The sequence below is a fragment of the Phoenix dactylifera genome, unplaced genomic scaffold (assembly GCF_009389715.1).
Source record: "Phoenix dactylifera cultivar Barhee BC4 unplaced genomic scaffold, palm_55x_up_171113_PBpolish2nd_filt_p 001077F, whole genome shotgun sequence".
NCBI lineage: Eukaryota > Viridiplantae > Streptophyta > Magnoliopsida > Arecales > Arecaceae > Phoenix > Phoenix dactylifera.
In genome coordinates this window covers 9,353-81,441 of record NW_024068425.1, presented here as the reverse complement: position 1 = coordinate 81,441, position 72,089 = coordinate 9,353, and the positions used below count along the sequence as shown (strand labels likewise).

The 72,089-nt window shown below is 40.5% G+C and overlaps 3 protein-coding genes across 3 annotated transcripts; all 3 read right to left on the bottom strand.

Annotated features, from left to right (window-relative positions):
• Positions 1-12,117: 12,117 nt before the first annotated feature.
• LOC103696552 lies at positions 12,118-12,558 on the bottom strand. The gene has a single exon (XM_008778224.2). It carries the CDS (start codon positions 12,556-12,558, stop codon positions 12,118-12,120), a length of 441 nt encoding a protein of 146 aa, XP_008776446.1.
• A 17,284-nt stretch (positions 12,559-29,842) lies between these two features.
• On the bottom strand, positions 29,843-47,192 carry LOC103697870 (probable disease resistance protein At1g58602; the record flags this gene model as incomplete). Its single annotated transcript, XM_039121443.1, is given in 3 exon segments — positions 29,843-29,872; positions 45,193-46,568; positions 46,571-47,192. Coding segments are annotated over 3 exon segments (2,028 nt in total), but the record flags the coding sequence as incomplete, so codon positions are not given.
• A 12,058-nt stretch (positions 47,193-59,250) lies between these two features.
• LOC103698956 (putative disease resistance RPP13-like protein 3) lies at positions 59,251-62,022 on the bottom strand. The gene has a single exon (XM_008781006.4). The coding sequence runs from the start codon at positions 62,020-62,022 to the stop codon at positions 59,251-59,253; it is 2,772 nt and encodes a 923-aa protein (XP_008779228.4).
• Between the last annotated feature and the right edge of the window lie 10,067 nt (positions 62,023-72,089).

The window sequence follows — 72,089 nt, the reverse complement described above, 5'->3', positions numbered from 1 at the left end:
AAAAACCGACCGAGTTCGTTGTGAGCTCGTAAAACAACAAGTTTGGTTGTGAGCTTGGAAAACAACCGGCTGTAATCCAAGGGGGTTATAGTGAATTCCCAAGTGCGACTTGGGGAGTGGACGTAGGAGCAAGGGTTAGCTCCGAACCACTATAAAACTCTGTGTTTGTGTTGGATTGTCTCTCCTCTTCTTCCTCTCATATCACTCACAACACTTAGCATTAATTATATAACTTGCAATAGTTTTTTAATTAATCATCCATAAAGTTTTAATTATCTAAGTTATTTTAAAAATCCAATTCACCCCCCCTCTTGGGTTGTCTATCTGGGCAACAAGTGGTATCAGAGCCTAAAACTCTTCCACCCAAGAGTTAAAAGATCAAAATGACAACCCCATTTGGATCTTCCCACATTGAGGGTCAGTCCACCCAAAGACCCCCTTTCTTTAATGGATCCGACTACTCATACTGGAAGGCTAGGATGAGAATATTCATCCAAGCCCAAGACTATGAGATGTGGACCATTGTAGTAAATGGCCCATACATCCCATCCATATATGTAGAGGGTGTCAAGGTACCCAAACTAGAAAAGGATTGGGATGAACATGACATGAGGAAGGCACAACTTAATTCTAAAGCTATGAATGTACTTTATTGTGCCTTAGATAGAAATGAATTTAATAGGGTCTCTACTTGCAACTCTGCAAAAGAGATCTGGGATAGACTTGAAGTGACCCATGAGGGCACAAATCAAGTTAAAGAATCCAAAATTAATATATTGGTTCATAAATATGAACTATTTAAAATGGATTCTAATGAAACAATTACATGCATGTTCACTAGGTTTACTGATATTGTCAATGGCCTAAAAAGCCTTGGCAAGAACTATACTAACAGTGAGCTTGTCAGAAAAATCCTTCGGTGTCTACCAAGGTCTTGGGAAGCTAAAGTGACGGCAATCCAAGAAGCCAAGGACTTGAACAAATTACCACTCGAGGAGCTCCTTGGATCCTTGATGACGCACGAGCTAACCATGAAGCAACACAACGAGGAAGAGTCCTCTCATAAGAAAAAGGTATTAGCACTAAAATCTACTTCATCTAACAAGGACTTATCTTGCAGCAGCAGCAGTGAAAAAGAAGAAGATGAGGAAGATGATGGTGAGGCACTTCTTGTGCGCAAGTTCAAGAAATTTATCAACCACAAGAAGGCGTATCATCAAAGGAGAGGCCCCTCAAATTCCTACCGCAAGGACAAAGGTAAGGAAAGGAAAAATGAGGGGATTGGGTGTTACGAGTGCAAGAAGCCGGGTCACATAAGAGCAGAGTGCCCCTTACTGAAGAAGGGGAGTAAGTACAAGAAGAAGAAGGCTCTTGTCACTACACTATCCGACTCCGACTCATCATCCTCCTCATCAGATGATGAACAAGAAGAGAAGGCCAATTTCTGCTTCATGGCCAACGAAAACGAGGTAACTTCCGATACGCATCTTGATTTTTCTTTTGATGAACTTTATGATGCATTTAATGAATTAATGGTAGAATATAAGGCTATAAATCTTAAGAATAAAGAACTGAAAATAGCTAATCAATCATACCTACATAAATACGATAAATTAGTTAAGGATAAGGACTTAATCACCAAAGAAAATATAGAACTTAAAACAAGCAACCAACTTTTAACTCAAAAGACAAACACCTTAACTAAAGATAATGAAAAACTAACTAAGGAATTTTCAGAACTTAAAAAATATAAACAAACCTTAGATAAGGATCTTACAAAAGAACTTAATGATCTAAAAGCAGAAAATCAAACACTAACTAAAGAACTTAACAAATACAAACCCTTAGTTGAAAAATTTACATATAGTTCTGAAAATTAAACATGATACTAAATAGTCAACGAGCAGTATTTAATAAAGCGGGTTTAGGGTATAAACCAAGAAATAAACAAAACTTCTTAGTAACTTCTTTGTTAAAGCTGGAGAAACTAAAACTAAGAAAATAACCTGCTTTTGTTGTGGAACTATAGGACATAAGGCAAATGCATGTGACTATAGGAAAAGTAAAACAAAAAGGAAAATTAAAAGGGTATGGGTTCCAAAAGGAACCAACTTGACTAACCATGAAGGACCCAAAAAAACTTGGGTACCTAAGATGACATGATTTGCTTGTGTAGGAGTGTCTTGCAGCCAAGGTCAACAAAAACTGCTGGTATTTGGATAGTGGCTGCTCAAGGCACATGACGGGTGATAAAGATCAATTTTTCACCCTTGAAGCTAAGAAGGGAGGTGCTGTGACTTTTGGAGACAACAACCAAGGTCACATCATTGGTATTGGTAAAGTTCAAATCACCCCTTCTACTTTTATAGATAATGTTAGATATGTTGATGGTCTTAAGCATAACTTGTTAAGCATTAGTCAATTATGTGATATAGGATATGATGTTATGTTTAAACCATCACTATGTATTATAACAAATCCTAATGATAATAGTTTAGTTTTTAAAGGGATTAGACGTGGTAATGTATATGTTGTAGACCTAGAAGATCTTGCAAAACATAACCAATATTTAGTTGTTAATGAAACTAAAGAAAATGATGCTAGTTGGTTATGGCACAATCTAGGAACTCTTTTAAATCCATAAAATGTGTCTCTACCTCTAGGCCTCTAGAATTATTACACATGGACCTATTTGGTCCAACTAGAACAACAAGCCTAGGTGGAAATAAATATGGTCTAGTTATAGTAGATGATTACTCTAGGTACACATGGGTCATGTTCCTAGCACATAAGGATCAAGCATTTTCTATGTTTAAGAAGTTCCATAAGGAAGTAACAAATGCTAGAGAGTCTTCAGTCATGGCCATTAGAAGTGACCATGGTACCGAATTCGCAAATCAATTATTTGATGAATTTTGTAGTAAAAAGGGGATAACCCATAATTTTCTCAGCACCTAGGACACCACAACAAAATGGAGTTATGGAAAGGAAGAATAGAACACTAGAGGAAATGGCTAGAACTATGTTATGTGAAAGTAACCTCCCCTAAGTACTTTTGGGGAGAAGCCATTAATACCTCTTGTCACATATTAAATAGAGTTCTATTGAGACCCATTATAAAGAAAACACCTTATGAACTGTGGAAAAACAGAAAACCAAAGGTTAATTATTTTCATGTTTTTGGATGTAGGTGTTTTGTGCATAATAATGGGAAAGATAATCTAGGGAAATTTGACCCTAAATCTGATGAAGGAATATTCTTAGGTTATTCTACAACTAGTAAAGCCTATAGAGTCTTTAATAAAAGAACCTTAGTCATAGAAGAATCTATACATGTAGTATTTGATGACTCTAGTGACATCTCCTCTAGTAAGAAAGTTAATTTTGATGATGATGTTGAAATACTTGAAGAAAAGATAGATGAGATGGGATTACAAGATGATAATCAAAAATTGATTGAAGAAGCATCATCAAGTCAAGAGCCTATTGTGGATCATGGGCTAACAAAAGCTTGGAGGTATGCTCACGGGCATCCTAAGGAACTCATTCTAGATGATCCATCTCAACCGGTTAGGACTAGGGCATCCCTTAGGAATTTGAATAACCATTTAGCTTTTGTTTCACACTTTGAGCCCAAACATATAGAAGAAGCCGAAAATGATGTAAATTGGATAAATGCAATGCAAGAAGAACTAAACCAATTTACTAGAAACAAAGTGTGGAATCTAGTAGAGAGACCTTCTGAATATCCAATTATAGGTACAAAATGGATATATAAAAATAAACTAGATGAAAATGGAATTGTTATAAGGAATAAGGCTAGACTAGTAGCAAAGGGTTATAATCAAGAAGAAGGCATAGATTTTGATGAAACCTTTGCTCCCGTAGCTAGACTTGAGGCTATTAGATTATTATTAGCATATGCATGCTCTAAGGACTTCAAACTATATCAAATGGATGTAAAAAGTGCTTTTTTAAATGGGTATATTAATGAGGAGGTATATGTAGAACAACCTCCTGGTTTTGAAAATCATCAATACCCCAATCATGTATATAAACTAAATAAAGCACTTTATGGTTTAAAACAAGCACCTAGAGCATGGTATGAGAGGCTTAGCAAATTCCTATTAGAACATGAATTCTCTAGGGAAATGTAGATACAACACTATTTCTGAAAAAGCAAAATAAGGATATGTTATTAGTACAGATTTATGTTGATGATATCATTTTCGGTGCTACTAACAATCGCCTCTGCGAGGAATTTGCTGATTTGATGCAGAGTGAGTTTGAGATGAGCATGATGGGAGAGCTGAACTACTTCCTCGGGCTACAAATCAAACAGTCTGAAGGAGGCATCTTCATCAATCAAGCCAAATATATCAAGGAGATGCTCAAGAAGTTTGACATGGAGGGAAACAAGTCAATCAGCACCCCCATGAGCTCATCATGCAAGTTAGACCAAGATGAATCAGGTAAATCTGTAGATCAAAAACTTTATAGAGGTATGATAGGATCTTTACTGTATCTTACTGCAAGTAGACCTGATATTATGTTTAGTGTGTGCATGTGTGCTAGATATCAGGCTAATCCTAAAGAATCACATCTAGTTGCAGTTAAGAGAATTTTTAAATACTTAATAGGAACTAAGAACATAGGGCTATGGTACTCTAAAGAATCTAGCCTAAACTTAATAGGGTACACAGATTCAGACTTCGCTGGATGTAAGCTTGATAGAAAAAGTACCAGCGGGTCGTGTCAATTTCTAGGAGAAAACCTTATCTCATGGTTTAGCAAGAAACAAAAACTCGGTTGCATTATCCACTGCAGAAGCTGAATATGTTGCAGCCGGGAGTTGTTGTGCTCAAATCTTGTGGATTAAACAACAATTAGAAGATTATGGCATTAAACAAGATAAGATCCCCATTAATTGTGATAACACAAGTGCCATTAATCTAACTAAAAATCCAATTCAACACTCAAGAACTAAACACATTGAGATAAGACATCACTTCATAAGAGATCATGTATTGAATGGTGATGTGACACTCCAATTTGTTTGTACTGATAATCAATTAGCAGATATTTTTACAAAACTCCTAAGTGAAGAGAGGTTTAGTGTACTTAGGAGGGGATTAGGAGTGATTGATCCATCCTAGTGGTAATTTCCACTAGATTCATTGATTTTGATGATTACAATGTGGTTAAAATAGAGTTCCTTTTTCAATGATTATCAAATCAGATCTTAATTAGGTGATTTTCCCTCATTTGGCACGATTATAGCATGGTTTTTAGGTGCGTGCCAAGGTTAGAGACGACTCGAGTAAGTTTCATAGCCGGCTCCTAAGGAGGAGTCGACTCGCGCAATGGCGGGAGTCGACTCGCAAAGATGGCAGCAGAGGGGGAGTCGACTCGCATACAGTCGGGAGTCAACTCGAGGTCCACAGACGCATAAGGAGAGTCGACTCGCGCATATTCTGGAGTCGACTCGAGGTCGAGTCGACTCGCGACTCAGGGGAGTCGACTCGCAGTCGGGATCCGACTTTTTAACCTAGATTTGTCGTTTCGAAAACACTTTTCTTTCAAGCCGCCACTGTTCAAAAAGCTCTAGAGCCGACTCCTAGGTCGTCCCCGATCGTCTCCAACCCTTTTTCGGTCGATTTTTCACCAGTTCTTAGGGTTTTCGTCCGTTCCTAGGTCGTCTCCGGTCCGTCCCAAGCTTCCTCCGTCGACCTTTCACCGTCTTTAGGTTTTCATCCCGTCTAGGTCAAAATGCCGCGTAAGACCGTGGTTAGGAAGAGGTCCCGTCCCGAGGCCGGTCCCGAGCGGCGCTCCAAGGCGCGGCACGATCCCGCGAGGCAACCACCTCCGGCTCGTTCCCCGCCTAGGGCGGTTCCCGCGAGGCCATTGGCCGGGAAGGTCGTCTCCACCGGGAGGTATGTCGATTTCGACTTCCTCTCACGGGAAGGGTTCACCATAGGTGATAGGCTTAGAGCCCAGGGCCTAGAATACTTCCTCACCTTGGACCTCCCCACATATCCAGGCCTTGTTAGAGAGTTCTATGGTACCGTCCATCGGGGAGATGGAGGTATCGAGGGCACAGCAGCCGGTGTCCCTTTGCGTGTCACGGAGGATCTTATTGCCCACATCCTCCACCTTCCATTAGTAGGGGTGGCTCCCACACACCCTGAGGATAGGGTTGAGGCCCTTACGGCCGTTCTAGGGCATCCACCCCAGTCACCTATAGACGAGGTATCCGCGAGCTCACTACTGATTGAGGTGCGGATCCTCTTGAGTATTTTGTCTAGGTCCATCTTCCCTAAGACAGGGAGATTTGATTTTGTGAATGAGAGAGACCTAGCTCTTATGTTTTACATTCTTCAGGACACCCCAATCAACTTCCCTAAGCTCATCTATAGGTATATGTGTGAGCCCCTAGATAGACCTAGGCTCACCCTCCCATACGGCATGATATTCACTCTTCTCTTTAGGGAGTACGAGATTCCCATTCCAGAGGGGGAACCCTCTCGTGCGTTGCGATGGACTGATCGCACGCATGCGGGGACCCTACACAGGATGGGGTTTCGGAAGAGAGAAGGGGTATGGGTTAGGAAGTCTACCCTCACCACTCAGACCACCAGACCTTCTCCCAGTCCTGAGCCCGATTCCGACTATCCAGACCATCCAGACCTTCCATCCACTCCTCCCGCTCCTACCACCTCCGCCGGACCATCCTCCTCGGCTCCACCATCTATGGAGGTCCGGATTGATCCTGAGCAGCTCCGGGAGCTGCGACAGGAGATAGTCAGAGATGTGAGGGATGAGCTGCTTCGGGAGCTCCGAGGCTCGGTGCCTGCTTCCACTCCTGCACCCGTATCTTCTCAGTTGGTCCCTTCCTTGACAGCCGTGACTGACATGACGGCTCATGTACGGGAAGAGATCTACAATGTCCGGAGTTTGGTCCAGGCCCAGTTCCACAGCATGAGTGAGGTCACGAGCACCACTCGACAGATGCGAGAGGACATAGGTCGTGACATGCACACCACCACCGAGGGGGCCGAGCGCTTGTCGAATGTACTCATCGACAAGCTGGATGCACTTCAGACGTCGGTGACTGGGCTTCAGATGTCGGTGACTGAGCTCTCCACTACACATAGCAGAGCCACTACGTCTATTATGACGCAGCTTGGCCATGTTACAGATGCAGTCACCCTTCTCATGGAGCAGAGCCGATTGAGAGGAGGAGCACCATCCTTGAGAGGAGGAGCCACATCCTCGAGAGGAGGAGCCACATCCTCCAGAGGAGGAGATGCATCCTCGAGAGGGGGAGCCTCATCCTCGAGGAGGCCATAGATGTTTTTTGTGTTTTGTCTTGTTTTACTTTACTTATTGTATGCTCAAATGTACTTACATTCATATCAATACAATGAGTAGACATCTTATCTTCAATTATGTGCCATTTGATGATTGGTTGTGCCATTGATTGTGTGTGATTACCTACTTTTTGATATGATGACAAAAAGGGGGAGAAATATGTATAAAATATGTAAAAGGGGAGAAATATGGATAAAATATGTAAAAGAAATCAATAAAAAAAAGATAAACTCTTAAAAATACACACAAATTTGTTCTAAGTGGATTCGGTACCTCGAGGCTCATTATCTCTCTTTTGGGGCTCCTAATGGAGTAATCTCCAGAATCTATTCAAGGGATATTCGGAGATTAGCTGAATCCTACTCAAGAACAAATTGACAGATTTTTCCTCTAAAAACCAAAATTTTAGCTCAAATACTTCAAAGCATTAAAAGAAAATTCAGAGAATCAAAATATAGTTGAATGCATATGTTGAGGGGGAGAATCTGAATTTTAATCAAGCTAAATCATTAATGACATATAAGCCAAACAATTGATTGCATAATATGAAGGCTTATATAATTCCAAATGAAAGGGGGAGCTTTAACTCCGAAATTTATTGTTTCACTCCTTTCAAACTTGGATAAATTAAATTATCAGACATTTGAATTCATTTATGGATTTTACTTCATTGTTTATTGAGCAATTCATTTTACATATACTCAATGTTTTGTCATCATCAAAAAGGGGGAGATTGTGGAGTGATTGATCATAACCCTATTTGATTTTGATGAGCTCAAAGCATTTGAGTATATCTTTTAATTACTAATGAATTCAATTGAGTGTTTCAGTGAAAATTCTGTCTAAGTGTCTCTAGACTTGGTTCATAGTATTTTGGATAAGCTAAGAAGTCAGCCTGAACCAAAGTCTGAGACGCGAGTCGACTCCCGAGTATCACGAGTCGACTCCAAGCGTATCAAGTTCACTGGGACGAGCTCGAGTCGACTCCAGGGTAGTAAGAGTCGACTCCAAGAGGAACACACAGAAAAAGTCAGAGAGCAGTTTTCGGGTCTGAGATTCGAGTCGACTCCAGTGGAACGCGAGTCGACTCCGATGGTTGACAGGTCGACTCCAAAGAAAGCAAGAGTCGACTCTCAGCGGTACACAAAGAAAAAAAGTCAGAGAGCACTTTATGGACTCTGAGATTCGAGTCGACTCCCGCAATACGCGAGTCGACTCCAAGACACCGCGACCCCAAGACAGACAGAAAACCAAGTTACTGCCTCTGAGATTCGAGTCGACTCCCAGACAGCTCGAGTCGACTCCAAGACAGCTTCACGTCAAAAGGCAGAAGACCAACTTTCGGAAACTGAGAGCCGAGTCGACTCCAAGGAAGTTCGAGTCGACTCCAAGACTGGACGAGCCAAAAGACAGAGGATCGGGAGTTCGGGCTCTGAGATTCGAGTCGACTCCCAGGACAGTCGAGTCGACTCGAGTGGACAAAATTCAAAATTGGATCCACGGACTTCAGTTGATGAGCCGACTCCGAAATTGCCAAGTCAGCTCCAGAAGTTGGCGAGTCGACTCCAGGTCAAGACGAGTCGACTCCCAGTCGTGAAGGCAACTTTAATTCAAATTTGGAACAGTTGCCGAGTCGACTCCGGAAAAGCTTGAGTCGACTCCCGCTACAGCCGAGTCGACTCCTGATCGCGCGAGTCGACTCCAACCCACCAACGGTCATATTGTCAGGCTACGCAGAGTGTGCAGAACGGGCAGAAAAAGCAGTCTAACGGCTAGTTTCCGTGGGGGTTGGCTTAAATAGCCACAGAGAACTGTAGCAAGGCAGAGAACAACTATTCCACTCCAACGAATCAAGCATTCAAGCTCTGCAACGTGCTCATCAACGAAAAAGAGGAAGATCTGCATTTACTGCAACCAACTACATCTTCCCAGCAATTAAAGCTTCCTCCTCCTGCTTTCAAGTCGACTACTCTTTCAAGAGGAGACCAGAAGTTTAAGAAGCCATCCCTCTTCTTCAACCTAAAAGCGTTTGAGGCTTCTTAACTTCATTTATTGTTCATATTGTTTTCATCCGCTTTTTGAGAAGCTCATTTTCTGTTTTCTTTCTACAACTTGTATTTACTTGGTTCAATCGGGGATTGAATCAAGGGGATTGAGGTTGGTTGGTGAGCCGAGTTAAAACCAACGTGTGTAAGGGTTTGATTGTGATCCCGGGAAAACAATCGGGGCGGTTCTAGTCGGTGAGCCTGGGAAAACCGACCGAGTTCGTTGTGAGCTCGTAAAACAACAAGTTTGGTTGTGAGCTTGGAAAACAACCGGCTGTAATCCAAGGGGGTTATAGTAAATTCCCAAGTGCGACTTGGGGAGTGGACGTAGGAGCAAGGGTTAGCTCCGAACCACTATAAAACTCTGTGTTTGTGTTGGATTGTCTCTCCTCTTCTTCCTCTCATATCACTCACAACACTTAGCATTAATTATATAACTTGCAATAGTTTTTTAATTAATCATCCATAAAGTTTTAATTATCTAAGTTATTTTAAAAACCCAATTCACCCCCCCTCTTGGGTTGTCTATCTGGGCAACAGATAATATCTCCAGATCATTAAGGCAAAAACCACATCTGCAAGCTCAAGATCGTGAGTTGGATAATTCTCTTCATAGGGCTTGAGCTGTCGGGAGGCATAAGCAATAACTTTCCCATTTTGCATTAGCTCACAACCCAAACCCTTCTTGGAAGCATCACTGTAGATGGTAAAATCAGTACCGGTAACTGGTAGGGTCAGAATAGGTGCTGATACTAATCGGTGTTTCAATTCCTCGAAGCTTTTCTCACACTGATCCGACCATTCAAACTTCACTCCTTTGCGAGTGAGTCGAGTCAAGGGTCCAGCAATACTAGAGAAGCCCTCCACAAACCTTCTGTAATAACCGGCTAGTCCAAGGAAGCTGCGAATCTCAGACACATTACTCGGTCTGCTCCAATCGACCACAGCTTCAATCTTCTTTGGGTCAACCATAATTCCTTCCTTAGAGATAACATGCCCCAAAAACATCACCCTGTCCAGCCAAAATTCACATTTCTTCAATTTACCATACAACTGATTCTGCCTCAGACTCTCCAAAACAGTCTTCAAATGATACTCATGCTCTGCGTGACTCCTGAAATATATCAGAATATCATCAATAAATACTATCACAAATTTATCTAGAAAAGGCTTAAACACTCTGTTCATCAGGTCCATAATGCTGCTGGAGAATTAGTCAAACCAAAAGGCATCACAAGAAACTCATAGTGTCCATATCTGGTATGGAAAGCAGTCTTGGCAATGTCAGACTCCTTTATCCTTAGCTGGTGATATCCAGATCGAAGATCAATCTTGGAAAATACTTGAGCACCCTGAAGCTGATCAAACAAATCATCAATCCGGGGCAGAGGATACCTATTATTAATAGTCACCTTATTGATTTTCCGATAATCAATACACAGTCTCATGCTACCATCTTTCTTCCTTACAAATAATACTGGGGCACCCAAGGAGAGACACTAGGTCGAATGAAACCCAGATCCAATAGCTCCTGTAATTGGTCCTTCAGCTCCTTTAGTTCAGCAAGGGCCATTCTATAAGGAGCTTTAGACAAAGGTGCAGTACCAGGGATTAAATCAGGAACAAACTCAACATCTCTATCAGGAGGTAAGCCAGGCAGATCATCAGAAAAAATATCAGGGTACTCACTGACCACTGCTATATCCTCAATTCTCTATTCAGACTGCACAGAATCTGCAATTGCGGCTATAAAGATAGGAAACTCCTTTCTAAGAGATCTTATGCCCTGCATAACAGACACTATCTGAGAAGAGACACCCCAGTCATCACCCATGAAACTGAACTCATCAGTACCCGGAATCCGGAATGTCACCCTCTTCAGAAAACAGTCCATGGTAGCGTGGTATGCAGCCAACCAATCCATACCCAAGATTACATCGAAGTCATGCAGATTCATAACAATCAAATTAGCTCTCAAATCTCTACCCTCAACTAGTACTGGACAGAAAATGCAGATCTGACTAACTATCATCGTACCCCCAGCTGGAGTACTAATGCATAATTTCCTCTCTAAGGAAGAGTAGTGTAAATCGCACTTATGCACATATGAAGATGAGATAAAAGAATGCGTAGCACCGGAATCAAATAACACATAAGCATAAGTGGAAGATACCAACAGTGTACCTATCACTACAGTGTTGGATGCCTGAGCATCCTGCTGAGTCAGTGCATAGACTCGTCCCTGGGTACGAGGCCCTCCTCCACTTTGCTGTCTGGGGACAGCTGACTGAGTAACCTGTACTGGAGTGAAGGAAGTCTGTCGCTGTGGAGCTACAGAACTCGGTGGCCTCTGCATAGATCCAATACGAGGACACCTGAAAATCCTGTGGCCCGGCTGACCACACCCGAAACAAACTCCAGAAATAGTCTGAGTCTGAGGGCACTCAGCTATCTGGTGGCCCTGCTGACCACACCTGAAACACGCTCCATCACCAGACCGTGTCTGAAGACACTCAACGGCTCTATGTCCAATCTGACCACACTTGAAGCACACTCCTGATATCCCCCTACGATCCGGTGCAGTCCTCCCATGTGGAACTCGCTGCCCAACTCCTAGACGGAACTGCATAGGTCGGCGCAGATGTCGCTCACCGTCAGAATCAAAGTCCTTGGTCCTCTTCGACCTCCCTTTCTGAGCATCCTATGTCTCCTTCCAGATGATCTCCATATTTTTAGCTCTGTCAACTAGATCATCATAATCAGTCGAGTGAACAGTAGCTAAACCCTGACGCAGGCGAGGCCTCAGTCCTTCCTCAAATCTTCTCATCCTAGATTTAGGGTCTTGGACAAGAGATGGTGCAAAACGGGACAGCCGATCGAACTCAGCCTCATAGTCCTCCACAGTCGTACTCCCCTGAGAGAGGCTCAGAAACTCCCTCTCCAGCTCCTTGATACGACTGGAAGGGAAATACTTGGAGTAGAAGGCCATGCGAAATCCCGGCCAGGTCACAAATCCTGCATCCTGCATCATGGTCCTCTCCACAGACTCCCACCAATGATGAGCCCGGTCCTGAAGCATATAGGTGGCAAATCTGATCTTCTCCTCCTCAGTACAACCCATGGCCCTGAAGGCCTTCTCCATCTCATCTATCCAACATTCGGCCTCTTGGGGATCGGTAGTTCCCTTGAAGGCCGGAGGAGCCAACTTCCTGAACTCAGCTATACTCCTCCCCTGATCTGAAGAACTAGCAGAGGGTAACAGTTGCTATGGTTCCCTCTGCTGCCGAACTAACCCAACAACCTCTCTAATCAGCTCCAACACCTGAGTCAATCCTCCCATCATGCTCTTCTGGCCATGATCTGGTCCATCCAGTACCATCTGATCAGTCTCGTCCTCCTAAACTCTCTCAGTCGGATGAGAAGGGGCTGGATCACCTTCGATAGTCTCGATCAGGCGGCGAGGTGCCACACGTGCACGGTGGGGCAGCATGCTGATACATACACAAATAACACAATATTAGGGTTAGATCCATCCACACTAAGATTTCTACCCCACTCTCATTTCTTCACATGTGTCCCTATATTCCTAGGTTTTTCATCAATTATTATTCTTTATTATGATTCTGTTTTAATGTCCCCAGTGATCTTTAACCTATGCTCTAATACCAATAAATCTGTTATGTCCAGAACCCGGGGCCCGGGACGCGAGCAGACGCCGCGCACCTGCAGGGCGGACCCCACAGGCATGCAAGACAGATAAATCAAATCAGCCATCAATAACTAAATGAAGATAAATTTCAGTTTTCATATCATATATCAACATACACATATGTCAAAAAAAAGTCAATATCTACTAGCTAAATACATCATGATCACTCGGTCCCGTAACCCCTATAATCATATGTCATCACCTGCAAAAAATGTAAATAGTAGGAGTGAGCTAACAACTCAGTAGGCAACATCATGCAATAAAGTCATCATATAACATGTCATGATGCATATGAAAAGCAGCTAAAACTCATGAATTCACAAAAAAAAATTCCACACGATAACCCGTAAATCCGATCTGAGACTCAAAATATCTCAACCGCATGACTACGGCCACATCACCCAGTGGCATGGTTGCACCAAAGTGCCAATACAACTCTCCGTAGAGCCGCTCCACTGAGCCAATGCACAACTGTGCCGCACCCCTTGGTGCCAATCTTCCGCTCCACCAAGCCACTCTGAAGAGCAAAACGCACCCCTGTGCCACCACTATTCTATCACCGGTGGTCGCAGTGTCGGAACTAGTTCCTCAGTACAAGTCGACAGGGCCAACGTATCATTCCATTGGCGGGGCCTAGACTATAGTCACGCGGTCTTAAAAAAAATCAATAAATCAACTTTCCACATAGTAAATTTCCAAATCAAAGTCATGATCATGCTCCCAATAGTAAAGCACATAACAGTTTATGAAATTAAATATTTAATTCTAATTCTAACACATAATGCCAATAATAAATCATAACATCAATATATGCAAGATACATGTTAAAATTCTACTTTAAAGCAATAGGTCACCTACTTGGGCTAGCTTAAAAATTTCCTGTCATAGATATCACGAACCCCTGATTAAACATTAACATTGATTATTTAACTAATTAAGAAACATAAATTATTCAATGGACGTAAAGTATGCTTTTCTCAATGGGCATCTTGAAGAGGAGGTTTATGTCAATCAACCCTCTGATTTTGTTGTGCAAGGAGAGGAAGAGAAAGTCTACAAGCTGAAAAGAGCTCTCTATAGGCTTAAACAAGCGCCAGGAGCATGGAATTCCAGAATTGACGGGTACTTTATTCAAAATGGATTTACTAACTGTCTATATGAACTTGCTATATATATGAAGACTAATCTGCAGGGTGATGTTATGTTCATTTGTCTCTATGTGGAGGACCTGATTTTCACCGAAAATAATTTATCCATGATTGAAGAATTCAAAGGCTCGATGGCGAAGGAATTTGAGATGACCGATTTGGGTCTTATGGCTTATTTCTTGGGCATTGAAGTGAAGCAAGGAAACAATGGAATTTTCATTTCTCAAAAAAAGTATGCGAAAAAAATCTTGGCAAAGTTTGCCATGGATGATTGTCAACTAGTTGATACCCCGGTGGATTGTGGGGTGAAGTTAACCAAGAAAGGTGAAGGTAAACTTGTGAATCCAACTTATTATAAAAGTCTAGTTGGATGTTTGCGATATTTGACTTGTACTAGATTCGATATTTGTTGCCCAGATAGACAACCCAAGAGGGGGGGGGGGGGGTGAATTGGGTTTTTAAAATAATTTGAATATTTAAAACTTTGTGGATGATTAATTAAAAACTATAGCAAGTTATTTAATTAAAGCCTAGTGCTGTGAGTAATGTGCGGGGAAGAAGATGAGAGACAATGCACTACAAACACAAAGTTTTATAGTGGTTCGGAGCTAACCCTTGCTCCTACGTCCACTCCCCAAGTCTCACTTGGGAATTTCACTATAACCCCCTTGGATTACAGCCGGTTGTTTTGCAAGCTCACAACCAAACTTATTGTTTTACGAGCTCACAACGAACTCGGTCGGTTTTCCCAGGCTCACCGACTAGAACCAACCCCGATTGTTTTTCCGGGCTGACAATCAAACCCTTACACACGTTGGTTTTAACTTGGCTCACCAACCAACCTTAAACCCCTTGATTCAATCCCCCGATTGAATCAAGTAAATACAAGAGATAGAAGAAAACAGAAAATAGCTTCTCAAAAAGCAGATTTAAAACAATATAATCGTAAAGGAGTTAGAAGCCCTCAAACGCTTTTAAGCTGGTGAAGAGGTATGGCTTCTGGAACTCCGGTCTCCTCTTGAAAGAGTGGTCGACTTGAATGCAGGAGGAGGAAGCTTTGATTGTTGGGAAGAAGTTGTTGGAGCAGTAAATGCAGATCTTCCCCTTTTTCGTTTAAGAGCACGTTGGAGAGCTTGAAAACTTGAATGCTTGGAGTGGAATGTCTGTTCTCTGCCTTGCTACAGTCTTCTGTGGCTATTTAAGCCAACCCCCACGGAAACTAGCCGTTACTCTGCTTTTTCTGGCCGTTCTGCACACTCTGCGCAGCCTGACAATATGACCGTTGGTGGGTTGGAGTCGACTCGCGCGATCAGGAGTCGACTCGGCTGTAGCAGGAGTCGACTCACGCTTTTCCGGAGTCGACTCGGCAACTGTTCCAAATTTGAATTAAAGTTGCCGTCACGATTGGGAGTCGACTCGTCTTGACCTGGAGTCGACTCGCCAACTTCTGGAGCTGACCTGGCAATTTTGGAGTCGGCTCATCCACTGAAGTCCGTGGATCCAATTTTGAATTTTGTCCACTCGAGTCGACTCGACTGTCCTGGGAGTCGACTCAAATCTCAGAGCCCGAACTCCCGATTCTCTGTCTTTTGGCTCATCCAGTCTTGGAGTCGACTCGAACTTCCTTGGAGTCGACTCGGCTCTCAGTTTCCGAAAGTTGGTCTTCTGCCTTTTGACGTGAAGCTTGTCTCGGAGTCGGCTCGAGCTGTCTGTGAGTCGACTCGAATCTCAGAGGCAGTAACATGGTCTTCTGTCTGTTGATGGTCGCTCAGTCTCGGAGTCGACTCGCGTACTGCGGGAGTCGACTCGAATCTCAGAGTCCGAAAATCGTTCTCTGACTTTTTCCTTGTGTTCCTCTGAGAGTCGACTCTCACCTTCTTTGGAGTCGACCTGCCAACCATCGGAGTCGACTCGCGCTCCACTGGAGTCGACTCGAATCTCAGACTCGAAAACTGCTCTCTGACTTTTCTGCCTGTGACTGCTTGGAGTCGACCCTTACTTTCCTGGAGTCGACTCGGTGAACATTGGAGTCGACTCGCGCACTCCAGGAGTCGACTCGTTGACAGGTTCTGAGATGAGGCTTTCTGTTCTTCTTTCTGTTCTCAGTCGGAGTCGACTCGTACTAATCTGGGGTCGACTCGAGCTCGTGCCAGTGAACTTGATACGCTTGGAGTCGACTCGTGATACTCGGGAGTCGACTCGAGTCTCAGACTTTGGTTCAGCAGACTTCTTAACTTAATCAAAATACTATGAACCAAGTCTAGAGACACTTGGACAGGATTTTCACTGAAACACTCAATTGAATTCATTAGTAATCACAAGATATACTCAAATGCTTTGAGCTCATCAAAATCAAATGGGGTTTTAATCAATCACTCCACAATCTTTCCCTTTTTGATGATGACAAAACTTTGAGTATATGTAAAATGAATTGCTCATAAAATAATGAAGTAAAATCCATAAATGAATTCAAATGTCTGATAATTTAATTTATCCAAGTTTGAAAGGAGTGAAACATTAAATTTTGGAGTTAAAGCTCCCCCTTTCATTTGGAATTATATAAGCCTTCATATTATTCAATCAATTGTTTGGCTTATATGTCATTAATGATTTAGTTTGATTAAAATTCAGATTCTCCCCCTCAACATATGCATTCAACTATGTTTTGATTTTCTGAATTTCCTTTTCATGTTTTGAAGTTTTTGAACTGAATTTTTTGTTTTTAGAGGAAAAATCTGTCAATTTGTTCTTGAGTAGGATTCAGCTAATCTCCGAATATCCCTTGAATAGATTCTGGAGATTACTCCATTAGGAGCCCCAAAAGAGAGATAATGAGCCTCGAGGTACCGAATCCACTTAGAACAAATTTGTGTGTGTTTTTAAGAGTTTATCGTTTTATTTATTTCCATTGATTTCTTTTACATATTTTTTTTTAATATTTCTCCCCTTTTACATATTTTGCCATATTTTATACATATTTCTCCCCCTTTTTGTCATCATACCAAAAAGGAGGTAATCACACACAATCAATGGCACAATCAACAAATGGCACATCAAATGGCACATAATTGAAGATAAAATGTCTACTCATTGTATTGATATGAATGTGAACAGTAAGGTAAAACAATACATCACACAAAAACATCTATGGCCTCCTCGAGGATGAGGCTCCCCCTCTCGAGGATGCATCTCCTCCTCTGGAGGGTGTGGCTCCTCCTCTCGAGGATGCATCTCCTACTCTGGAGGATGTGGCTCCTCCTCTCGAGGATGTGGCACCTCCTCTCGAGGATGGTGCTCCTCCTCTCAATCGGCTCTGCTCCATGAGGAGGGTGACTGCATCTGTCACATGTCCGAGCTGCGTGATAATAGACGTGGTGGCTCTGCTATGTATAGTGGAGAGCTCTGTCACCGACGCCTGAAGCGCAGTCACCGATGTCTGTAGTGCGTCCAGCTTGTCGATGAGTACATTCGACAAGCGCTCAGCCCCCTCGGTGGTGGTGTGCATGTCACGACCTATCTCCTCTCGCATCTGTCGAGTGGAGCTCGTGACCTCATTCATGCTTTGGAACTGGGCCTGGACCAAACTCCGGATATTGTAGATCTCTTCCCGTACATGAGCCGTCATGTCAGTCACGGCTGTCAAGGATGGGACCAAGGCAGAGGAAGTGGGCGCAGAAGAGGGAGCAGGCACCGAGCCTCGGATCTCCCGAAGCAGCTCGTCCTTCAGATCTCGGACGATCTCCTGCCGCAGCTCCCGGAGCTGCTCTGGATCAATACGGACCTCCATAGATGGTGGAACTGAGGAGGAAGGTCCGGCAGAGGTGGTAGGAGCAGGAGGAGTGGACGGAAGATCTGGATGGTCTGGAAGGTCTGGGTAGTCTGAATCTGGCTCAGGACTGGGTGATGGTCTGGTGGTCTGAGCAGTGAGAGTAGACTTCCTAACCCAAATCCCTTCTCTCTTCCGAAATCCCATCCTGTGCATGGTTCCCGTACACAAGCGATCAGTCCATCGCAATGTTAGATGTATGCCCTAGAAGCCAAATTGGCTGACACATTGTTGATTCTAGGGACATAATTTTGTACTTGACTATTTATTATTGAATAAATAAAAGGCATCTTTTCATTCATATTGTTTATGTGTCTATGAATCGTCCAAGAAATTAATGAGATGATGATACATATTCTCAAGAGTTGAGAATTTAAGCCATGTATCATTGGTGATTAATTTCTAAATGCTCCTGATCAATGGATCATCACGAGGACGGTGATCGATCCGATCAGTGCACAGATTACTTTCCTTCTGGATGGACGAGACTTGAGTCCACAGTGTAGGGACACTGAAGTGATAGTGCAGGTGCTTGTTAGAGAACAAGGGTACTGAGCGTGACCAAGACAAGAAGTCACTTGGATGTCTATCCACTCGTCAGTGACTTGCTTGATGTTGCAGTAGTGTGACTGGTCCTTTGACCTGCGGTGCTTCGGCTACTCACAGTGAGGTTATTGTAGTTTGACTGCACACATACATGGTCTCTAGCCATATGGGTCCATGCAGTGTAGATTGGCTGCAGTAGGTTCACTGTAGGAGTAGGGTATGCACCTATAAGGAATCTATCGACCTTGATAGAAGAGGAGTGATCCTATGTGATTTGTTAGACTGAGTTCTAAGACCTTGGCCAGGGCAGTAATATAAAGTGGAAAAGGAGTTTTCCACTATCGAACTCGAGTCGAATAAATCTTGACATATGACAGACGATGGGGTTTGACGAGTTGTCCATGACCTCCGTCCTGTAGGGATCCACGATAGTAGGACTGTATCACATGTTAACTGCACCTAGAGGTTCATCTTTCTATTCTACTGGGTAGCCACTACATGCTGCTAGGTGTCACTGGTGGATGGTGGGACTCATAGGGATTATCTTGATGATCGATAAACCCTAATGAGTTGAGTTGGAATCGTTCCAACCCATTGAAAGGAGTTTTCAATGATATTGAGATAGAGATCACAATATATCTCACTACCAGTCAGAGTAGAACCTATGGGGTCACACACACTAGAAGTATTGACCGATCCGATGGTTGAAATCGTGATTAGGAATCACAAGTAATCAATTTGATTGATAAGAAGTTGAAGAAGGAAAGGGAATTAATTAATTGGACTTGAAACAAGAATCCTACTTTGGGTAGGATTCCTAGAGTCCTAATTGGATTAGGACTGGGAATCCTAGTTGGAGTAGGACTGGGATTCCTACTTGGAATAGGATTCCTACAATCCTAATGAGATTAGGAACTTTGAATTAAAATTGGATTCCTACTTGGAGTAGGATTCCTAGAAATCCTAATTGGATTAGGACTTCGAATTCAAATAATGTCCTAATTGGATTAGGACTAAAATTAAATACATCCTAATTAGATTAGGATTCCTTAAGTCTAAATTAATTATTAATCTAATGAATCAACATGACTCCTAATTGGATTAGGATTGAAGAGTTCAATTGAGTCATGGTTCATTCAAGTCCTAATTGGATTAGGACTAGCATAGATTAAACCCAATTTGGCCAATCCTAATTAGATTAGGATTAAACCATGAAAGAGGGACCTAATCCTCTTTGGAAGAGGATTAGGCTAACCAACTAAGAGGGGCATCAGCCCTCTCCACTTGATTAGGTGCGACATGAAGAGAGAGGGGGCCGGCGCCCCCTCTTGGAAAGTTGTCAAGGCTCCTAACTTGTAGGAGCCCTTCATCCTTATTAAAGGAGGACTAGGGCCGGCGCCCTAGATGACCCTTTCTCCTCTTCATCACGTGGCCACCCCCTCTCCATCTCTCCTTGGTTCAGCCGCCATCAGCAAGGGGAAAAGAAGAGGAGGCGTCTCCCTCCTCTTGGTCTTCTTCCTTGGCTTCAGCGCGTGTGAAGAGAAGAAAGCTGCGAAGGGATTTGATCTTCTTCCTCTTCTTCATCCTTCTTCTTCCTCCTCTCAAGCACAATCAAGGGTTGATTGAAAGAGAGGAGATCAGCCATCAAAAGCTATCTCTGCAAGGGAGCTAGCACCCCGGTGAGATAGAGAGCTTGGATCGGATCCTGCTTCGTGTGGATACCCGTAGAGGCCGGACGTTTGAACGGCTTCAAGCGAACCCTCTTCCAAAACCACGAATTCAGATTTGCGGTGATCATCTACCCGCGCAAGGTGAAGATTTGATCTTCCTAATAGTTTTAAAAGTTTTAATTCTTACCTAATTACGAAAGGTCTAGAAACAACGTTCATGCGATGAACGTCGATCCCGCACATGCCCCTTTCCGCTGCCATCTGATTTTTGTTTTGAAATATCAGCGGCATGGGCGGGTTCCCAACACGCAAGGCACGAGAGGGTTCCCTCTCAGGAATGGGAATCTCGTACTGCCTAAAAAGAAGAGTGAATAACATCCCGTATGGGAGTGAGAGCCTAGGTCTATCTAGGGGCTCACACATATACCTATAAATGAGCTTTGGAAAGTTGATCAGGGTGTCCTGAAGGATATAAGACATAATAGCTAAGTCCCTCTTATTCACAAAATCAAATCTCCCTGTCTTAGGGAAGATGGACCTGGACAGAATGCTCAAAAGGATTCTCACTTCAATAGGAAGTGAGCTAGCAGATACCTCATCTAGGGAGGACTGAGGTGGATGCCCTAGGATGACTGTAAGGGCCTCAACCCTATCCTCAGGATGTGCAGGAGCCACCCCTACTAATGGAAGGTGGAGGATATGGGCAATGAGGTCCTCTGTGACACGCAACGGGACACCTACTACCGTGCCCTCAATACCTCCATCTCCCCGATGGACGGTACTGTAAAACTCTTGAACTAGGCCAGGATAGGTGGAAAGGTCCAAGGTGAGGAAGTACTCTAGGCCCTGGGCTCTAAGCCTATCGCCTATGGTGAACCCTTCCCGGGAGAGATAGTCGAAATCGACAAACCTCCCAGAGGTGACGGCCTTCCCGGCCAACGGCCTAACGAGAACCACCCTAGGCGGGGAACGATCCGGAGGTGGTTGCCTCGCGGGATCGTGCCGCGCCTTGGAGCGCCGCTCGGGACCGGCCTCGGGACGGGACCTCTTCCTAACGACGGTCTTACGAGGCATCTTGACCTAAACGGGAAGAAAAATACCTAGAGGACGGTGAAGGACCGACAGAGGAAGCTCGGGACGGACCGGAAATGACCTAGGAACGGACGGAAACTCAATGTCCGGCGAAGAATCGATGAGAAAAGGGCTTGGAGACGATCGGGGATGACCTAGGAGTCGGCTCTAGGGCTTTGTGAACAGTGGCGGCTTGAGGAAAAGTGTTTGCGAAACGACAAACCTAGGGTTAAAAAGTCGGATCCCGACTGCGAGTCGACTCCCCTGAGTCGCGAGTCGACTCGACCTCGAGTCGACTCCAGAATATGCGCGAGTCGACTCTCTGTTAGCGCATGTAGACTTCGAGTTGACTCCCGACAGTGTGCGAGTCGACTCCCCCTCAGCTGCCAACTTTGCGAGTCGACTCGCGCAAATGCGCGAGTCGACTCCCCCTTAGGAGCCGGCTCTGAAACTTACTCGAGTCGTCTCTAACCTTGGCACGCACCTAAAAACCATGCCATAATCGTGCCAAATGAGGAAAATCACCTAATTAAGGACTGATTTGATGATCACTGCATAGAAACTCTATTTTAACCTCATTCTAATCATCAAAATCAATTAATCTAGTGGAAACTCCCACTAGGATGGATCAATCACTCCTAATCCCCTTCTAAGCACACTAAACCTCTCTTCACTTAGGGGTTTTGTAAAAATGTCTGCTAATTGATTATCAGTACACACAAATTGGAGTGACACATCACCATTCAATACATGATCTCTTATGAAGTGATGTCTTATCTCAATGTGTTTAGTTCTTGAGTGTTGAATTGGATTTTTAGTGAGATTTATGGTACTTGTGTTATCACAATTAATGGAGATTTTATCTTGTTTAATGCCATAATCTTCTAATTGTTGTTTAATCCATAAGATTTGCGCACAACAACTCCCGGCTGCAACATATTCAGCTTCTGCAGTGGATAATGCAACCGAGTTTTGTTTCTTGCTAAACCATGAGATTAGGTTTTCTCCTAGAAATTGACAAGACCCGCTGGTACTTTTTCTATCAAGCTTACATCCAGCGAAGTCTGAATCTGTGTACCCTATTAAGTTTAGGCTAGATTCTTTAGAGTACCACAGTCCTATGTTCTTAGTTCCTATTAAGTATTTAAAGATTCTTTTAACTGCAGCTAGGTGTGATTCTTTAGGATTAGCCTGATATCTAGCACACATGCACACACTAAACATAATATCAGGTCTACTTGCAGTAAGATACAGTAAAGAACCTATCATACCTCTATAAAGTTTTTGATCTACAGATTTACCTGATTCATCTTGGTCTAACTTGCACGATGAGCTCATGGGGGTGCTGATTGATTTGTTTCCCTCCATATCAAACTTCTTGAGCATCTCCTTGATATATTTGGCTTAATTGATGAAGATGCCTCCTTCAGATTGTTTGATTTGAAGCCCGAGGAAATAGTTCAGCTCTCCCATCATGCTCATCTCAAACTCACTCTGCATCAAATCGGCAAACTCTTCGCAGAGGCGATTGTTAGTAGCACCGAAAATGATATCATCAACATAAATCTGTACTAATAACATATCCTTATTTTTCTTTTTCAGAAATAAAGTTGTATCTACATTTTCCCTAGAGAATTCATGTTCTAATAGGAATTTACTAAGTCTCTCATACCATGCTCTAGGTGCTTGTTTTAGTCCATAAAGTGCTTTGTTCAGTTTATACACATGATTAGGGTATTGATGATTTTCAAAACCAGGAGGTTGTTCTACATACACCTCCTCATTAATAAACCCATTTAGAAAAGCACTTTTTACATCCATTTGATATAGCTTGAAGTCCTTAGAGCATGCATAAGCTAATAGAAGTCTAATCGCCTCAAGTCTAGCTACGGAAGCAAAGGTTTCATCAAAATCTATGCCTTCTTCTTGATTATAACCCTTTGCTACTAGTCTTGCCTTATTCCTTATAACAATTCCATTTTCATCTAGCTTATTTTTATATATCCATTTAGTACCTATAATTGGATATTCAGAAGGTCTCTCTACTAGATCCCACACTTTGTTTCTAGTAAATTGGTTTAGTTCTTCTTGCATTGCATTTATCCAATTTACATCATTCTCGGCTTCTTCTATATGTTTGGGCTCAAAGTGTGAAACAAAAGCTAGATGGTTATTCAAATTTCTAAGAGATGCTCTAGTCCTAACCGGTTGTGATGGATCATCTAGAATTAGTTCCTTAGGATGCCCGTGAGCATACCTCCAAGCTTTAGTTAGCCCATGATCCACTATAGGCTCTTGGTTTGATGATTCTCCTTCAATCAACTTTTGATTACCATCTTGTAATCCCATCTCATCTATCTTTTCTTCAAGTATTTCAATATCATCATCAAGATTAGCTTTCTTACTAGAGGAGATGTCACTAGAGTCATCAAATACAACATGTATAGATTCTTCTATAACTAGGGTTCTTTTATTAAAGACTCTATAGGCTTTACTAGTTGTAGAATAACCTAAGAATATTCCTTCATCAGATTTAGGGTCAAATTTTCCTAGATTATCTTTTCCATTATTATGTACAAAACACCTACATCCAAAAACATGAAAATAGTTAACCTTTGGTTTTCTGTTTTTCCACAGTTCATAAGGTGTTTTCTTTATGATGGGTCTTAATAGAACTCTATTTAATATATGGCAAGAAGTATTAATGGCTTCTCCCCAAAAGTACTTAGGGAGGTTACTTTCACATAACATAGTTCTAGCCATTTCTTCTAGTGTTCTATTTTTCCTTTCCACAACTCCATTTTGTTGTGGTGTCCTAGGTGCAGAAAAATTATGAGTTATCCCCTTTTTACTACAAAATTCGTCAAATAATTGATTTTCAAATTCGGTACCATGGTCACTTCTAATGGCTATGACTGAAGACTCTCTAGCATTTGTTACTTCCTTATGGAACTTTTTAAACATAGAAAATGCTTGGTCCTTATGCGCTAGGAACATGACCCATGTGTACCTAGAGTAATCATCTACAATAACTAGGCCATATTTATTTCCACCTAGGCTTGTTGTTCTAGTTGGACCAAATAGGTCCATGTGTAATAATTCTAGTGGCCTAGAGGTAGAGACACATTTTATGGATTTAAAAGAGTTCCTAGATTGTTTGCCAAATTGACATGCTTCACATATTTTGTTCTTTTCAAATTTTAATTTTGGCAAACCTATTACGGAATCTCTTTTAACAAGTTTAGTTATTGTGTCCATGCTTGCATGACCTAACTTGCGGTGTCATAACCAACTAGCATCATTATCTTTAGTTTCATTAACAACTAAATATTGGTTATGTTTTGTAAGATCTTCTAGGTCTACCACATATACATTTCCACGTCTAATCCCTTTAAAAACTAAACTATTATCATTAGGATTTGTTATAATACATAGTGATGGTTTAAACATAACATCATATCCTTTATCACATAATTGACTAATGCTTAACAAGTTAGGCTTAAGACCATCGACATATCTAACATTATCTATAAAAGTAGAAGGGGTGATTTGAACTTTACCAATACCAATGATGTGACCTTGGTTGTTGTCCCCAAACGTCACAACACCTCCCTTCTTAGCTTCAAGGGTGAAAAATTGGTCTTTATCACCCGTCATGTGCCTTGAGCAGCCACTATCCAAATACCAGCAGTTCTTGTTGACCTTGGCTGCAAGACACTCCTACACAAGCAGATTATGTCATCTTAGGTACCCAAGTTTTCTTGGGTCCTTCATGGTTAGTCAAGTTGGTTCCTTTTGGAACCCATACCCTTTTAATTTTTTTTTTAGTTTTCCTTTTCCTATAGTCACATGCATTTGCTTTATGTCCTACTATTCCACAACAAAAGCAAGTTATTTTCTTAACTTTAGTTTCTCCAGCTTTAACAAAGAAATTACTAAGAAGTTTTTGTTTATTTCTTGGTTTATATCCTAAACCCGCTTTATTAAATACGGCTCGTTGATTATTAAGTATCATGTTTAACTTTTCAGAACTATATGTGAATTTTTCAACTATGGATTTGTATTTGTTTAGTTCTTTAGTTAATGTTTGATTTTCGGCTTTTAGATCATTTAGTTCTTTTGTTAGATCCTTGTTTATGGTTTTTGAGATCTGAAAGTTCCTTAGTTAGTTTTTCATTATCTTTCGTTAAGGTGTTAGTCTTCTTAATTAAGAGTTGGTTGCTTGTCTTAAGTTCTAGATTTTCTTTGGTAAGATTATCTTTATCCTTAAATAATGAATCATGCTTATGAATATAAGTTTGGTTAGTTACTTTTAGTTCTCTGTTTTTAACATTTATATTCTTATACTCAATCATTAATTCATTGAACGCATCATAAAGTTCATCAAATGTAAAATCAAAATGCGTATCGGAAATTACCTCGTTTTCGTTGGCCATGAAGCAGAAATTGGCCTTCTCTTCTTGTTCTTCATCCGATGATGAAGATGATGCGTCGGAGTCCGATAGGGTGGTGACAAGGGCTTTCTTCTTCTTCTTGTACTTGCTACCCTTCTTTAGTAAGGGACACTCAGCTCGGATGTGTCCCGGCTTCTTGCACTCATAGCACCCGATCCCCTCACTTTCTCTTTCCTTACCTTTGTCCTTGTGGTAGGAATTTGAGGTGCCTCTCCTTTGATGATAGGACTTCTTGTGGTTGATGAATTTCTTGAACTTTCGCACAAGAAGTGCCTCACCACCATCTTCCTCATCTTCTTCTTCTTCACTGCTGCTACTACAAGATAAATCTTTGTTAGATGAAGTAGATTTTAAAGCTATTACCTTTTTCTTATGGGAGGACTCTTCCTCGTTGTGTTGTTTCATGGTGAGCTCGTGCGTCATAAGGGATCCAAGGAGCTCCTCAAGTGGTAACTTGTTCAAGTCCTTGGCTTCTTGAATTGCCGTCACTTTAGCTTCCCACGACCTTGGTAGACACCGAAGGATTTTCCTGACAAGTTCACTGTTAGTATAGTTCTTGCCAAGGCTTTTTAGGCCATTGACAATATCAGTAAACCTAGTGAACATGCATGTGATTGTTTCATTTGAATCCATTTTAAATAGTTCATATTTATGAACCAAGATGTTTATTTTGGATTCCTTGACTTGATTCGTGCCCTCATGGGTCACTTCAAGTCTGTCCCAAATTTCCTTTGCTGAATTACAAGTTGAAATCCTATTGAATTCATTACGGTCTAAGGCACAATAGAAGACATTCATTGCTTTAGAGTTTAATTGTGCCTTCCTCATGTCATGTTCATCCCAGTCCATTTCTAGTTTAGGTACCTTAACACCATCTACGTAAATGGATGGGATGTATGGCCCATTTACTACAATGGACCACATCTCATAGTCTTGGGCTTGGATGAATATTCTCATCCTAGCCTTCCAGTATGAGTAGTCAGATCCATTGAAGAAAGGGGGTCTTTGGGTGGACTGACCCTCAATGTGAGAAGATCCAAATGGGGTTGTCATTTTGATCTTTTAACTCTTGAGTGGAAGAGTTTTTGGCTCTGATACCACTTGTTGCCCAGATAGACAACCTAAGAGGGGGGGGGGGTGAATTGGGTTTTTAAAATAATTTGAATATTTAAAACTTTGTGGATGATTAATTAAAAACTATAGCAAGTTATTTAATTAAAGCCTAGTGCTGTGAGTAATGTGCGGGGAAGAAGATGAGAGACAATGCACTACAAACACAAAGTTTTATAGTGGTTCGGAGCTAACCCTTGCTCCTACGTCCACTCCCCAAGTCTCACTTGGGAATTTCACTATAACCCCCTTGGATTACAGCCGGTTGTTTTGCAAGCTCACAACCAAACTTGTTGTTTTACGAGCTCACAACGAACTCGGTCGATTTTCCCAGGCTCACCGACTAGAACCAACCCCGATTGTTTTTCCGGGCTGACAATCAAACCCTTACACACGTTGGTTTTAACTTGGCTCACCAACCAACCTTAAACCCCTTGATTCAATCCCCCGATTGAATCAAGTAAATACAAGAGATAGAAGAAAACAGAAAATAGCTTCTCAAAAAGCAGATTTAAAACAATATAATCGTAAAGGAGTTAGAAGCCCTCAAACGCTTTTAAGCTGGTGAAGAGGTATGGCTTCTGGAACTCCGGTCTCCTCTTGAAAGAGTGGTCGACTTGAATGCAGGAGGAGGAAGCTTTGATTGTTGGGAAGAAGTTGTTGGAGCAGTAAATGCAGATCTCCCCTTTTTCGTTTAAGAGCACTTGGAGAGCTTGAAAACTTGAATGCTTGGAGTGGAATGTCTGTTCTCTGCCTTGCTACAGTCTTCTGTGGCTATTTAAGCCAACCCCCACGGAAACTAGCCGTTACTCTGCTTTTTCTGGCCGTTCTGCACACTCTGCGCAGCCTGACAATATGACCGTTGGTGGGTTGGAGTCGACTCGCGCGATCAGGAGTCGACTCGGCTGTAGCAGGAGTCGACTCACGCTTTTCCGGAGTCGACTCGGCAACTGTTCCAAATTTGAATTAAAGTTGCCGTCACGATTGGGAGTCGACTCGTCTTGACCTGGAGTCGACTCGCCAACTTCTGGAGCTGACCTGGCAATTTTGGAGTCGGCTCATCCACTGAAGTCCGTGGATCCAATTTTGAATTTTGTCCACTCGAGTCGACTCGACTGTCCTGGGAGTCGACTCAAATCTCCGAGCCCGAACTCCCGATTCTCTGTCTTTTGGCTCATCCAATCTTGGAGTCGACTCGAACTTCCTTGGAGTCGACTCGGCTCTCAGTTTCCGAAAGTTGGTCTTCTGCCTTTTGACGTGAAGCTTGTCTCGGAGTCGGCTCGAGCTGTCTGTGAGTCGACTCGAATCTCAGAGGCAGTAACATGGTCTTCTGTCTGTTGATGGTCGCTCAGTCTCGGAGTCGACTTGCGTACTGCGGGAGTCGACTCGAATCTCAGAGTCCGAAAATCGTTCTCTGACTTTTTCCTTGTGTTCCTCTGAGAGTCGACTCTCACCTTCTTTGGAGTCGACCTGCCAACCATCGGAGTCGACTCGCGCTCCACTGGAGTCGACTCGAATCTCAGACTCGAAAACTGCTCTCTGACTTTTCTGCCTGTGACTGCTTGGAGTCGACCCTTACTTTCCTGGAGTCGACTCGGTGAACATTGGAGTCGACTCGCGCACTCCAGGAGTCGACTCGTTGACAGGTTCTGAGATGAGGCTTTCTGTTCTTCTTTCTGTTCTCAGTCGGAGTCGACTCGTACTAATCTGGGGTCGACTCGAGCTCGTGCCAGTGAACTTGATACGCTTGGAGTCGACTCGTGATACTCGGGAGTCGACTCGAGTTTCAGACTTTGGTTCAGCAGACTTCTTAACTTAACCAAAATACTATGAACCAAGTCTAGAGACACTTGGACAGGATTTTCACTGAAACACTCAATTGAATTCATTAGTAATCACAAGATATACTCAAATGCTTTGAGCTCATCAAAATCAAATGGGGTTTTAATCAATCACTCCACAATATTTTATATGGTGTTGGTTTGGTAAGTCGATTTATGGAGACTCAAAAGAATTCTCATCTAAAAGCAGCAAAGAGAATATTAAGAAACATCAAAGGTATGCTTGATTATGGAGTATTTTATTCTTCACATGCAAATTTGGAGTTGACTGGATTTAGCGATAGCAATTGGGCTGGAAGCTATGATGATCGAAAGAGCACTACGGGGTTTGTGTTTTATCTTGGTGAAGCCACGTTTACGTGGTCTTCAAAGAAGCAAAATATTGTTGCTTTGTCAACGTATGAAGCTAAATATATAGCAGTATCTTCATGTGTTTGTCATGCTATTTGGTTAAGAAAATTACTTGAAAAGTTGCAGCTGAAGCAAAAAAGTTCAACAAAGGTTTATGTCGATAGCAAATCAGCTATTGCATTGGCGAAAAATCCGGTTCATCATGAGAGATCAAAGCATATTGATACTCGATTCCATTTCATGAGGGAACATGTGAAGCCAAAAGATGTAAATCTCATTTATGTAAAGTCAAGCGAGCAAGTTGCTGATATATTGACAAAGCCACTTAGTGCTCAAGTTTTTCAAAAGCTAAGAAGGTTGCTTGGAATGATAGCACTTGGAGGAACAAGTTCAAGGGGGGAGCATGTTGAGAATTAAACTTGTTCTTATCCCTTTATTTATTGTTTTGATAATATATATATCTAGAAAGTTGAAAAGTTGTATTGGAATATGTAAAGACTCCTAGAAGTATGAAGAGTCTATCTAGAAAGTTGAAAGGTCATTATGTGGTTTATGTATTTAGATTTATTTATGTACCTAGAAGTCCTATAAATATTTTGTAAGTCTTGTAATTTTATGCAAGCAAGGCAAGAGTTAAATTGAAAGAAAAATTTGAAGTATTTTTGCCTTTTCATCCTTTCCTATCTAGATTTCTCTCTTCCTATTTTCCAACAAACAGCACACTCAACAACTACACAAGATTGACAACAAACAAAAGTTCAGAGCACATATCAAAACCAAAGCATATTAAAATTTCAACCGAAGCTCCAAATCTGCAAACCACTGAACTTATCTTCATTGTCTCTCTTCCATCAAAAAACAAACAAAAAAATCTCCACTGTCTCTGAACACCATAAATTTCGCAATTCAGTCAAGGCGAATAAACATGACAAGTTTGCTGTTCTTCAACTGATAATTATTATGCTATTACCTACACAAATTCAGCATAATGCAAAAATATGAAGCTTCGAAGGATGAGTACGACGCTAAGTATCGGACTGCCCAGACATTAAGCCCCGTGTACTTCATATGACGCAAAAATGAGCGAAAAAACGATGCAAAAACGAGCTCGGATCTACAAGATCTATATAACGGATATTTCAAGTCAAAACATAAATCAAAGATCAAAAAAACCCTCTTTTACTGCAATTTTTTGATTCGTCCAAGTAAGGATGCAAAAATCTAAAGTAAACAGTCCACGATGCCAAAGTAAATGGCAGCTCAAACTCAAATGCAAGTTCACAACCACGAAAAACGAAACTTTAGAGGAAGATAGCGGAGAGATAGTGGTCGCTTCTCCATTCGAACTTTAAGCCTCCAGAGCAAGAACGGAACTTTGGAATCATATTAGAAAACTCCCTTCAATGGCACAAGACCACACAAATAGAGCGAATCACAAAGCAGAGCAAGACCCATTTGTTTGGTACAAGAGAAAGACCCATTAAAACCATCCAAAAATAGCCATAGTCCAACACCCAATCTCATTCCCTGTTACTTTCCCACAAATCCAACATATCGCCCTAGAGAGATCAATCCACAGATCTAGACCGGAAAAATCGAAACCAAAAGAAAATTAGAGAGAAAGCCGATCTGATCAAATAACCCCATGAAGCCCAACATCAAAAAAAAGGCATCCCTTGAACCGTATTGTTGTATTGGTTAGTACTTCTTGTATTTCGTCACAAAATTCATTAACAATACTCCTTAATTCCTGCAAAATTATGTTGGTAGAACTATAGGTGACCAAGGCTAGCAATCATGAGACAAAATTTGAAAAGTTACTCTAGTTTCCTGGTCATTTCAATGTCGACAATTGTCGCAAGAATAATTTAGAAGCGTTAACCCAGCCAAGTAGTGCCATGTCTATGGGTCATCATTCCTGCCATTCCTGTTGGAAGGCTTTTCCTGCGTTAGTTGCTGATCATTTTCCATCTATATGCTTTCTTCGCATTTGCTACAAACAAAATACAGAATGATGCTTTTCCATTACCAAAAAAATAAAAAATGATGCTTGGGATGCCACGAGGCTTAATCCTCCCCGCTCTCTCTCTCTCTCTCTCTCTCTCTCTCTCTCTCTCTCTCTCCCTCCCTCCCTCCCTCCCCCGCGCGCGCGCAGTCAAGGGGACATGATAAAAGTAGTCACATGCTTGTTAGATACGAGGAAATATTTTTGGGTGAAGGGTGGCACATTTTTGTAGGCAGCGACGGAGCCCAAAAATAGCAAGCTACGGTTTAAGAGGCATGGGATACATTTAAGCTAAATTTACACAGAAGTCGATAGAGAAGCAGTGAAATCAAATTCCCACTATGCCCACCTTACCAAAGATAATGAAAGATCATTACGCCCGTTGTGTGTGAGGTGCTGATGTACCAAAAAAAAAAAAAATCACATAAATCTATCTGAGTGTCTCGTACCCCTCTCGCAATCTTCAACTCTTCCCCCTCGCCGTCCCTCGGTTGCCGGTGTGCTCCACGGACCGATTTGTGGATCGGCAGCCGACCGGGCCCTTTGCCACCAAATCTCCTATTTTCCTTGCTGACCCTTTTTGATCCACCGAGATGTTGGTCCCTTTCTTGGGTCGATCCACCGAGATGTTGGTACCTTCCTTGGGCCGTCGATCTTTGATGGCCGCCGCCGCAGCAGCCACCCAGTTTTTCCACTGCTTGTCGAGATTCTGACTCCACCTTGTTCCCTTCTCACTATCGATATCGTCACCTCATCAGGATCCTTCATTGCTTCATAAGATCTAAGATAGTTTCCTAATCCCATATCTATCTCCCCCGCTCATGCGCCCCATTGCATCCGGCTCCCAGCCTATCTTGGCCAGCGATTTTGGGCTGCAATAGGTCGTAATTGGCAGAAATTGTGACACCATTTATTACTCCATCACAAGCAGCAACATGATCGGGATTGGCCTAAAGTCGGAAAGGTAACCGATACGGATCTAGATTACTTGTTTGAAAATGACAAATAAGTATTTTGAAAATGGTGTTGAATAAAATGGTTAATTTGATATTACATCAAATGCTATTCATGAATGAATTGGTTATGTTGGCATATGGTGTGCCTATGTACATATTGATGTTGCATGAAATGCTATTTATGAATGGGTCTGTTATTTTGGCATATGGTGTGCGTATGTATTTAGTCTGGTCTATTTGAGTCGTGGTAGATTGTTGATATATACCTTCATAGTAATTGCATGAAATATCAAAAAATAGTTTCTTTGATATATGATATACTAAGCATTTTCCAATTTATTTGAATTTTTCTAGATTGTCGGTATGTGATTTCTTGATAATTGCATATAGCTGAGTAGTGATTAATTATTTCTGAGTGTGTTTGTCTAAGGATTCTTACTAGGCTGTTAACTCATATCATTGTTTTCTTTTTCTTTTCAAAGTAGTAGGATGTATAGCATTCAGCTGAGGTTAGGGTTTGATAGAGAGAACTAAAAGGAAAACCAATATCTTTGATATCATTGAAAAAAATAGTATTTGGATTACTCTTTTCACTTAATAAATATCGGAACTAATTGTTTTGAAATTGAGGATGATAGTGTTATTTTGATGATTAACAAGCAATAATCGAGAGTGTGTTATAAGTTAAATTGATACTTCATTTATAAGTCTGTTACTCTCAGTATATTTGCATAATAAGTTAAAGATGCATTTCATTGTTTACTTGGATGAATCTAACCTTGAGTTTCAGCAAAGTGTGGATTGAGTCGATCCAAAGGATGATTGGGTCGACCCCGGCACATCAAGAAAGCATTTGGCACACTTCTGCAAAAATGGCACAGATGAACAGTAAGTTGGATCGACCCAAGGAAAGCATGAGTCGACCCAAACTCCAAGCTTCTCAACAACTCAGAAAATGGCTCTCTGGAAATACTGAGAGGGTCGACCCAAGATAAAGTTGAGTCGACCCAAGCTTGAGTCGACCCAAACCCTGAGAGGGTCGACCCAAAGTCAAGACAGAATAGATGACAGAAAAGGTTCTCTGGAAACCCTGAAAGGGTCGACCCAAGAAGAAGTTGAGTCGACCCAACTGAACCTTGAGTCGACCCAAAGAAATGTTGGGTCGACCCAAGTGAAGGAAGGCTGAATTGCAAGTTTCTATGGTTCTGAGAGGGTCGACCCAAGAAAAGTTTGAGTCGACCCAAGTGAAAGTTGGGTCGACCCAAGGACAGGTTGAGCCGACCCAAACACGGGCAGAAGCATAACGGCTAGTTCTGCAGAAGTACTTTTTGTCCTTCCAACAGTGAGTAACGGCTAGTTTTTGAATTCTAACCATTGGGGCTTGTCCAATGGATGAAGAAAACTATTTAAAGTGGCACTATTCATCAGAGAGAACATCCTTTCCAAAGAATATCAAAGAGTACACAAGAAAGAGAAAGTGCCCTAATCTTCTTCATTCAAGTGCTTCATTCAAGAATCAAAAGAAAGTGGTTGAGCAGATTGAAAGAGTCTTTAAGAGCTCCATCCACCCTTGAAGAGTGAAGCATCATTGACAAAGAAGAGAGAAGTCATATCAAGCGATAACTATTCTCTAAACTCTTCTTTGTAGATTATATTGTTATATTTGCTCATCTAGGAGTTTAAATCTTCTTCCTTTGTTTATTAAACTACTTGTAAAGGTTAGTTGGTTAGCCCGTAAAACCAACGGAATAGGTTGATTGGTGAACCCGTAAAACCAATTGCAAAGGTTCGTTGGTGAGCCCGAAAAACCAACATAGGTTCGTTGGTGAGCCCGTAAAACCAACATAGGTTTTTGGTGAACCCAGAAAACCAAAGTGTAAAGGTTTTTGGATTGTGAGCCCGGAAAACAATCCAACTGTAATCCGCGGGATTATAGTGAATTTCCAAGGGGTCGCTTGGGGAGTGGACGTAGGTGCTAAGGAGAGCACCGAACTACTATACTTCTTGTTGTTTGTATTGTGAGTTATTTATTTCACTAACTCATCAATTAACATAAGTAAGATAGTTAAAATTAAAAGAAACCAATTCACCCCCCCCCTCTTGGCTTGTCACCTTGGGCAACAAGTGGTATCAGAGCAAGGTGCTCCAATAGTACTCATTGATCTCACAATCAAGAGTTAAAGATCATGACAACCCAAGTGGGATGTTCTATGAGTGAGGGGCAATCCACAAATAGACCACCTCTATTTAATGGCACAAACTACACATACTGGAAAGCTAGGATGAGGATATTCATTCAAACTTTAGACTATGAATTATGGTACATCATTACTAGAGGACCTCACACACCCACACTTAATATAGAGGGCACTATCATACCCAAACCAGAAATGGATTGGAATGAAAGTGATAGAAGATTGGCACAGTTAAATGCAAAAGCTATTAATGTACTTTATTGCTCATTAGATGTAAGTGAATTTAATAGAATATCTACTTGCATCTGTGCTAAAGAAATTTGGGACAAACTTGAGGTCACTCATGAAGGGACCAATCAAGTTAAGGAGTCAAAAATAAACATATTAGTACACAAGTATGAATTGTTTAAAATTGAATCTACTGAGTCCATAACTGATATGTTTACTCGTTTTACTGAAATTATAAATGGACTTAAGAGTTTAGGAAAGTCTTACACTAACTCTGAATTGGTGCGAAAAATTCTCAGGTCTCTACCAAGAATTTGGGAGGCCAAGGTAACCGCAATTCAGGAAGCTAAGGACCTCAACACACTCCAATTAGAGGAACTTCTAGGATCACTCATGACCCATGAGTTGACCATGAGGCAAAATTCGAAAGATGAGGTCAAGAGAAGAAAGCCCATTGCCCTAAAGTCTACCACCCCTAAACAACAAACTGAGTCGGAAGATTCAGATGATGATGATGAATTTGATGAAGAAGGGATGGCTATGCTTGGAAGAAAATTCAGAAAATTTATGAGAGGTAAGAATAGATTTCATAAAAAGAAACCCTTCTTCAAAGGTAGCTCAAGCAAAGAAAAGGGTAAGGATAAAGAAAAGAAGAAGAAAACTCCTATTTGCTATGAGTGTAACAAACCCGGGCATTATAAGATAGACTGCCCAGATTTGAAATGGATGGCAAAAAAACTGAAAAAGAAGAACTTAATGGCTGAATGGAGTGAAAGTGAGGAGTCGAGTTCAGAAGAGGAAGATCATCAAGAGACGGCCCAAATGTGTCATATGGCCAATGACGATGAGGTAGATTCTGAACTTGAATGTGATTTTACTGTTGATGAATTACATGATGCATTCTTAGAACTCATGGAAGAACATAGAAAACTAATCAATAAAAATAAAGTTCTAAAAGAAGAAAATCAGTCTCTTGTCAAAGATAAGTTAAAACTATCTCATAACTATGAAACATTAAGTATGAAACTTACAAATGAAACCAAGAATCTAATTGCTGAAAATGTCAAGTTAAAAGAAGATGCTGAAAAATATAAATCCACAGTAGATAAGTTTACACTTAGTTCTACCAAATTAAATATGATTCTTGACAGTCAAAAAGTTGTATATGATAAGGCTGGATTAGGATATAAAACAAATAGGAAACAAAAATACTTAAAGAACATTTTTGTAAAAGCTAAAAATGAAAATATTACTTGTCATTGCTGCAATAAATTAGGACATAAAGCATATGAATGTAACTATAGAAAGTCCAGTCAAAACAAATTAAGTAATAATCATAAGATTAAATTCAAGAAAGTTTGGGTTCCAAAAGGAACATCAAGTACTAACCCTAAAGGACCCAACATAGTTTGGGTACCTAAAGCTCTTTCTTGATCTTGATTGCAGGGGTGTCTTGCAGCTGATAAAGTGGAAAAATGATGGTATCTAGATAGCGGCTGTTCAAGACACATGACCGGTGACGTAGACCAATTTGTCACCTTGGAATCAAAGAAGGGTGGAGTAGTAGCCTATGGAGACAATGGTAAAGGGTATATCATTAGAAAGGGTAAAATTTTCATTACTCCATCTATTTTCATAGAAAATGTCTTATTAGTTAAGGGTTTGAAACATAATCTACTTAGCATAAGTCAATTTTGTGATAAAGGATTTAAAGTCACATTTGAAGCTTCAGTATGCATAATCACAAATCCTAAAGACAATAGCATTGTACTTGTAGGACAAAGGCAAAGAAATATTTACATGGTAGATCTTCATGACTTAGGCAAGAAAAATGAATTATGCTTAATTACTAATGAAGAAAAAAAAATAAAACAAGTTGGCTTTGGCATCGTAGACTAGGACATGCTAGTATGGAATTAATATCAAAACTAGTCAAGAAGGAATTAAGCGCTACCATTACACTATAGGAGTCGACGCGAGCCTGTGCCAGTGCCTCTGATACGCTTGGAGTCGACTCGTAATATCCCGGAGTCGACTTGAGTCTCAGACTTTGGTTCATATAGGCTTCTTAACTTATCCAAATTGTCTTGAACCAAATCTAGAGACACTTAACCATAAATTTACAGAGATATCACTGAAACACTAGATTGAATTCATTAGTAAACACAAGATATACTCAAATACTTTGAGCTCATCAAAATCAAATAGGGTTATAATCAATCACTCCACAATCTCCCCCTTTTTGATGATGATAAAATATTGAGTATATGTAAAGTGAATTGCTCAACAAACAAGAAAAATTATAGTAAAATTTGAACATGAATTCAAGTGTCTAGTTATTTTAATTTATCCAAACTTGAAAGGTGTGAAATAATAAATTTTGAAGTTAAGGCTCCCCCTTTCATTTGAAATTATATAAGCCTTCATATCATGCAATCAATTGTTTGGCTTATATATTTTTAATGATTTTGCTTTCTTAAAAAATTCAGATTCTCCCCCTCAACACATGCATTCAACTCTGTTTTGAATCTCAGAATTTTCTTTTAGTGTATTGAAGCTTTTGGACTTAAGTTTTTGGTTTCTAGAGAAAAAATCTGCCAATTTGTTCTTAAGTATGATTCAACTAATCTCCGAATATCTCTTGAATAGATTCTGGAGATTACTCCATTAGGAGCCCCAACAGAGAGATAATAAGCCTCGAGGTATCGAATCCACTAGGAACAAATTCTTGTGTGTTATAAAAATTTTCTTTTTATTGATTTTCATTGATTCCTTTTACATATCTATTAAATATATTTCTCCCCCTTTTTGTCATTGCATCAAAAAGGAAGTAAGCAGAACACACAAGCAAGTAGAGATCAATGTGCACAATATTGAAGAAAATTGTCTACTCATTGTATTGATGTATATGTAAGTACATTTGTGAATACAATAAGTAAAGCAGTAAATACATGTCAAAATACAATAAATGAGCTAGGGCTTCTTGGAGGAGGATGCGGCTCCCTTGGGCAGTCTGGACTGTTCCATGAGTATGGTGACCGCATCGGTGACGTGCCCTAACTGTGTGATAATCGCCGAGGTAGCTCTGCTGTGAATCGAGGAGAGCTCCGTCACACTCTCCTGGAGTGTGTCCAGCTTGGCGATCAACACGTTTGCCAAGCGCTCGGCCTCCTGACTAGTAGTGCCCATATCGTGTCGGATGTCATCTCGCATCTTCCGTGTGTTGCTTGTGACATCGCTCATGTTGGAGAACTGGGCTTGTATCAGGCTTCTGATATTGAAGATCTCCTCCCTCAGATGAGCCGTCATCTCGGTCACGGTTGATAGGGAGGGAACCAATGCAGAAGAAGGTGCAGGGGCTGGACCTCGGAGCTCCCTCAGCAGGTCGTCCCGAAGATCCCGAACAATCTCCTGCCGCAACTCCCGGAGCTGCTCAGGAGAAATCCGAAGCTCCATCGGCTGAGTGGGTGGAGCTAAGGAGGAGGGTCCGGCTGAGGTGGTGGGAGCTGAGGTGGAGGGAAAGATAGGAAAGTCTGAATCTAGATCAGGACTGGGGGAGCGTCTAGTGGTAAGTGTGGAGGAGGATGGTTTCCTAACCCAGTTTTCCTCTACCTTATGAAATCCCATCCTGTGTAGGGTTCCCTCATCCATGCGATCTGTCCATCGCAGTGCACGAGAGGGTTCCCCCTCAGGAATGGGGATCTCAGACTCCCTAAAGATAAGAGTGTACAGCATCCCATAAGGAAGGGTGAGCCTAGGTCTGTCTAGTGGCTCACATAGGTATTTGTAGATGAGTTTGGGGAAGTTTATTGGAGTATCCTGAAGGAGGTAGAACATAAGGGCTAGGTCCCTCTCAGACACAAAGTCAAAACGGCCGGTTCTAGGGAATAGTATCCTAGAAATAATGCTCAGGAGGAGCCGCATCTCAACTGAAAGTGAGCTAGCGGACACCTCATCTAGGGGGGACTGGGGTGGACTCCCTAAAATGGCCGTAAGGGCCTCAGTCCTATCCTCGGGATGAGTGGGAGATACCCCTACTTGGGGAAGATGGAGGATTTGAGCAACGAAATCCTCCAAAATAAATAATGGGACACCTGCTATGGTTCCCTCTATCCCCCCATTGCCCCTAGACACTGTACCATAGAACTTTCTAACTAGTCCTGGGTATGTGGGGAGATCTAAGGAACAAAAGAACTCTAAACCTTGGGCCCTTAACCTCTCTCCTATGGTGAAGCCATTCCGGGAGAGATAGTCAAAGTTGACGTATCTCCCGGTGGAGATCGCCTTCCCGGTGCACGGTCGCGAAGGAACCGCCCTCGGCGGGGAACGAACCGGAGGTTGTGGCCTCACGGGATCGTTCCGAGCTTTGGACCGTCGCTCGGCACCGGTCGCGGGTTGGGGCCTCTTCCGGCTCGAGACAACCGATTTACGAGGCATTCTTGACCTAGGGAAGAGGAATGAAACCTAAGGGACGGAAGAGGGTCGACGGAAAAGCCCTAAGGACGGTCGGAGACGACGTAGGAGACGGCTCTAGGGTTTATGAATAGTGGCGGCGGTGAATAGAAGTTTTGATTAAACGCTTGGATTAGGGTTAAAAATCCGGATCCCGACTGCGAGTCGACTCCTGTAAGTCTCGAGTCGACTCCTCCTATGCTGTCATCGACCTCGAGTCGACTCCCGTCTATGTGCGAGTTGACTCCCCCTTATGAGCCGACTCTGAAACTTACTCGAGTCGACTCGAACTCTGGCACGCACCTAAAAATCATGCTATTTTCGTACCAACCAAGGGACAATTACTAAGTTATGATCTGATTTGATGATTATAGATGAGAAACTCCATATTTAACACAATCTAATCATCAAAATCAATGAAATAGAAGAGAACATCACTAGGATGGATCAATCACTCCTAATCCTCTCCTAAGCACACTAAATCTCTCTTCACTCAAGGATTTTGTGAAGATATCAGCTAATTGATCATCAGTGCAAACAAATTGAAGTGTCACATCACCATTCAGTACATGATCTCTTATGAAGTGATGTCTTATCTCAATATGTTTAGTTCTTGAATGCTGAATTGGATTTTTAGTTAGATTAATGGCACTTGTATTATCACAATTAATGAGAATTTTATCTTGTTTAATGCCATAGTCTTCAAGTTGTTGTTTAATCCACATGATTTGAGCACAACAACTCCCGGCTGCAACATATTCAGCTTCAGCAGTAGATAATGCAACCGAGTTTTGTTTCTTGCTGAACCATGAGATTAAATTTTCTCCTAAAAATTGACATGATCCGCTGGTGCTTTTTCTATCAAGTTTACAACCAGCAAAGTCTGAATCTGTGTATCCTATTAAGTTCAGGCTAGATTCTTTAGAATACCATAAACCTATATTCTTTGTTCCTATTATGTATTTAAAGATTCTCTTGACTGCAATTAGATGAGATTCCTTAGGATTAGACTGATATCTAGCACACATGCATACACTAAACATGATATCAGGTCTACTTGCAGTGAGATACAATAAAGATCCTATCATACCTCTATATAACTTTTGATCTATAGATTTACCTGATTCATCTTGGTCTAATTTGCATGATGAGCTCATGGGTATGCTGATTGACTTGTTTCCCTCCATATCAAACTTCTTAAGCATCTCCTTGATGTATTTGGCTTGATTGATGAAGATCCCTTCTTCAGATTGTTTGATTTGAAGCCCGAGGAAATAATTCAGCTCTCCCATCATGCTCATCTCAAACTCACTCTGCATCAAGTCAGCAAATTCTTCGCAGAGGCGATTGTTAGTAGCACCGAAAATAATATCATCAACATAAATCTGCACTACTAACATATCTTTGTTTTTCTTCTTAAGAAACAGTGTTGTATCTATATTTTCCCTAGAGAACGCATGTTCTAGTAAAAATTTGCTAAGTCTTTCATACCATGCTCTAGGTGCTTGTTTCAAACCATAAAGTGCTTTGTTCAGTTTATACACATGATTAGGATATTGATGATTTTCAAAATCAGGAGGTTGTTCTACATACACCTCCTCATTAATATACCCATTTAAAAATGCACTTTTTACATCCATTTGAAATAATTTGAAGTCCTTAGAGCATGCAAATGCTAATAATAATCTAATTGCCTCGAGTCTAGCTACAGGAGCAAAGGTTTCATCAAAATCTATACCTTCTTCTTGATTATACCCTTTTGCTACTAGTCTAGCCTTATTTCTTATTACAATTCCATTTTCATCAAGTTTATTTTTATATATCCATTTGGTACCTATAATTGAATATTCAGAAGGTCGTTCAACTAGATTCCATACCTTGTTTCTAATAAATTAGTTTAATTCTTCTTGCATTGCATTTATCCAATTTACATCTTTTTCAGCTTCTTCTATGTGTTTGGGCTCAAAATGTGAGACAAAAGCTAGATGATTATTTAAGTTCCTAAGAGATGCTCTAGTCCTAACAGGTTGAGATGGATCATCTAAAATCAATTCTTTAGGATGCCCGTGAGCATACCTCCAAGCCTTAGTCAGCCCATGATCCATCATAGCCTCTTGGCTTGATGATGCATTTCCAACTAATTTTTGTTCATCATCTTGTAATGTCATCTCATCAATCTTTTCCTCAAGAATTTCAGCATCATTATCAAAATTAACTCTCTTGCTAGAAGAGATATCACTAGAATCATCAAAAACAACATGTATGGATTCTTCTATAACTAGGGTTCTTTTATTAAAGACTCTATAGGCTTTACTAGTTGTAGAGTACCCCAAGAATATACCCTCATCAGATTTAGAGTCAAATTTTTCTAGATTATCTTTCCCATAATTATGAACAAAATACCTACATCCAAAGACATGAAAATAGTTCACTTTTGGTTTTCTGTTTTTCCAAAGTTCATAAGGTGTTTTCTTTATAATGGGTCTCAATAAAACTCTATTTAATATATGACATGAGGTATTGATGGCTTCTCCCCAAAAGTACTTAGGGAGGTTACTTTCACATAATATGGTTCTAGCCATTTCCTCTAGAGTTCTATTTTTTCTTTCCACAACTCCATTTTGTTGTGGTGTCCTAGGTGCAGAAAAATTATGAGTTATCCCCTTTTTACTACAAAACTCATCAAATAAGTGATTTTCAAATTCGGTTCCATGGTCACTTCTAATAGCTATGACTGAAGTATCTCTAGCATTTGTTACTTCTTTATGAAATTTCTTGAAAAATGAAAATGCTTGATCCTTATGAGCTAAGAACATGACCCAAGTGTATCTAGAATGATCATCTACAATAACTAGACCATATTTATTTCCACCTAGACTTGTGGTTCTAGTTGGTCCGAATAGATCCATGTGTAGTAGTTCTAGAGGTCTAGAGGTAGAGACACAATTTATAGATTTAAAGGAGTTCCTTGATTGTTTGCCAAATTGACATGCTTCACATATTTTATTCTTTTCAAACTTTAGTTTTGGCAAACCTATCACGGAATCTCTTTTAACTAGTTTTGATATTGTGTCCATGCTTGCATGACCTAACTTACGGTGCCATAACCTACTAGCATCATTATCCTTAGTTTCATTAACAACTAAACATGGGTTATGTTTGGCAAGATCCTCAAGGTCTACAACATATACATTCCCACATCTTATTCCTTTAAAAACTAAACTATTGTCATTTGAGTTGGTTATGATGCATAGCGATGGTTTGAACAAAACATCAAAACCTCTATCACACAATTGACTAATGCTAAGTAAATTATGCTTAAGACCATCAACATATCGAACATTATCAATAAAGATTGAAGGGGTAATTTGTACTTTACCTATACCAATGATGCGACCTTGGTTATTGTCTCCAAAAGTCACAGCACCTCCCTTCTTAGCTTCAAGGGTGAAGAATTAATCCTTGTCACCCGTCATATGTCTTGAGCAACCACTATCTAAGTACCAACAATTTTTGTCGACCTTGGCTGCAAGACACTCCTACACAAGCAAATCATACAATTTTAGGTACCCAAGTTTTCTTGGGTCCTTCATGGTTAGTAATGTTGGTTCCTTTTGGAACCCAAATCCTTTTAATTTTTTTTTTTAGTTTTTTCTTTTCTATAATCACATACATTTGCTTTGTGTCCTAATGTTCCACAGCAAAAACATGTTATTTTCTTAATTTTACTCTCCCCTGCTTTAACAAAGAAATTACTAAGGAGTTTTTGCTTATTTTTAGGTTTATACCCTAAACCAGCTCTATTGAATACAGCTCGTTGACTATTAAGTATCATCTCTAATTTTTCTGAGCTATATGTAAATTTTTCTACAAACGGCTTGTACTTTTCAAGTTCTAGTGTCAATTTTTGTTTTTCTGTTTTTAGATCATCTAAGTCTTTTGTGAAGTTACTTCCAATAGTTAGATTATCCTTTTTAAGTTCAGAAATTTTCTTGGCTAGTTTTTCGTTATCTTTACTCAAGGTATTAGTTTTTTGAATTAAGAGTTGGTTGCTTGTCTTAAGTTCTAAATTTTCTTTGGTGATAAAATCCTTATCCTTAACTAATTTATCGTATTTATGGAGGTGAGATTGATTGGTTAGTTTTAGCTCTTTATTCTTAAGGCTAATTGTCTTATATTCATCCATTAACTCATTAAACGCATCATATAACTCATCAAAGGTAAAATCTAAGTGCGTTTCAAATGTTACCTCATTTTTGTTTGCCATAAAGCACAGATTGGCCTTTTCTTCTTGTTCCTCATCCGATGATGATGAAGATGTATCGGAGTCCGATAGGGTGGAGACGAGGACCTTCTTTTTCTTGTACTTGCTGGCCTTCTTGAGCAAAGGACAATCTGCTCTGAAGTGTCCCGGCTTCTTACATTCGTAACATCCGATTCCCTCATTTTTTCTTTTCTTACCTTTATCCTTGTGATAGAAACTTGAGGAGCCTCTCCTTTGATGAAAGGTCTTCTTACGGTTGATGAATTTTCTGAACTTACGCACGAGAAGAGCCTCATCATCATCTCCCTCATTGTCTTCCTCTTCACTGTTGCTGCTGCAAGATAAGTCTTTATTAGTAGAAACAGATTTGAGGGCTATTACCTTTTTCTTGTGGGAGGACTCTTCTTTGCTGTGTTGTTTCATTGTGAGCTCGTGCGTCATTAGGGATCCAAGAAGCTCCTCAAGTGGAAGCTTGTTCAAGTCCTTGGCTTCTTGGATTGCCGTCACCTTGGCTTCCCATGACCTTGGTAGACAGCGAAGAATCTTCCTGACAAGCTCACTGTTAGTATAATTTTTGCCAAGGCTTTTTAGGTCATTGACAATATCAATTAATCTAGTGAACATGCAAGTGATTGTTTCATTAGAATCCATCTTAAATAATTCATACTTATGAACTAATATATTTATTTTGGATTCTTTGACTTGATTCATGCCCTCATGGGTCACTTCAAGTCTATCCCAAATCTCTTTTGCAGAATTGCAAGTAGAGACTCTATTGAATTCATTTCTATCTAATGCACAGTAGAGCACATTCATTGCTTTGGCATTGAGTTGTGCCTTCCTAAAGTCATTGTCATCCCAATCCTTTTTAAGTTTGGGTACAGTGACACCCTCTAAATAGATGGATGGGATGTATGGTCCATTTAGTATAATGGTCCACATCTCATAGTTTTGGACTTGGATAAATATTCTCATCCTAGCCTTCCAATATGAGTAGTCGGATCCATTAAAGAATGGGGGTCTTTGGGTGGACTGGCCCTCAATGTGGGAAGATCCAAATGGGGTTGTCATTTTGATCTTTTACTCTTTGGGTAAAAGAGTTCCGGCTCTGATACTACTTGTTGCCCAGATAGACAACCCAAGAGGGGGGGTGAATTGGGTTTTAAAATAATTATTACAATTGTTTGATTTGTGAAAACCGACCGGTGTTAGTGAAGGCGCAACTCTATTTCCTTAAACCCCACCAAAGGCAGCGCCACGAGTCGACTCCGACCAAGGCCTCGCCCAATTGTCAGGATCAAGCGCTACCATTACACCAAAACCGACCGGTGTTAGTGAAGGCGCAACTCTATTTCCTTAAACCCCACCAAAGGCAGCGCCATGAGTCGACTCCGACCAAGGCCTCGCCCAACCCCGGACTCTGACCTGGCCTCGCCATGGGTTCAGGGACCCTCGGTATGACCCACCTACTAACCAGGCCATCGCCGTTGGCAGGCGGCAGGACATGCTGACAGTGACCCTCCCTGTGCTGCTCAGGGACCCCGCGGGTATGGCCCGCACAGCGGCCGAGTATGTCCAACATTCCCCCCCCCCAATGCGATGCCTGGGTTTCGAACTCGAGACCTCTGGCTCTGATACCAATTGTCAGGATCAAGCGCTACCATTACACCAAAACCGACCGGTGTTAGTGAAGGCGCAACTCTATTTCCTTAAACCCCACCAAAGGCAGCGCCACGAGTCGACTCCGACCAAGGCCTCGCCCAACCTCGGACTCCGACCTGGCCTCGCCATGGGTTCAGAGACCCTCGGTATGACCCACCTACTAACCAGGCCATCGCCGTTGGCAGGCGGCAGGACATGCTGACAGTGACCCTCCCTGTGCTGCTCAGGGACCCCGCGGGTATGGCCCGCACAGCGGCCGAGTATGTCCAACATGGGCATCGCCCCAACCTCCACTATCCATTCCTCTAAATTTAGGAGTTCCAATAATATCAAGTGCTGCAGTCGTTGAGGAAAGCCACCAACAGAAGAACATGACATGATCTTCCCAAGATATGAATTCCGATTCAATTCAAGAAGCCTGAGGTTTGGTAGCGTCTGGAGCACCGGCATTGGGTCTTGCTCCAATCCAGATTCTCTTAATATGAGCTTGGTGAGGTTTGGAGGGAATTGATTGTTGTCTGGGAGCTGCTGCTGTTGTTTAAATACCAACCATCCATCCAGTGTCAATGAACGGAGTTGGTGCAGGTTTGGTGCACGAGCGAAAAAGACATCCCCAGAGATTATACGTTCGGGCAAAATCAAAGCCAATGACACAAGACTGTCCATTTGCTCGAGTGCTTTTCCGAGTGATTTTGCAAACATTCTCTCACATGCTTTGTCAATCGCCTCTCTTGTAAAGCTCGGTGTAGCAATACAATTTTTGTTGAATCTTATGCCTAGTGAACAGACGATCTCCGTAACATCCATATCAAATTCAAACTCCCTAATTTCCAGAGTCTGGAAGTTCTTGTGATCCACAGTTATCGGTGCGCTTAGAAACATATATATATTAATATATACGTGCCTCAGCGTCCGAATTTTCCAAAATGATTTCGGAAGCGAATAAATTTTTGTGCCTCTCACATCCAGTGTCTGCAGATTCAGGAGATGTCGGATGGAGGATGGCAGCCTCTTCAAATCAGTGTATCTGAATCCCAGGTATCGTAGATGAATCATGCTGCCGATCTGCTTCGGTAACTCTTCCAAATCCTCTGCACCCTCCAGATCCAGCACCCTTAATAAATTTAACCCATTCAAAGATCTTCCCACATTAGTCAAAATTAAACTGAAGCCCAGCAAACTGCGGAGACGCGGTGAGGAAACAGCAACCTCGTCATTTATACGATTGTAGAAAGCTGCACGGTGAGTCGATATACCATTAGATCCTGCCATGTCGTCACTACTGCAAACATGAAGAAATTCATCCATTTTGGCTTTTTCAAGGCCATAGTCGCGCCACAGATCATGGATGCGTATGTTGCTAACCCGCCCACGAGCCTTGCTTCTCTGGGCAACCTGGATCAAGCACCTCTGCACCAACTCTTCCAACCAATCCCTTGCAGTGTCTTCCATTGTCTGTCGCTGCTCTTGCAGTATGAAACCTTCGGCGACCCACAACCTAACTAATTTGGAGAGAGAGATAATGGAGTCCTCTGGAAATGCAGCGATGTATAGAAAACATGGTTTTAACGGATATGGCAAGTCATTGTAACTTAAACCCAATATATTGTGGCATTCCCTCCCATCTCTAGTAGATGCCCAGTTCATGCTCTGAGCTATTTCAACCACGTATCGTAGCTAGGATCTTTCCTTGACATAAGGCCCCCTAACACCACCAGTGCAAGAGGAAGTCCACCACACTTCTTTGCAAGCTTATGGGCCAATGCCTCCAACTCAGTTGGGACATCTTGATTTGGTGGAAATGCCTTCCTACAAAAGAGTTGCCAGCTCTCCGTGTCATCTAAAAGCTGCAGTTCATGTGGAGGAATCCATGGCTGGGCATCTCTTGCAACCTCAATGTTGCGTGTAGTAAGCAGTATTCTGCTACCTTTGTTCTGATCAGGAAAGACTCGCTGCATTTGTCTCCAAACATCAACACCCCATACATCATCCAACACGACCAAATACTTTGTGTCTCTTAGGAAATCACGGAGCTTCTCTCTCACTTCTTGTTCATCCATTTGCTCCAAGTCTCCTTTCCTCTGTTTGATTCCCTTTACTTTTTGCAGGATGTCCTTCATTAGCTCGATACCTCGGTAGCTCTGAGAAACTGAAACCCAAGCAAAGGTATCGAAATGTTTTTTAATTGCAGGGTTATTATACACTTTTATTGCCAGGGTGGTCTTGCCTAGCCCACCCATACCCACTATAGAAATTACACATCGTGCTTTCTCATTCCGATCAAGCAATCAACACATTAATTCTTTCTTATCATTCTCGAAGCCTATAACATCAATGTCATCATCATCAGAGTGAGGAGAGGATTCTCTGAGTGATTGCCCACTTTGATCCACTGCACTACTTTTACCTAGATTAGCAATGCCATATGTGGCTCTGCTCTCAGAGATACCACGGATCTTTTCCTTTATTTTTTCAAGTTTACCACCAATTTCATGTAGGGTAATCAATTCACGAGGTTTGTGAGAGTACCTTGACATGGTGCCCATGAAGCCTCTCCTTTGGTGTCGCCTCTCGCCCATGTACTTGATGGTGCCTATGACGTCTTCTATTTCATATGCTACACCGCTCATCTGCCTTATCCAGATCTCCACTCTTTCGTCTCCCCTCCTCCTCCTGGACTCGGCAACTTTGAGGAAAACTTGCAATAGCTGCAGCTGTGTTTTCACCCATTCGACCTGATCTCTCACCCCACGCAAAAAAGCAGCTTCTTGTACGAGAAGGTTGGTAAGCTGAAAGACGACTTTGGCATCCAGAAACTCAGCCATATCTCCTTCCCTCTCTCAACCCAGATGCTATCCGTCACTAACCCTCCGTCTGGGGGTTTTGGGGAGAAAACAGAATAAAGAAAAACTTTAATAAAGGGGGAAAAGTATCACGCCCCGAACCCAGCACCCGGGTCCGGTACGCGACCGGCCGCATGAGCCCTAGAGCAGTGCCCTAAAGATCATGCAAGGCCTATGATTAACAAAAATTCCAATAAATCCACAAGAAATTGATAATTCAAATAGACAAATTCGACATGTCCAAATAGACAAATTAGTTCAATTACAAGATCTTCAAATGTTTATCGACATCAAAGAAGGATAAACAAACTAACTAACTAATGACTCTGGTACTCGCACTCTGCGCCCATCCCATCCAAATCTATGCATCCTGCAACTCTGATAAAAAAAAAGAAGAAGAGGGGGTGAGCTTTACAGCCCAGTAAGAATCCCTACACATCCATACCTACACAATAATAATATAAATTCGAAACCACGACAAATCGATGCACATTTTATGAAATCATAAACAGTTTCTAAAAGACTCAAATAATCAATATAATTATGTACATCAAGCATCAATGAAAGTCCATATTATACATCAAACGTCAATGAAAGTCCAGCCACATAAGAATGATATAGTATATAATAGCCTATAAATCACTACGACTGTTTTCAATGCTTTTTCTTTTCATTCCATGTTAACTTGATCCGGATCAATTATCTTTCCGACTTTGGGCTACATCCCGGTCACGTTTCCGGCCCGTGACGGGGCAATCGATAGTATCACATTTTCGGCCTGTGATGGAGCAATCGATAGTATCACATTTCCAGCCTGTGACGGGGCAATCAATAATATCACATTTTCAGCCTGTGACGGGGCAATCGATAATATCACATTTCCAGTCTGTGATGGGGCAATCAATAATAACGAGATAAGCCCAAAGTTCCTGTTCATTTAATCAATTCACAAACACACATCCATTCCCTTTTCCACTTTATTTCCGACCTAGACTAACCATGGTCACGTTTTCAGCCCGTGACAGGGCAATCAATATAACATGGTTAGTCCATACTACCACATCCATAAATCCAATTATGCAGATATAGGTTATACACATACATGCATCCATCATAATACCAATCACAAGCCAACACGATCAAAATATAATTTAATATAAACTATTTTTGCTTTGTCGGAATCATAGCATATCAATATATATGGTGCAAAAATATTTATATCATGCAGGATTAGCGTACAAGGATTCTTACCCTTTATTGAAAACTCAGACAACTAATCACCCGCCCTCACGGCGATCTATGAACCGGAATGCGCAGGACTCTGCTCAGCGTCCTCTCGTCTAATAGATTGTTCCCCTACAGAACCAAGTCATCATTAAAATTTATCAAAGATATATAATGATCTAGGACCCCTGTTTAATTCTCTAAAGGGTCCTCTAAAATCTAGCATCCCAAGACTATCTAGAGTCCTCAAAGCCATGATCTCCCCGGATCCAAGTGTAAGGAGAGAACCCAACTAGAGAGAAGCCATGATCTAGAGTCATCTTATTATTATTTTAAATATATTAAGAGGAAGGGAATGGGAAGACCCTTTCCCTTTCTCTCTTCTTCCTTCTTCCTGACGGAAAGGGGGAAAGGGCGCTTGGCAGCAGGCGGCCCACGGCCGGCGACGCTCTCTGGTCGTCGGCCTGTGGTGGTGCCGGCGGTGCCACGCCCGGCGACGGCCGGCCGGAATGAGAGAGAAGAAGACCGAACAAGGCTCGGCTTCTCCATCAATCCGGCGGCTTCCCGGCCACATTCCCAAAGAGATAATGGCCAAAGACGATGGAGGAGGAAGAGAAGGTGCTCACCTTGCCTCCGGCGAGGTCCTCCCGACCGGATCGACGGTGAATGGTCCGATCGCTCCCGCGGCAAGGTAGAACTCCAATCTCCCCTCTTCTTTTCTTTTTTTTTTCTTTTTTTTTTTGGTTTGTGGGAGGCTCTCGGTTGATGCCCTAGGAAGGGAGGGAGGAGATCCTTGGCCTGATTTGGTAGGGTTTTATCACCCTATAACTTTCCTTCCGGTGGATTCGGGAGGAGGGGAAGGCATTTTGAAACAGGGGAGGGAGGGCATTTCAATCGGGAGACTCCCTCCCCCTTTTTTCACGTTTGGGCCGCCCTTGCTCAGAGGCTGGCCCAAATCCAAATGGGGGCCCTTACATTCTTCCCCCCTAAAAAAAAAATTTCGTCCTCGAAATTGACATACCTGAGGTTTCAAAAAGCTGTGGGTACTTGATTTTCATCTCTTCTTTGAGCTCCCAAGTAGCCTCTCTTTCCGTATAATTATTCCATTGTACCTTTACAAAAGGAATAGTTTGGTGTCATAGTACCTGATCTTTTCTGTCCACCATTCGTACCGGAAACTCCTCATAGGTCAAATCCTCCTGAAGATGTAATGACTCATATGCTACCACATGACTCGGATCTGTGACATATTTCTTCAACATTGACACATGAAATACATTGTGCACACTAGATAAAGTCGGTGGTAAAGCCAGTCGATATGCCACATCTCCAACCTTGTCCAAAATCCCAAACAGACCAACATACTTAGAGCTCAATTTACCACGATTCATCAAATCTCATCACTCCTTTAGTGGGTGACACTCTCAAAAAAACGTGATCCCCAATTTAAAATTTCAGTTCTCTCCTATTATCAGCATAACTCTTTTGACGACTCTGAGCTATACGAAGTCGTTCTCTGATCACTTGCACCTTATCTATAGTCTATTGCACTATCTCTGGGCCTAATAATTTTCTCTCGCCCACATCATCCCAACAAATAGGAGATTCATGTTAAAACATTTCAGATCTAAGACCAACCAAGGAATCATCAACCATTAACGGTAAATTTAAGATGTCCAAGATTCTCCCAAAAGTTGTCGACAATAGAAGAACCCACTGGTGAAAATTAAATAGCTACCTCTAGATCATCTCTATAGAATCAATACCATTCTCCTCTACTAGAAACTAACTCAAGTGTTCCATCATAATACCTTTTAGATCAGATATTAATGTCCTTAACCAGTTTCAAAATAACTCAAACCACTACACTTCCGTTGCGCACTCTGATTTAATTCATTAAATACTCTAAAGCCTCTAAATAATTTATGACCGAAATATCACTTTGTACTAGGAGTAAGAAAATCCAAATTTTAGAATTTTAATTGAGCGGAACCTCTAGATCTGTCTGTCTCAATTTATGTAGAGTATACTAACCATAACTAACACTCAAGCCATTAATCAAGTTTAAAGTCAGTACATGATCTTCACAACTTAGAATCCAAAATATTTAGGTTTAATTAACTTTGGATTTCCTTAGCAATTCGATTAGACAATCTACGTTGATCTTCTTTTCAAAAAGATTTACTTCAAATTCAATAGGTTAGAAGTCATTGAGCCAATACACTATGATTAGAAATTAACTCTATCGATCTCCAGATCTTTCTTCACCATAATTCATGGAAGCATCTCATGATCGAAGTCTTTACTCAATATGGCATTTATTAGTGGCTTCATCAACAATGACAAAAGATCCCTGCTCAAATCTTAAACCTAGGCTTGAGTTTTAAATTAACACATCAAATAGTCTTCTACAATTATAAGTAAAATCCAGTAGCCCAATCCAAACATGAGAATTCAAATAATTAGAATTCCCCTGTCAATATGCATACTCTATTGCCTCAAAATAATCAAATACATCAATAGGAAATAGACCTATTTGCAATATCCAACATGCCAACACCAGATATAATCCACATACATATTCAACTTCGAAGAACATTCCTTTCAATATTATGAAATCTTCTTAGCTCACTCCAATACTATGGAAGATCTACGTACAAACCCCACTCTAATAATTAGCAGCAAAACTAAAAGTACGATCACATCAAAACCCATATCAAGTCTGAACTTCTAGGTCATTTAAATAATATCTGAACATGGTATAACCGATATACCAATGTTGACCTTCCTACACTAATCTTAGGTCAAACCTCTCTTATCATAATCAAAGACAATTTATACTTTCTTTCCACACTCATCGAAAACCAAACCCGATGCATACATTTAATCACAATGCCCAGTAATCTTACACCTTAAGCATTGAATTTAATTGTCATGTCCCAAGTGATCATAACCTTAAGCTATGATATATTTCTATCACAATCCCTAGTGATCTTAAACATATGCTCGGATTCCAATTTTGTCACTATCCCCAATGACCTTAAACCTCAAACTCTAATGCCACTAAGGCCATAGTCCCTAGTGGTCTTAAAGCTTAGATTACAATATCATTCCTATTACAATCTCAAGTGATTATAAACCAAGGCTCTGATAGTTTTTCTATCATAATTCCCCACTCACACTCACCTGAACATAAACCCTAGGATACCTTAAACCTTAAGCTCTGATACCACTCTGTCACGCCCCGAACCCAGCACCCGGGTCCGGTATGCAACCGGCCGCATGAGCCCTAGAGCAGTGCCCTAAAGATCATGCAAGGCCTATGATTAACAAAAATTTCAATAAATCCACAAGAAATTGATAATTCAAATAGACAAATTCGACATGTCCAAATAGACAAATTAGTTCAATTACAAGATCTTCAAATGTTTATCGACATCAAAGAAGGATAAACAAACTAACTAACTAATGACTCTGGTACTCGCACTCTGCGCCCATCCCATCCAAATCTATGCATCCTGCAACTCTGATTAAAAAAAAAGAAGAAGAGGGGGTGAGCTTTACAGCCCAGTAAGAATCCCTACACATACAAACCTACACAATAATAATATAAATTCGAAACCATGACAAATTGATGCACATTTTATGAAATCATAAACAGTTTCTAAAAGACTCAAATAATCAATATAATTATGTACATCAAGCATCAATGAAAGTCCATATTATACATCAAACGTCAATGAAAGTCCAGCCACATAAGAATGATATAGTATATAATAGCCTATAAATCACTATGACTGTTTTCAATGCTTTTTCTTTCCATTCCATGTTAACTTGATCCGGATCAATTATCTTTCCGACTTTGGGCTACATCCCGGTCACGTTTCCGGCCCGTGACGGGGCAATCGATAGTATCACATTTCCGGCCTGTGACGGGGCAATCGATAGTATCACATTTCTAGCCTATGACGGGGCAATCGATAGTATCACATTTCCAGCCTGTGACGGGGCAATCGATAATATCACATTTCCAGCCTGTGACGGGGCAATCGATAATATCACATTTCCAGCCTGTGATGGGGCAATCAATAATAACGAGATAAGCCCAAAGTTTCTGTTTATTTAATCAATTCACAAACACACATCCATTCCCTTTTCCACTTTATTTCCGACCTAGACTAACCATGGTCACGTTTCCAGCCCGTGACAGGGCAATCAATATAACATGGTTAGTCCATACCACCCCATCCATAAATCCAATTATGCAGATATAGGTTATACACATACATGCATCCATCATAATACCAATCACAAGCCAACACGATCAAAATATAATTTAATATAAACTATTTTTGCTTTGTCGGGATCATAGCATATCAACATATATGGTGCAAAAATATTTATATCATGCAGGATTGGCGTACAAGGATTCTTACCCTTTATTGAAAACTCAGACAACTAATCACCCGCCCTCACGGCGATCTATGAACCGGAATGCGCATGACTCTGCTCAGCGTCCTCTCGTCCAATAGATTGTTCCCCTACAGAACCAAGTCATCATTAAAATTTATCAAAGATATATGATAATCTAGGACCCCTGTTTAATCCTCTAAAGGGTCCTCTAAAATCTAGCATCCCAAGACTATCTAGAGTCCTCAAAGCCATGATCTCCCCGGATCCAAGTGTAAGGAGAGAACCCAACTAGAGAGAAGCCATGATCTAGAGTCATCTTATTATTATTTTAAATATATTAAGAGGAAGGGAATGGGAAGACCCTTTCCCTTTCTCTCTTCTTCCTTCTTCCCGACGGAAAGGGGGAAAGGGCGCTTGGCAGCAGGCGGCCCACGGCCGGCGACGCTCTCTGGTCGTCGGCCTGTGGTGGTGCCGGCGGTGCCACGCCCGGCGACGGCCGGCCGGAACGAGAGAGAAGAAGGCCGAACAAGGCTCGGCTTCTCCATCAATCCGGCGGCTTCCCGGCCACATTCCCAAAGAGATAATGGCCAAAGACGATGGAGGAGGAAGAGAAGGTGCTCACCTTGCCTCCGGCGAGGTCCTCCCGACCGGATCGACGGTGAACGGTTCGATCGCTCCCGCGGCAAGGTAGAACTCCAATCTCCCCTCTTCTTTTCTTTTTTTTTTTCTTTTTTTTTGGTTTGTGGGAGGCTCTCGGTTGATGCCCTAGGAAGGGAGGGAGGAGATCCTTGGCCTGATTTGGTAGGGTTTTATCACCCTATAACTTTCCTTCCGGTGGATTCGGGAGGAGGGGAAGGCATTTTGAAACAGGGGAGGGAGGGCATTTCAATCGGGAGACTCCCTCCCCCATTTTTCACGTTTGGGCCGCCCTTGCTCAGAGGCTGGCCCAAATCCAAATGGGGGCCTTTACAAAAAGAAAAGTAAGGAATATAATAAATTTTCTTTTCCCCTTGTTTGGAAGTTTTATACGGAAAAAGGAAGTATTTTCCTTTCTCTTATTTGAGAGTTCGGAGAGAAAAAAAAAAGGAAGGGGTAATTAATTCCCCACCCTCCAAAAGATCCTGCTATAACAAAAAAATCTAGTTGACCGGTCTTAAAATCTTCCGTTCAATATCATTACCAAGTTTAATTCCCATTCCTTGAGCCCCTTCTATTTTAAAAAAAGGTCAAAAATGCCCTTGCCCTCCTCATCTCCCATTCTCAGAAGGAGAAGAAAAATACCCTCTCCTCCGACCACGGCCCGCCCCCGCCCGAGCTCCCTCCTGTGACCGCCTCCGACCCCGGCTCGCCTCCTCCCGAGCCCCCTCCCGCGACCCCGCCCCCGCCCGAACCCCCTCCTATGGCCGCCACCGGCCCCAGCTCGCCCCCTCCCAAGCTCCCTCCTGCGGCCCCGCCCCTTCCCACGGGCCCACCCCCTCAAATTACTGACAATCAACTTAAAAAACAATTATTGGAATTTTTACTAGAAAAGAACCCAAATAACAGAGAGTCGTCTAAATTGATACTCCCAAATAAAGGATATCAATTTCATGAAGTTATAAATAGACTTAATAAATTTAACATAAAAGAAAAACCTGCTTCTTTAGCAGACTTAAAATATGAAATAAATCAGTTAAAATTAGAAATATCTATGTTAAAACAGGAAAATAATCAGTTTTCTGCTAGAATAACCAGCTTAGAAAATAATAGAGAAAATCCTCAAAAAGAGTTTCTCTTAAAAGAAAAGAGAAAGGCTATAATTCAGGAAACAGATGACCTTCCTAAAAATTTAAACATATTGAATCAAATTACATACCAAAAATGGTATATAAATATTAATCTAGTAATAAATGGAACGTTTATATTAGAAAATTCTAAGGCCTTAATTGATAGTGGAGCAGATTTAAACTGTATCCAAGAAGGACTAATTCCTACGAGTTATTTTGAGAAAACAGTACAGGCGTTAACCTCAGCCAGAGGAAATAAATTATCAATTAAGTATAAAATACCAAAAGCATATATATGCAATCAAGATATTTGTTTTAAGACGTCTTTTATTTTGGTTAAAAATTTAACACAAAATATCATTTAAGGAACCCCTTTCCTTAATGATATCATGCCAATAACAAAAATAGATAACTCTGGAATTTATACAGAGATACAGGAAAAAGAATTAGTGTTCTGGTTCATCACAAATCCACAAACCAAGATGGTTAATGAAATCAAGGACATACTCATAAAAAAGGAAAATCAATTAAATTTCTTAAAGAAAGAAATAAATATGTATGATATAGAAGAAAAATTAAAAAATTCTTACAATAAGGAGAAAATTAGAAAATCAGTTCAAAAATGAAGTTTGTAATGAGCTGCCCAATGCTTTTTGGGAAAGAAAAAGTCATCAGGTTAGTCTACCTTATGAAGAATCATTCGATGAAAAGAATATTCCTACTAAGGCTAGACCAACCCAAATGAACCAAGAATATCTTAGATTATGTAAAGAAGAGATAGAGACACTCCTAGAAAGGAGACTTATAAGAAAATCTCATTCTCCTTGGAGCTGTACTGCTTTTTAAGTCAATAAAAATGCAGAAAAAGAAAGAGGAAATACAAGATTAGTAATCAACTACAAGCCACTGAATAAAGTATTAAAATGGATAAGGTATCCATTACCAAATAAAAAGGATCTATTGGATAGATTGAATGAAGCAATTATCTTTTCAAAATTTGATTTGAAGTCAGGATACTGGCAAATCCAGATTAAAGAATCTGATAAATATAAAACTGCATTTACAGTACCATTTGGTCATTATGAATGGAGTGTAATGCCCTTTGGATTAAAAAATGCACCTTCTAAATTTCAGAAGATAATGAATGAAATCTTTAATAATGAAGAAAATATCATTGTCTATATAGATGATGTTTTGATATTTTCCAAAAATATAGATGATCATATCAAACAACTTAAACATTTTAAGATGTTAGTCCATAAAAATGGCCTGGTCATATTAGAGAGAAAAATGAGTTTATTTCAGACTAAGATAAGATTTTTGGGACGTTATATTTCTCAAGGGAAAATAGTTCCAGTAGAAAGAAGCATAGAATTTGCATCCAAATTTTCAAATGAAATAATCGGTACTAAACAACTTCAAAGGTTTTTAGGAAGTTTAAATTATGTATCTGACTATTACAAGAATTTAGCAGAGGATACTGCAATCTTATATGGGAGACTGAATAAAAGTCCAGTTCCATGGAGTAAATTGCATACCGAACAGGTAAAGAAAATCAAGTTAAAGGTAAGAAGTTTACCTTGTTTAGCAATAGCTAATACTAATTGGTTTAAAATTGTCGAAACTGATGCATCAGATATTGGATTCGGCGGTATTTTAAAACAATTAGATCCAAATCTCAATAAAGAGATACTTGTGAGATATACTTCTGGGAAATGGAATCCCACTCAAATGAAATATTCTACAATCAAAAAAGAGATGCTTTCAATAGTTAAATGTATTTTAAAGTTTCAGAGTGATCTGTTAAATCAACAATTCTTGTTGAGGATAGATTGCACAGCAGCAAAACAGATCATAGAAAAGGATATTAAGAATCTAGTTTCTAAACAGATCTTTGCTGGATGACAGGCACAATTGTTGTCTTTGATTTTAATATCCAATACATAAAATCTGAAGAAAATTCTCTTCCTGACTTTCTAACACGAGAATTTCTGTAGGGATGATTCCTCTCAGAGGAACATATGCTCGAGGAAGAAATTCTTCTCGAGAAAATAGGGGACGGAGTGCCAATGCACTTCCCATGAATACAGCGAATTTGCTGTTTCATAGAGAACCAGAAAGAGTATCACAGATGGTGGACTTAGCAACCTATCTTAATCAGCAAAAGCAAAGAGAGATTGAGCAACAGCAAAATGCTACAAGAGAAAATCTCTCTTCTACATCATCTTCTAAACCGACGATGAAAGTGGTGCTTCAAGAAAGTACTATTGACACCTCATTCTTGCAAAATAGTTGCGAAAAGATTATCATGTATTTGGGTCAAAATGATATCCCGCAAATGGATGACCCATGGTGCATACGTCAAAAATATTTTGACGATGAAGGATATCCTTTAATGGATGGTAAAACCAGACAGATGATGGAGAAGATATTACTCCTCACTGAATCTGTGGAAATTACTCATAATTTCCATAATAATAATATAAATAATTTTATTAATTATAGTAAGTGTACTATCTGCAGGATTATACAACCACAAGAATGGGGACTGGATCCTAATAGGAGTATGTTGATAAAAAAATATGGTCATGAAGCCACAACCACCTACTGGGACTACATCGAAGCTTTTACTAACATGTTCTATTATGAAAATCCCAAGAAAAAGCATTCTTGGTTTTTGCAGGTACATCCTGATGTCCTGGCCAAACCCATTCCAGGATGGTTCAACAAACGGTGGACTTTCTTTGGGCCTGAGATAAAAATATTGCCTAAAGAAATATCTAAGTTCTTTGAAGAATGGGTTGATATTCATCCAACCATCAATAAAATGATAGATGACCAGATATGTACTGGAACTTGCCCGATGATCTATTTCATTGAAAATAGAATTCCGTGGATATGGAAATGGACTTTGTCCACTGGATTTGATTGCGACAATATCCCAGTATTAAACAGGAATGCTCTTTACAAATGGTGGGTTGGCATGCCCAAAGATAAATTAGATGGTATAATTATTACCATTAAGGAAAATCTTTCTGCTTATAAGGAGAAAAAAATATTTGATTCTCCTCAAAATTTCAGTAATAATGATGATAATTTATTTATGTCCATGAAGCATAAATTAAGCAGGAGATATCCCAACATTTCAGAAGAAGAAATAAAGGCAAGATGCCTTGAAAAAATTAAAAAAGAAAACAAAGAAAAAAGTTAGTGAGCAACACTAGCTCGGAAAGTAACATAATATTAGAAAATAGTGTCTAGATATGCTAAGCAAATGATAAACCAAAACAACAGTTTACAAACATAATATTAACTAGGAAAAAAATTTATTTTCATTAAATCTCAATGAATGTCTTTTAGAAATTTACTTTTCATGAACTATTAATAAACTCAACATCAGATAATGGCCACATAACTTAGTGGCATGGATCAGATACTGAATAATAGGCATAACAAATATAAAGTACACTAGGTACCAGATAACAGATATCAAATAACAAGCATTACTCTAATTACTTGTGGCTCGATATTAAAATTAGTTTATCAAATTACAAATTGATAGAACAAATTAATTTAAAGCAAATTATTAACAAAAACACTAAGAAGTGTTATGTTACTTACTTGCCATAGCGAGAAACTCCAGCGCTCTCCTTCGCACGCGAAGCCTAGCATGTTCAATTAATCAATACAAATTCAGTGCATCGTTCATCAACCATCATAATAAATTATTTCTAAATTCCTAATTTCAGCTTTAATGTCCAAATTACTTTTAGCTTTAATTTTTTATCCCACTTAATTTGAGACTACATAAATGAATAAAAAAATAGAGTTTTGACTAGAGCATAAAACAAGTAGATATAGTACGTAAAGAGTAATCACTAGTAAGGTCAGCAGTACTTCATTGAGTTAAATAGTCTTTTATCTTAATCTAGAGGAGGTAAAGAACTTTACAATCAATTTTCTTAAGTTCTGGATCAAAAGTGTTAAAACTCAATCAGAATTTGCGCAATTAGAACATTCAATCATGCAAGAAGTTTATTCCATTAGCAGTATCTCAAGGGATGGATATAACATAGGAAAGGGAGGGGAGAGGGAGCGACTTACATGAATTCAATTTCGTTCGGCAAGTCAAAATGAATGGAGGGGATGTGTCGGACCTTGTACGCATCCTCATTTCTGACCCTTTTGTTGAACTCATAGGACATATCTCTCAGGTCCAGTTCTCGAAGTGTGGTCACGTGCTGCAATCCCTCAGGAAGCATCTTCAACTTCTCGCATTTTGCGATAGTTAAGTGGGTTAGGCTAGGCATCGCCCCAGCCTTCACTCTCCATTCCTCTAAACTATGGACACCAAATAATACCAATTGTTGTAGTTGAGGAAAGCCTCTAGTAGAAGAACATGACATGCTCTTCCCTTTGTATGCATACGCATTTAGTTGAAGAAGCCTGAGGTTTGGTAGCTTGTCCAGCACCGGCATTGGGTCTTGCTCGAATTCAGAATGAATTAATACGAGCTTGGTGAGGTTTGGCGGGAATTGACTGCTATCTGGGCACTGCTGCTGTTGTTTGAGTGACAACCGTCCCCATAATGTCAATGAACGGAGCTGGTACAGGTTTGGTGTCTGAGCAAAAAGGACATCCCCAGGGATTATACGTTCGAGCAAAATCAGAGACAACGAGACGAGGTTGTCCATTTGCTTGAGTGCTTTTTCGAGTGACTCCTCAAACATTCTATCAACTGCTTTGTGAATCTCCTCCATAGTAAAGCTTGGTGTAGTAACCAATTTTTTGATGAATCTTATGCCTCGTAAATGGACAATATCCATAGCATCCAGACCAAATTCAGACTCCTCGATTTGCAGAGTCTGCAAGTTTTTGTGATCACCACCTATCGGTGCGCTTAGAAACATGTATAGATTAATATATACGTGCCTCAGTGTCCGGATTTTCCAAAATGATTTCGGAAGCCAATAAATGTATGTACCACTCACATCCAGAGTCTGCAGATTCAGGAGATGTCGGATGGAGGATGGCAGTCTCTTCAAACTAGTGTTTCTCAATCCCAGATATCGTAGATGAATCATGCTGCCGATCTGTTTCGGTAACTCCTTAAGATCTCTTGTGCCCTCGAGATCCAGCACCCTTAATAAGTTTAACCCATTCAAAAATCTTCTCCCATTAGTCAAAATCAAATTGAAGCCCAGCAGAGTGCGGAGATGTGGTGAGGAAACAGCAACCTCGTCATTTATACGATTGTGGAAAGCCGCACGATGACTCCATATAGATACTGCCATGTTGTCACTGCTGCAAATTTGAAGAAATCCATCCCTTCTGGCTTCCGATTGGCCAAATTCCCGTAACAGATCATGGATGCGTATGCTCTTAACCTGCCCGCCAGCCTTGCTTCTCTCGACAACCTGGATCATGCACCTCTGGACCAAATTATCCAACCAAACTCTAGCAGTTTCTTCCATTGTCCTTCTCTGCTCCTCCGGTATGAAACCTTCGGCGACCCACAACCTCACTAATTTGGAAGCAGAGATAATGGAGTCCTCTGGAAACGCAGCGATGTATAGAAAACATGGTTTTAACAGATACGGCAAGTCATTGTAACTTAAGCCCAATATATTGAAGCACTTCTTTCCATCTGGACCATCTTCCCAATTCATGCTCTGAGCTACACTCCACCATGCATCATAGGTAGAATCTTTTCCTGACAGAAGGCCCCCTAACGCCACCAGTGCAAGAGGAAGTCCACCGCACCTCTTTGCAAGTCTCTTGGCCAATTCCTTCATATCAGCGGGGACATCTTGTTTTAGTGGAAATGCCTTCCTACACAAGAGTTCCAAACTCTGTGTGCCATCCAGAGTGTGCAGTTTATATGGAGGAAAGCTTGACCTGGCACGGTTTGCAACTTCCATCTCACGGGTAGTAAGCAGTATTCTGCTGCCGTTGTTTCCATTAGGAAAGAATGGATACATTTGTCCCCAAACGTCAACACTCCATACATCATCCATCACAACCAAATACTTTCTGTCTCTTAGGAAATCACGGAGCTTCTCTCTCACTTCTTCTTCACCCATCTGCTCTAAGTCTTCTTCAGTAATTCCTGTAGTTGTTTCTTTCTTCTTTTTTATTCCCATTACTTTTTTCATGACGTCCTTCGCTAGCTCGATAACTCGGTAGCTCTGAGAAACTGAAACCCAAGCAGAAGTATCAAAATGTTCTTTAATTGCAGGGTCATTGTACACTTTACTTGCCAGGGTGGTCTTGCCTAGCCCACCCATACCCACTATAGAAATTACACATCGTGCTTTCTCATTCCGATCAAGCAATCGACACATTAATTCTTTCTTATCATTCTCGAAGCCTATAACATCAATGTCATCATCATCAGAGTGAGGAGAGGATTCTCTGAGTGATTGCCCACTTTGATCCACTGCACTACTTTTACCTAGATTAGCAATGCCATATGTGGCTCTGCTCTCAGAGAAACCACGGATCTTTTCCTTTATTTTTTCAAGTTTACCACCAATTTCATGTAGGGTAATCAATTCACGAGGTTTGTGAGAGTACCTTGACATGGTGCCCATGAAGCCTCTCCTTTGGTGTCGCCTCTCGCCCATGTACTTGATGGTGCCTATGACGTCTTCTATTTCATATGCTACACCGCTCATCTGCCTTATCCAGATCTCCACTCTTTCGTCTCCCCTCCTCCTCCTGGACTCGGCATCTTTGAGGAAAACTTGCAATAGCTGCAGCTGTGTTTTCACCCATTCGACCTGATCTCTCACCCCACGCAAAAAAGCAGCTTCTTGTACGAGAAGGTTGGTAAGCTGAAAGACGACTTTGGCAACCAGAAACTCAGCCATATCTCCTTCCCTCTCTCAACCCAGATGCTATCCGTCACTAACCCTCCGTCTGGGGGTTTTGGGGAGAAAACAGAATAAAGAAAAACTTTAATAAAGGGGGAAAAGAAAAGTAAGGAATATAATAAATTTTCTTTTTCCCTTGTTTGGAAGTTTTATACGGAAAAAGGAAGTATTTTCCTTTCTCTTATTTGAGAGTTCGGAGAGAAAAAAAAAAAGGAAGGGGTAATTAATTCCCCACCCTCCAAAAGATCCTGCTATAACAAAAAAATCTAGTTGACCGGTCTTAAAATCTTCCGTTCAATATCATTACCAAGTTTAATTCCCGTTCCTTGAGCCCCTTCTATTTTAAAAAAAGGTCGAAAATGCCCCTGCCCTCCTCATCTCCCATTCTCAGAAGGAGAAGAAAAATACCCTCTCCTCCGACCACGGCCCGCCCCCGCCCGAGCTCCCTCCTGCGACCGCCTCCGACCCCGGCTCGCCTCCTCCCGAGCCCCCTCCCGCGACCCCGCCCCCGCCCGAACCCCCTCCTATGGCCGCCACCGGCCCCGGCTCGCCCCCTCCCAAGCTCCCTCCTGCGGCCCCGCCCCTTCCCACGGCCCCGCCCCCTCAAATTACTGATAATCAACTTAAAAAACAATTATTGGAATTTTTACTAGAAAAGAACCCAAATAACAGAGAGTCGTCTAAATTGATACTCCCAAATAAAGGATATCAATTTCATGAAGTTATAAATAGACTTAATAAATTTAACATAAAAGAAAAACCTGCTTCTTTAGCAGACTTAAAATATGAAATAAATCAGTTAAAATTAGAAATATCTATGTTAAAACAGAAAAATAATCAATTTTCTGCTAGAATAACCAGCTTAGAAAATAATAGAGAAAATCCTCAAAAAGAGTTTCTCTTAAAAGAAAAGAGAAAGGCTATAATTCAGGAAACAGATGACCTTCCTAAAAATTTAAACATATTGAATCAAATTACATACCAAAAATGGTATATAAATATTAATCTAGTAATAAATGGAACGTTTATATTAGAAAATTCTAAGGCCTTAATTGATAGTGGAGCAGATTTAAACTGTATCCAAGAAGGACTAATTCCTACGAGTTATTTTGAGAAAACAGTACAGGCGTTAACCTCAGCCGGAGGAAATAAATTATCAATTAAGTATAAAATACCAAAAGCATATATATGCAATCAAGATATTTGTTTTAAGACGTCTTTTATTTTGGTTAAAAATTTAACACAAAATATCATTTTAGGAACCCCTTTCCTTAATGATATCATGCCAATAACAAAAATAGATAACTCTGGAATTTATACAGAGATACAGGGAAAAGAATTAGTGTTCTGGTTCATCACAAATCCACAAACCAAGATGGTTAATGAAATCAAGGACATACTCATAAAAAAGGAAAATCAATTAAATTTCTTAAAGAAAGAAATAAATATGTATGATATAGAAGAAAAATTAAAAAATTCTTACAATAAGGAGAAAATTAGAAAATCAGTTCAAAAATGAAGTTTGTAATGAGCTGCCCAATGCTTTTTGGGAAAGAAAAAGTCATCAGGTTAGTCTACCTTATGAAGAATCATTCGATGAAAAGAATATTCCTACTAAGGCTAGACCAACCCAAATGAACCAAGAATATCTTAGATTATGTAAAGAAGAGATAGAGACACTCCTAGAAAGGAGACTTATAAGAAAATCTCATTCTCCTTGGAGCTGTACTGCTTTTTAAGTCAATAAAAATGCAGAAAAAGAAAGAGGAAATACAAGATTAGTAATCAACTACAAGCCACTGAATAAAGTATTAAAATGGATAAGGTATCCATTACCAAATAAAAAGGATCTATTGGATAGATTGAATGAAGCAATTATCTTTTCAAAATTTGATTTGAAGTCAGGATACTGGCAAATCCAGATTAAAGAATCTGATAAATATAAAACTGCATTTACAGTACCATTTGGTCATTATGAATGGAGTGTAATGCCCTTTGGATTAAAAAATGCACCTTCTAAATTTCAGAAGATAATGAATGAAATCTTTAATAATGAAGAAAATATCATTGTCTATATAGATGATGTTTTGATATTTTCCAAAAATATAGATGATCATATCAAACAACTTAAACATTTTAAGATGTTAGTCCATAAAAATGGCCTGGTCATATCAGAGAGAAAAATGAGTTTATTTCAGACTAAGATAAGATTTTTGGGACGTTATATTTCTCAAGGGAAAATAGTTCCAGTAGAAAGAAGCATAGAATTTGCATCCAAATTTCCAGATGAAATAATAGAGACTAAACAACTTCAAAGGTTTTTAGGAAGTTTAAATTATGTATCTGACTATTACAAGAATTTAGCAGAGGATACTGCAATCTTATATGGGAGACTGAATAAAAGTCCAATTCCATGGAGTAAATTGCATACCGAACAGGTAAAGAAAATCAAGTTAAAGGTAAGAAGTTTACCTTGTTTAGCAATAGCTAATACTAATTGGTTCAAAATTGTTGAAACTGATGCATCAGATATTGGATTCGGCGGTATTTTAAAACAATTAGATCCAAATCTCAATAAAGAGATACTTGTGAGATATACTTCTGGGAAATGGAATCCCACTCAAATGAAATATTCTACAATCAAAAAAGAGATGCTTTCAATAGTTAAATGTATTTTAAAGTTTCAGAGTGATCTGTTAAATCAACAATTCTTGTTGAGGATAGATTGCACAGCAGCAAAACAGATCATAGAAAAGGATATTAAGAATCTAGTTTCTAAACAGATCTTTGCTGGATGACAGGCTAACATGAGAATTTCTGTAGGGATGATTCCTCTTAGAGAAACATATGCTCGAGGAAGAAATTCTTCTCGAGGAAACAGGGGACGGAGTGCCAATGCACTTCCCATGAATACAGTGAATTTGTTGTTTCATAGAGAACCAGAAAGAGTATCACAGATGGTGGACTTAGCAACCTATCTTAATCAGCAAAAGCAAAGAGAGGTTGAGCAACAGCAAAATGCTACAAGAGAAAATCTCTCTTCTACATCATCTTCTAAACCGACGATGAAAGAGGTGCTTCAAGAAAGTACTATTGACACCTCATTCTTGCAAAATAGTTGCGAAAAGATTATCATGTATTTGGGTCAAAATGATATCCCGCAAATGGATGACCCATGATGCATACGTCAAAAATATTTTGACGATGAAGGATATCCTTTAATGGATGGTAAAACCAGACAGATGATGGAGAAGATATTACTCCTCACTGAATCTGTGGAAATTACTCATAATTTCCATAATAATAATATAAATAATTTTATTAATTATAGTAAGTGTACTATCTGCAGGATTATACAACCACAAGAATGGGGACTGGATCCTAATAGGAGTATGTTGATAAAAAAATATGGTCATGAAGCCACAACCACCGACTGGGACTACATCAAAGCTTTTACTAACATGTTCTATTATGAAAATCCCAAGAAAAAGCATTCTTGGTTTTTGCAGGTACATCCTGATGTCCTGGCCAAACCCATTCCAGGATGGTTCAACAAATGGTGGACTTTCTTTGGGCCTGAGATAAAAATATTGCCTAAAGAAATATCTAAGTTCTTTGAAGAATGGGTTGATATTCATCCAACCATCAATAAAATGATAGATGACCAGATATGTACTGGAACTTGCCCGATGATCTATTTCATTGAAAATAGAATCCCGTGGATATGGAAATGGACTTTGTCCACTGGATTTGATTGCGACAATATCCCAGTATTAAACAGGAATGCTCTTTACAAATGGTGGGTTGGCATGCCCAAAGATAAATTAGATGGTATAATTATTACCATTAAGGAAAATCTTTCTGCTTATAAGGAGAAAAAAATATTTGATTCTCCTCAAAATTCCAGCAATAATGATGATAATTTATTTATGTCCATGAAGCATAAATTAAGCAGGAGATATCCCAACATTTCAAAAGAAGAAATAAAGGCAAGATGCCTTGAAAAAAATTAAAAAAGAGTTCCTTGAGGCATTTGAAGATAAATCTATGAAATCAGCCTTATCAAAACAGTCTTCCTCTAATACTCCTGAACAAACAAGCAACACATATATATGCTTGGCAGGAGAAGCACAAAATCCCTATGAAGAAGAAGAAGTTCAGACTGAAGAACAGGAAGAACAGAATACTCCAACTCCAATGGAGGGAATATGGCAGTCAGTTCTTTCTAGAAGACCAAGAAAAGGAGCAGTAAAAACTGCACCGACAAAGGATAAAGGCAAACAACCAGCCATATCAGAATGAGAATCAAATGTGCAAAACACCAGAAGAAAAAGTAGTCTCGTGACTCGAATCTGCTTCCAGTCATTCCAAGAAAAGTACTCCCGTGAAGAAAATAATTGCTTCACCTGAAGGAAAAGTAATCTCGAATCTGCTTTAAAGTACTCCCGTGAAGAAATTATTGCCTCACTTATTGCTGAAAAGCAGACTTGTCTACTTCAAGTTGTTACTTTAGTCCTTTCTAGTCTTTTCCTACTTTTGTAAAGTAACTTTAGGTCAAATCAGAGTATGTCTGGTTGTGTGAGTTGTTACTTTAATCTTTTCCTAGTCTTTTCCTACTTTTGTCAAATCAGATTATGTCTGATTGCTTGATATTTTCGGACTCCAAGATGTATTGGAATTCACTTCTACCAGCTTAGCTATAAAAGGGAAGCCTTCACCCTTGTTGAAGGACATCACAAAAATTCGAGAAATAAAGCTCTTTGTTTCTCACCATTTCTCTTTGGTTATAATCCACTTTCCTTTCCTTCCCTCTAATTTGCAAACGATCCATCCACCCATTTGGTATTGCAAACAATCCATCCACCCAGTTATAATCCACTTTCCTTTCCTTCCCTCTAATTTGCAAATGATCCATCCTCCCATTTGGTATTGCAAACGATCCATCCACCCATTTGGTATCAGAGCCATGCTAGGATAAGTCTTAGCTCACAAGATCAACCTGTTGCCCAAGGTGACAAGCCAAGAGGGGGGGGGGGGGGGTGAATTGGTTTCTCTTAATTTTAACTATCTTACTTATGTTAATTGATGAGTTAGTGGAATTAAACAAATCACAATACAAACAACAAGAAGTATAGTGGTTCGGTGCTCTCCTAAGCACCTACGTCCACTCCCCAAGCGACCCCTTGGAAATTCACTATAATCCCGCGGATTACAGTTGGATTGTTTTCCGGGCTCACAATCCAAAAATCTTTACACTTTGGTTTTTCGGGTTCACCAAAAACCTATGTTGGTTTTACGAGCTCACCAACAAACCTATGTTGGTTTTCCGGGCTCACCAATGAACCTTTACAATTGGTTTTACAGGTTCACCAATCAACCTATACCGTTGGTTTTGCGGGCTTACCAACTAACCTTTACAAGGAGTTTAATAAACAAAGTAAAAAGATTTAAGCTCCTAGATGAGCAAATATAACAATATAATCTACAAAGAAGAGTTTAGAGAATAGTTATCGCTTGATGTGACTTCTCTCTTCTTTGTCAAGGATGCTTCACTCTTCAAGGATGGATGGAGCTCTTAATGACTTTTGGAATCTGCTCAACCATTTTCTTTTGACTCTTGAATGAAGCACTTGGATGAAGAAGATTAGGGCACTTTGTCTTTCTTGTGTACTCTTTGATATTTTGCAAAAGGCTCTTCTCTCTGATGAATAGTGCCACTTTAAATAGTTTTCTTCATCCATTGGACAAGCCCCAATGCTTAGAATTCAAAAAAAACTAGCCGTTACTCACTGTTGGAAGGACAAAAAGTACTTCTGCAGAACTAGCCATTATACTTCTGCCCGTGCTTGGGTCGACTCAACCTGTCCTTGGGTCGACCCAACTTTCACTTGGGTCGACTCAATCTTTCCTTGGGTCGACCCTCTCAGAACCACAGAAACTTGCAATTCAGCCTTCCTTCACTTGGGTCGACTCAACATTTCTTTGGGTCGACTCAAGGTTCAGTTGGGTCGACTCAACTTCCACTTGGGTCGACCCTCTCAGGGTTTTCAGAGAACCTATTCTGTCTTGTATTCTGTCATTGCCTTTGGGTCGACCCTCTCAGTGTTTGGGTCGACTCAAGCTTGGGTCGACTCAACTTCCTCTTGGGTCGACCCTCTCAGTGTTTCCAGAGAACTATTTTTTTGAGTCTTTGAGAGGCTTGAGGTTTGGGTCGACTCATGCTTTCCTTGGGTCGACCCAACTACTGTTCATCCGTGCCGTTTTTGCAGAAGTGTGCCAGATGCTTCCTTGATGTACCGGGGTCGACCCAATCAAACTTGGGGTCGACTGAATCCACACTTTGCTGCAACTCAAAGTTAGATTTATCCATATAAATAATGAAATGCATCTTTATCTTATTATACGAATATACTGAGAGTAACAGACTTATAAATGAAGTATCGAATTAACTTGTAACATACTCTTGATTATGACTTGTTAATCATCAAAATACCACTATCATCCTCAATCTATCCCTTTCTGATGATTACAAAATATAAAGTATGAGCCTATTGATACTTATCTTAAAATCAGTTTTAAAAGGGGCTCAAGTTGCTGAATTTCAGCTTTTCAAATATGTGAGTGAAGTCTCCCCCTATTTCATCCAAATGTTTTCCAATTTGACTTTTTGAATTGCTCCCCCTTTCTTTTATACTTCATTAAAGATGAAACTTCAAAAATTTGAGATAAAGCATGAGTTTCATATTATGTATCGAGGTGTGAAAGGTATGTGCCAAATTCTGAAATTCTATGTGCCAAATTCTGAAATTCAATAGAAATTTTAGATTTGATCATTTTCATTGTTACAAATTGCTCCCCCTTAAATGTATATGCTTTTCTATTATAATTTTCAACTGCTTTTCTATTATAATTTTCAACTTGTTTGACAACTTATTTCTCTTTTCTTACACAACTTATTTCTCTTTCTTTACACAACTTATTTGTCTTTCTTTACTTCTCCCCCTGTTTGTTATCATCAAATAGGTGCATGGGAATATACACAATAATTATCAAATATTTAAACTTCATTGATCAAAATAGGAATATTTTAGTACAATTAATGCCAAAAACAAAAACAAATACAATGTTCCTCAATCAAAGTTCAAAATACATGATCAACACAAAATACATATGAGAACTAGATACATATCCTAATCTCTAAACAGAAATACTAATATCAGCCTAGGGAGTATCTAATGGCTGTGATCTAGTCCTCATCCTCCTAGCATAAGTGGCGAGGGGAGGTCGAGCCTGATGAGACTGAGTCTGGCGTGGAGCTCGGTGAGCTGGATGACTCTGTGCCGAAATCTCTAACTCAGCAGCCTGTGGCACAGATGGTCCATGAGTCTCTCTCTCTCGCCGTAGAGCTCCTATCTGCTCTCTCAGATCACTGATCTCAGCAGACATGATATCTAGTCTGCTCGTCAGCCCATCAGTGATAGTCCTCGCCTGAGCTGTCATAAGCTCAGTCATCCTACCCCAGAACGCATCTTTCTCATATCCCATGCGAATAAGTGATCGTGCAGTGTATGTATCAGTAAAAAGCAGATGCCTGGAGATCTCCCCCTCGACAGATATGTCGTGCTGTCGAAAGATCAAGGTGAGTATCATACCATAAGGCAGGGATACTCTGGAGTTGCAGATCACCTTCCTCATCTGCCTCAGTATCATGGCCGGGAGATTCAGGAGAATACCCTGAATAATATGCTCCATCACAACTAGATCTCGCTCTGAAATGAGATCAAATCTCTCGCTCTTCGGAAATAGAATCCTATCAATGATGTTGTGCAACAACCTCATCTCTGCAGAAAGAGAGCTCGCTATAACCTGCTCCGAGAAGTCGAAGTCTTCATTCTCAAGAATTAATTGCAGGGCTCTCAACTTGTTTTCTGGCTTTTCTGGAGTTGCTCCTTCACAGGAGAGATGAAGCAACTCACTCAAACTCTCTTCGGAAACTCGAACCCTAACTCCTCGAACTTCCGATATGAGCCCTCCCATCCCAGTTTTGAGGAAGGCATAGAACTCCCGAACTAGTCCGGGGTAGATCACCACATCTAGGGAGCAAAGATACTCCCAACCTTACCTTCGGATCCATTCCCCCAAACGGAACCCTTCTTGATCCAAGAACTCCGAATGGATCCTTCTCCCCGTTGTAACCGGTCTCCCCACAAACTTTGCAAGTTGTACTGAAGGGGAGGGAGGAGGAGGTGGCTCTACACGTGTCTCACCTTGTGGAGACACTGTAGATGGCTCCGTAGCTTCTCTTTCCGCACGTTGGATCCATGAGACTCTCCCGGATCGCTTGGCTATAGCTCTTTTGGGTCCCATTTCTCCAAGATCTTGAAGTAATCTACTGTTTGGAGATGATTGGAGGAGATTTGAAAGTGAAAAATAGAATTTTCGGAAGAGGACAAAGTGTAAACAGTGCCCTAGATAGCTCACGGGTCCCCCTTTTAACAGTGGGGTCCCGACGTTGGGTCGACTCAACGTTGGGTCGACCCTATTCTGGGTTGGGTCGACCCAAGTTCAGAAATTTTTCCTTTCTCTTCCTTTTCGCTTCTAAAAATTTTTCTTGCTTCCAATCCTTGCAAATTCTTTCTAGGATAATGATACATGAGTAAGGAATCTATAGATGACAAGTTTGACTCATGTTTCATGGGTTTTTAGAAATGGAAGGAATGTATCATGAGACTGCTTGCTCCCTTTTATATCTCTTCAATAAAAAGGATCACATATGCCTAATTCCCTCCTTAGCATGCAGAATCTATCTTCACTCAAGGGTTTTGTGAATATGTCAGCTAATTGTTTTTCAGTGCATATATGCTCAATACATATGTTTCCATTTTGCACATGATCCCTAATAAAATGATATCTTATTTCTATGTGTTTGGCTTTAGAATGCTGAACTGGATTTTTAGTGAGGTTGATGGCACTAGTATTATCACACTTAATAGGAATGTTATCTAGCTTAACTCCATAGTCCTCTAGTTGTTGCTTAAGCCATAGTACTTGAGCACAACAACTGCCAGCAGCTATATATTCAGCTTCAGCTGTTGACAGTGCCACTGAATTCTGCTTTTTGCTAAACCATGATACTAAGTTGTTTCCTAAGAATTAACATGTTCCACTAGTGCTCTTCCTATCTAATTTGCATCCAGCAAAATCAGCATCTGAGTATGCAAGCAAATCTACACAGGAGTCTCTTGAGTACCATAATCCTATGTTCGTAGTTCCTCTTAAATATCTAAGAATTCTTTTAACAGCACTTAAATGTGACTCCTTAGGATCTGATTTGTATCTAGCACATATTCCTACACTAAACACGATGTCTGGTCTACTAGCAGTAAGGTAGAGCAAGGATCCAATTAGTCCTCTATAAAGCTTAATATCAATACTCTTTCCTTTCTCATCTTTGTCTAGCTTACTAGTAGGATTCATTGGAGTGCCTACTCTCTTATGATTTTCATTTCCAAACTTCTTTAGTATTTCCTTTGTATACTTAGTTTGATGAATGAAGATACCTTCTTTAATTTGTTTGATTTGTAATCCTAGAAAGAAACTTAGTTCTCCCATCAAACTCATTTCGAATTCTCCGTGCATTAAATCAGCAAATTCTTTGCAAAGAGTATCATTTGTGGCACCAAAGATTATGTCATCTACATATATTTGTACCACTAATAGATTGTCGTCCTTTCTTTTGAGAAACAGTGTTTTATCTACATTTCCTCTACTAAAGTCATTATTTAGTAGAAATTTGCTTAATCGATCATACCAAGCCCTAGGTGCTTGCTTCAATCCATATAATGCCTTATGTAGTCTAAACACATGATTTGGCAATTCATGATTCTCAAAACCAGGAGGTTACTCTACATATACTTCTTCCTCTATAAAACCGTTTAAGAATGCACTTTTTACATCCATTTGATACAATTTGAAATTCATGAAACATGCAAACGCTAGAAGTAATCTAATAGCCTCTAATCTAGCTACAGGAGCAAATGTTTCATCAAAATCTATCCCTTCTT

What these genes read in the sequence shown, in the direction of transcription:
- LOC103698956 (XM_008781006.4), bottom strand. Translation starts at nt 62,022, where the DNA reads ATGGCTGAGTTTCTGGTTGCCAAAGTCGTCTTTCAGCTTACCAACCTT.
- LOC103696552 (XM_008778224.2), bottom strand. Translation starts at nt 12,558, where the DNA reads ATGGAGAAGGCCTTCAGGGCCATGGGTTGTACTGAGGAGGAGAAGATC.